The following is a 72,089-nucleotide window of genomic DNA, read 5'->3' as shown; positions in this document are numbered from 1 at the left end:
AGTCTTCTTTATTCTTGTTAATGTATTCCCATTGCTTATGAAAAGCAGCAGTACTTATAGCTGAATTACTGGGCAGCGAGGCTGCACTTTGCTATTTATATGGAAAATAACAACTTTGGTCAGACTTCCCTTGAAAGAGAATGAGGATGACTTTAAAATAGAAAAGGTGAATTTAAAAACTAGAAACTTAAAGCCTGAGTATAACCTAGCAGACAAGGCTATGGCAATGGCTGGTTAAAAGTGAATCACAGAATCATAGAATTGCTGAGGGTGGGAGGCAGCTCTGGAGATCATCTAGTGTAACTTGCCTGCTCACAGCAGGGCAGCTAGAGCAGATTGCTAATGGAGGTGTCCAGTGGGATTCTGAATATCTTCAAGGCTGGAGACTCCACATTCTCTCTGGGCAACCTGTGCCAGTGTTTGACCACCATCATCTTAGAAAAAAAAAGTTTTTCTGATGTTTAAGTGGAATTTCCTCTGTTCAGTTTGTGTCCGTTGCCTCACCAGGCACCACTGAGAGAAGTCTGTCTCCATTTTTCTTTAGTCCTCCACCAGGTATTTATATACATGGAAAAGATCTCCCTGAGCCTTCACTTCTACAAACTGAACAACACAAGCTCTCTCACCTACTCCATGTATGTTAGACGGTCCAAGCCCCTAATTGTCACTGAACTTGTTCCAGTGTGTGACTCTTGTACTGGGTTCCTCAGAGTTGGACCTAGCACTTCAGATATATCTTACTGATGCTGAACAGAGGGGAAGGGTCACCTCCCTCAGCCTGCTGGCGACACTCTTCCTAATGCAGGCCAGGAAGCTTTCTTTCCTGTGAGGGCATGTTGCTGGCTTCTGGCAAGCTTTTTGTCATCAAGGAGTCCCAGGTTCTTTTCTGTAAAGCTGCTTTCCAGTTGGTTGGCCTCTACTGTGTATACTGAAGCACAAGGCTATTCCTACTCAGGTGCAGGACTTGGCCTTTTGCTTTGTTGACCTTCACCAGATTCCTGTCAGCCCATCTCTCCAGCCTGTTGAAGTCCCTCTGAATGGCAGCACAACCATCTAGTCTCTCAGCCACTCTTACCAAGTGTGTATCATCACACTTGCTGAGAGTGCAGTCTGTCCCATTGTACAGGTCATTAATGAAGCGGTTCAACAGTACTTGCTCTGGTATGAGCCCCTGGGGTACACCAGCAGTGACTGACCTATCAGGTTGGTCAGGCCTGACTTCCCAGTCAGTCCACGGTGACTACTCACAGTAACCCTCTTGGTGACTTCATGACCAAACTTTCTTAACAGCTTAGGAAATGGCTTCCAAGGTTATTTGCCCCATCACCTTCCAAGGGAAGGAGGTGAGGCTGACCAGCCTGTAGCTTCCTGGATCCTCTTTCTTGCCCTTCTTGAGGACAGAATTCTTCAAGTCCTCAGGAACCTCCTTGACTCCCATGAACTTTCAAAGATAATTGAGTGGACTAGCAATGACAACAGCCAGTTCCCTCAGCACTCATCATGGGTGCATCCTATCAAGATAAAAGATATATTCAGACTGTAAAGAAGGAACAACCTTCTGAAAGTATGTAAGTCAGTCTCAGTTAGAAAAAAATCTGGAAATAAAATGTTTTTTGAAAGGAGGCATTTAATTCAATCAAAGCTATTACTGTTACAGTTACAGTTACTATGGTATAGTGTTTTATAAAAATAAAGTTTTCCCTTAAAATTCAAAATTTATTCATACCTTATACAGAAATAAGTTGTATTTATACCACAAAGACTGAAATTGTTTGGAATTTCAGGTTAGTGCAGAGTGAATCTGGCTTCTTGGTGAGAAGTCTGACACTGATAGCACTGATATTGCAAGCAGCATGTGAACTTCTGATAACTTTTTCCAATAGAATATAACACTTAGCTTTTGACCCAGAAGTGCCAAAGTGATTTTGATTTCCTAAAAGATATTATTTCTTCACAGACTGTACCGCCATAATTCAGATCACTAGCAGTTTTCAGGTGGGAGCATTTGAAAAGAAGTAACTGGGGAAGAGACCAAAATGGTAGTTGATACTGATTTGTTCTTTTCAAGTGGAGTAAGGACATGTCTGTGAACTCCATATCTGTATTGCTGCCTGCTGCAGGTGTCCTGAACTTCCTGCAACTATACAGGAGACACAAATTCTTTTATTCCCTGCATGAACTGCTACTCAGAATCTGTACCTGAAATAGAATGAGCCACCTTGGCATTGGTAAATTGATTCTAATGTTATTCTAACCAATCTGCTGTCATTTACTATCATTGGCCATTGTCAAATTTTCCCAGTAAAATAAGTCTTAATATCTCAGGTCACAATGGACTGAAATATATCATTAATATAATGTATATGTGTTTGGTATCTTACAAGTACAGTGCAAGCAAAGCTTTCTGCTACCTGGGATGATGTGAGACAGTAATGTAGCACACAGGATGCTTTGCAGCTCCTGGAGAGGACAGGTCTGGTTCAGGGATACATAAAGGACTTCATGGGCCCTTTAGCACCTGCACATTCGGTCAATAGGATCTAATGTGGAAAATCAGGAAAAAAAAAGTATTGTCCCTGAATTACCTTAGTAGTTTAAAACATTTAAAACAACTTCTTTCATCCATTTGGCAGCAATTCTTTTCTTCTGTGTAGTATCACACTCTAAGTCAGAATTACTGCCACTAAACTTGACTATTTTATGCTAGAGTAAAAGTGGCATAATAAATACAAAAAAACCTTCTCAGATGATATTGGTCTTAAGTCAGTCCAATGAAAGCACTGTTGGGTTCCTAAAAGAAATACATGGATTATCTATGTACCCAGCAGTGTGGATATTTTCTAATAAATGATTTTCTGTGGAATCAAATGGCATTAGTTAGCCTAGGACTGAAATGACCCTGTAGAAATGGCCTTGAGAAAGCCTTAATATATGAAGAGTTGTACACTCAGCCCTCCTTTCACTTTGATGCAAAGTGTGGCTGTTGGTTGCTTTTGTTTCTTTCTACCATGTGGAGAGATAATAAACTGCACTTTCTTGATCTTCTTTCTGCTTAATATCTCAAACCCTCAGCCTATCTACAAATCATTCTCCTCCAGCATCCCAAGGAAAGAATTAAATCTGCTTGGTGCCGAGATCTCTTTAACTGATATACACCTTTTGAAAACAATGGAAATGCTTCCTAAAATGATTTCTTCTAAGAATATGACAATAGCCAGCCTGGTAATACTTGCCTACAGGTAAGAATCACACCATAACACCCACAACATTGGAAATTCGATGACTGACATGACCTCTCAGCAGTTCATAGATAGTGGAAAAACACTAGCCTAACTGATAAAACAATGCTGTATGGTTCTATATATCAGTATGAAATATAGCATTGCCTCTGCACACAATGTGTTGTGGTTTGTTTATAGAATAATTATTCTGATCTCATAAATTACATGCAACAGTCATTTATTAATATCAGATCACCTTAAATTCCATGACAATTGCTTTTGAGTTATTGTCTTGTTCTCTGCTGAATGCCATCTCGTTTAATGAAACAGTATCACCTTATTAGAATGCACCTAGGAAAGTGTCACTGTGGCCAGGGCACTTCTAAAATAGTTGAGACAAATTAATATTGTCAAACCCAAGAGAGAGATTATAAATTCCCCTTTAAGCTGCCTTTGTGTCTTTCAAGGACAATTTACCCCCTGCAGATTCAGCTGATGCTTTAAGTACCTCACACTGTCATTCTGTAAAATGTTCTAAAATGCTTTTTAAACTCAGATTATTTTTTTTTTGCTGCTTACTATGTCTTTATATATTAAAGAAAAAATAATGTAACTGCAAGTTTTAAGTTGTTATAGATAAATACAGATGTAAACAACATGGTCAAGGGAAGAAAATAATTTTAAAGTATAATAGTTATATTTATATATATAACTTATATATACTATATATTACAAAGTATATATAGTATATATACATATATTATACATAGTATATATTTAGCTAATACACAACAGATCAGTTGAATTCGTCACCATTCACGTTCAGTTTCGTTATCAATAATTTGTTTCAAATCCAGCAGACTTATAATATTGATTATTAATTTCATTTTAGACTGAATTATTTTCAAATTCAACATATAAAACTCTAAAGGAATCCTCATTTCAAAGTCAAGACAGCTTTAAGGATTCTCATATAAGAAATTAATCATGGATATAAACTACAATGTCCAAACACACCTCCTGCAGTGACACAACTCACGAAATTTCAGCCTCTTTACCTCAGGCAGGTCCAAACTTAACTGACCTTAAACATTTTCACGACTCACCTTTCCTCTTGCAGCTTCCCAAAGTGAGGGCTCTGCAGATTAGATTAACAATGACACCCTTCACACACCACACCTCACTCAATGAACTCAACAGGAAACGGTTTTGCTCCTTTCTCCCAGCTAAACCTGCATTTGTGTCTTCCCACCAAGCTTGCAGTGACAGAGTCTCCCTGCTTCTAGATGGAGCGCTGGCTCAGTATACCTTGCTCCTGCTTGGGAACAGTTTTCTTGTGGATTGTTTCTGACCCCATTAAAAACTGGCCTACAAAAATGTGATTATTTAAAAACAGAGCCCTGAAAAGATCCAGATCATTAATGAGACCGTTGTATTTGCCTTCTGGATTTTTGGCCTACAGTGTAAAATTTGATCACACTACTAAAATTCATTTCACCGCAGTAAGAAATTGAAGTTTCTCGCTTCTATAGCTCAATTTTGCATCTAATTACAGTATTTGAAGAACTGGGGCTTGAAAAAGACAGTAAATATTTAAAGATTTACTATAAATATTTCAAGCCAAATATCTGGAACAAGTTCATAAAAATCAAAACATTACATAGGAATATGACAGCTCTGTAGAAATTTTACTAAGGAACAAATTCTGTTCTTCAATATTTTTTTTTCAAAACATCTACTCTATATATTTAAGATATTGAGGAAAATTTTAAAATTTAAACCAAATAATTCTGTTGATCTGAATGACTTATTTTAAAAAATATTTAGAGACAAATTTCAAATATTTAGAAGGGTATACAAATGTATGCTAATTTGGGCCATTATATTTCAAAATACCAATAGAACAAAAATTCTGAATTTTGAGAGAACTATACCATGACAGTATTTGGCAACATTTCTTTACTTCCTCCTTTTCTGATACAAATTTAAAACTAGGTGAAGAGAATAAAACAAGATTCACACAAGCAAGTAGGCAAAAAACCTTACCTGAAAATTCTTCTGATTACAGCTGCTACAGGTACCAGGTTTCATTTCCCCCAAATACTTGCCTTCATCCAATATCTCATCTTTCTTACACCAGCACAAAATTTCAGTGCAGACTCAGAGGTCCAGAAGCTAAGCAAAAGAAGAATGCTCTGAATTATGACACAATAGAAAATTGCATAGGGATAGATGACAAGATCTATGTATAGTGCAACTTCTTCTTTGAGCTATATTCTTTGTGTTTCAGATAGCATTGATTTTTTGAGGTCACAGGTTCAATAACATTTCTTGGTCCTGGTCTTCATCATGCTCCCATTTTACTGATGGTCATAACCCTATTTACATGTTTCTTTGATTATTTTACCTTTGTCAGCTTCTTACTCCTTTATTATTTGAGCTGTTGTGCTGGTTTTGGCTGGGACAGAGTGAATTCTCTTCACTGTAGCTGGGAAAGTGCCGATGGCACATCGATGCTTTAGTTGCTGTTAAGTACTGGCTAAGTGTTTCTAAGCAAGTGCCTCTAGTAGTCAGGGACCTTTCCAGCTTCCCATGCTCTGCCACGTGGGCAGGAGGCCGGGGGGGGCGGGGCCACAGCCAAGTCAGCTGACACCAACTGGCCAATGGGATGTTCATTCCATACCATGTGATGCAGTGACCAGTATAATAACTGGGGCAGTTGGCACATGGGGGCAGTTGTGGCTTGGGGACTGCTGGCATTGTGTTGGCAGGTAGTGAGTGGCTGTGTCATGTGTGGTTTGTGCTGGTTGTTCGTTCCTGCTTCCTCCCCCAAGTGCCTTGGGTTTTGCACCTCTCTCATTATTTTTCCTTTCCATTGCATTATTGTTGCTGCTGTTATTGTTTTATTTTGATTATTAAACTGTTCTTATCTCAGTCCATGAGCTTTACGTTTCTGATTCTCTCCCCCATCCCAATGGTGAGGGAGTGAGCAAGCAAGCAGCTGTGTGGGGCTGAGTTGCCGGCTAAACCACAACACAGTCAATATTAAAGAAATGGACCATTATCATTAAGACTCTTTGAAAATATTTTTGATTAGTGTTTACCTTTGCCTCAAAGGAGACTTCAGCTAATTTTAGTGTCAGCCTAATCTTGAAGTACAGCAGCTCTAATGTACTTTGAATTAACGTATTTAAATCCAAAATTTAAGCAAGCTGACAAGCTCAGTCAAAAAGAAAACTATCTTTAACCTCCAGAATATTTTTTCTGTGGAGGAGGATTCTATATTATTTAGATATAAATCCTATCAAAGTCATTATTTGTCTAAAAAACCTGACATTTTGATAACTGGTTTTAAAATAATATGGTATAAAGGAACAGAGATAAAATATTTTAAAAGTCCTGTTTGGGCTATCCAAGAGTTCCGTACTTCCCAAAAGTTCATTGCTGACACATAAACTTTGTTATGGAATGTGCTTGTAGTTGGGGAAAAAAATGGCCTTGTAGATGGGATGGATGTGGGGAAGTAAAGGCAAGGGACAATCACACTTTGAAAACAGCGATTCCTTGCTTTTTTTCTCCAAACCTAGCTTACTATTTGCAGTAAAGCTACCTATTAATTTCTATAACTTCATGATCATTAAGTTTTCTGACATAAATTGAGTAGTATGCCGTTGTGGTTTAGTCCCAGTCAGCCACCAAGCATCACACAGCCACTAGCTCAACCTCCCGACCGTCGTGGGATGGGGGAGAGAATCAGAAGAAAGCAAGAGAACTTGTGGGTTGAGATAAGAACAGTTTAATAATTGAAATATAATAATAAAGATTATGATGATGATAAGGAAAACAATGAGAGAGAAAGAGAGAAACAAAACCCAAGAAAAACAGATGATGCAACCACTTACCACCCACCAGCCAACACCCAGCCAGTCCCTGAGCAGTGATCGCTGCTTCCCCCTGGCCAACTCCCCACAGTTTAGACACTGAGCATGGTGTCCTGTGGTGTGGAATATCCCTTTAGCCAGTTTGGATCAGCTGTCCTGGCTGTGCCCCCTCCCCTCCCATCTTCTTGTGCACCTGGCAGAGCATGGGAAGCTGGAAAAGTCTTTGACTAGTGTAAGCACTACTTAGCAATAACTAAAACAGCAGTGTGTTATGAACTTCATTCTCATCCTAAATCTAAAACACAGCACTATACCAGTTACAGTGAAGAAAATTAACTCTATCCCAGCTGAAACCAGGACATATGCTGTTTGAGAAAACTTTGACAGTACATTCTGTCTTTTCCTCATCCACTTTCTGCACTAGTAGATGCATCATCATGATTCCTCCTCATTCTGCACTTGTAAAGATAATTTTAAGTGGATTTTGGTTTCATACAGCTGAAAATGTGTTAACACATGCTGTGTTAGAGTAAAATTACATTGTATTATTCAAAATCAAATAACAATGGATCACAAACTCAACCTTTTTTACTTAGATTTCCTGACGTTTTCTACCTAGACAGTCATATCTGTATGACTTACAACCTCTTTCTCAGAGAGGGCAAAAAGAAAGGTACCTTGACATAAGAACAGTAACCTAAGAGTCATCAGAGTGGACTATGAGTACCTGATCATTTAATGGCTTATGAACTTAGGTAAATCTTTTATGAACAAATCTAAAAATAAAATTTTATTTTGAAATGATTAGCTACAAAGTGAAGAAAGAAGGGATTCATAGCCCTGTGTTAAGTTCACAAAATCGAGCATACTGGCTAAAGGATTGTTTACAATGCTGAAGAAAGGGAGTAAATCTTTTACTTCCCTATGCTTAAGTACCAGCGCATCTTCAACACTCTAGGTCTAAACACAAATTTGTAATTAAATACCTGATGTCATTCCTTTCAGTTCAGGGAGACCTGCGTTAAATGTTTCATCCCTCCAAGCAGATTGGAAGCCATATCTCCCAAAAGAGAGTTTCAATCATAAGACTCCATCAGGAAGATGAGCTGAGGGACCCTCAATCTGTCTTTTTGATATTGTTCCACTTTGCATAAGAAAATAGGTAACTTCCAGAGAGAGTGATTTTATTGCTCATATTAAAGCACTCATCCTTGAGGGAAGAATCAGGGTTCCAGTTCCTTCTTCCACTAATATTTTGCTACTCTATGTTGGAAAGGGAATGCTGTGTTTCCCTCCACCTCTGGGTGTGAATTGACTAGTTAAATAATCAGTTTCTCATGGTCTTTGGCCAAGTCAATATTTAATTACTCAGTGTAAGGGGAAAAACTTCAACAGAAAAAGAAAAGTGGAAGCACCCAAGTTACTAGCAGCTACAAATATGTAGTATTTGGGGGTTCTCAATTAAAAATCAAGTCTAAGCCTCCAGAGATGGAGAATGGAGAGAAGCAAGGTCTTCTGTACCCTGAAAACACTGTCTGTTTACTTCTTAGCTGAAAGACTTTCCAGGCACTACCATCAGTTTTTAAATTTTGCTCTCTATGTGACCTAATCTGTAAAGTGTTCTTGGTGAATGTTTTGCTTAAGCTCTCTAGATAAGTGCTTAGCATACTTGTCTTGCCAAAGTACTCAAGGCAGTCAGGTGTGAAACAGTTTTAGAGGTGATCAGAAGGTCTCTAGGCACCTAAGGAAATGTAATGTTGGAAATTTACATCCCAATGGACTTTAGTTACCTTAAGCCTTAGCGTGAAGTTTTGGGATGCAATTATGAATTTAAATGCTTGAAGTTATAGTACTTAACTTTATGACCTAGTACTTGTATTTTCTATAAAATGCTTCTATCCTAAGGTGTTCTATAAAAAGGACAAAGCAGAATTTCTCCAATGTATTGTGCAAGCAAATGTATTAAATCTCACAATATTTAATGATCAGCCATGAGGCAATGGAGCAAAATGCCAACTCATATAGATAATTAACAAAAGACACCTGTTACTATTATATAGCAGAATTTATTCAGTGGCATTACAGAATCTTTTGCCTTTGCCAGCAAAAAAGCCCTGCAACGATAACACCGTTACAGTAGCAGCTAGAGATTTTCCTCATGTTCATGGGCTCTGCAGACATTAACTAATCTATAATCAACTGTGGCATAATATAATATGAACGTGTAGGAAACTGGGTAAACTTTGGAAACAGATGTGGCAGTCAGATTTTCCTTTTTGAAGTGACTCATTAGTTAATGATTTATTTCAGGATAATGTGAAAATATTTCCAAGATGGTAGGATTCATAAATCTAGAGTAGTCAGTCTCACAAAAAGTAAATGATGATTTGTTCTAAAGGAAAAACAGCAAAATGCACCATGTCTGTATTAGTCAACGGCATATTGTCAGTTAGATGGAAACACTAGAAATAGAAACCAGAACCTTTACTTCAAGTTCAAAGTTAGGAATGGGGTAGACCTATGTCCCAAGAGAAGATGGCTGTCAGAGGGTGGAGATGGGCATGGGAGTTCTGATCTAGGTTTCAGCTGTGCCAGAAAGCTGCAAGTTTGTTTGCTCAGGTTTGCACGTGAGCCTTAATCTGAGCTGATAGAAAATGTCTTGACCAGATGAAGGCTATTCATCCTAACTGCCCTCACTATTGATGTCTTGCACCACCATGAATACTGGCAATCGCTAATAAGGAAAATGACTAGTAGGTGACTGTTGAAACACAGTGAGCTTATTACCTGACACTTCACCATCTTCATTAGAGAATATTTATGCTAACTATAGAGATAACATCTTGAGATTTATAGACCTAAAGTAATAAAAGACAAAGTTGTTCTTTACTCAGTGAAAGCACCGTTGTGGAGATTTATATCAGAAAGCCACTTCATCAGCTTCTGATTAATAATTTATTAACAGCATGGACTCATTCAATTATTTCCTTCTAATATTTTTACCCTTTTTCTTTCTCCCCCAAAACCACAATTCATTATAAAATGCTGTCAAAGGTAACTGATGTAACTGAAGATGAACCTCTTAGAAAGACATATAAAATTCTTGTTTAGAACAAAGATGCCAACTTTCATACCCACAAACTAATGACTAATAATGACCCACAAAAAGACTAATAATTATAATCTTAAAAAACATATTTGACCATCCAGGATTGCTTCCTGAAGACAAATATTGGGAATATGTTTTTACAGGGATGAATAATTTTATTACTGGCAATATAGTCTGTAGTTATAGAAATTGAACCCTTAACAGGAGTAACAGGATGAAACTAAGGATAAGAATATTTTGTGTGAATATTGTGTCGAAGTTCTTAACAGTGAAATCTATTATATTGTACAGTCATTTCTAGAGGCACATTATTTTCATATTTATTTTACCCTCACTGCCCCACAAGTCATGTTGATTTCAAGACTGAAGCACTTCATGGAGTTTGACTTTAAACACAGATGACTGAAAAAGAAAACCACATACATTTCAAGCTAACCTTTCTGTGATTGCTTCTATTTTCTCCTTTTTGTATAACACCCACTTACTAGGAATTCTAAAGCTCTGAATAAGAAGTATGTCTGCCTTCCATGGAAACTAGCTACTCTTATTTTTTTAACTCCACTTGCAAAACATTCTTCCAGATGTTATAGTATTGTCAGATGTAAGACAACATGACACTTTTACTGTCTCTTTTCAAAACAGTTTTTGCATAAGAAAGAGTTTTCTCTACATACTCTACATTCTGCCACTTCATTAATTAATTTTTTAAAAGTCTTAAACACACTTGGGAAGGAAGGAGGTCAGATAATAATACTGTAATACCAGGTGTTCACATATATTTTTTCCTGATAGTTTGGGACTGGTGACAGGGTGCATTAGAGAGTCTTCTGCAGTCCCAGGAATCATCTTTCTTGAACAAATTAAGAAGAAAAGATGTCAGAAAGAAAGAATGTTTGATTTCGGGAGGGGACCTTCGCCACTGATGATCCATGGTGATTTCTTGGATTTGTTGTCTAGATTATATGTACCTATAACTGAACTTATAAGAAAAGCTGCACTAAATTTCTTAGTTGGTCAACCCTCAGCCTGGTAGATGGTGATGAGCAAGAAATCCAGGAGCATCTGTAGCCATTATGAACAATAGCAACCTTGTCAGCTAATTTCACACAAAGCTCTGTGTGACCAGTAGTAACTCCTTACACCTGTCTGTTCTTGCTGGGCATGTGTAGATTATTTTGGGATGGACTGTCTTTATGATATAGGCAAAACTTTATTTCATTCAGTCACCATAAGGGAGATGGGTATGAATAGGATGTAATAATGATGAATTTGTGGTAAATAATGTTACATATTTATTCTTCAGATTCATCAGAGGAAAACTAGTAATTTTTAAATTCATAGAAGTATTGGTCATAAAGGGTTTTCTACACAAAATGTTGAGACCTGAGGATAAGAATAAAAAAATTGTATTTGAGAATTCACTACAGATGCAGGATTAGAGTTATATGACACATTGTCTCTCTTGTCATGTTTTTCATCCACAGCTGAGATTCTTAACTTAGAGATTATATTCATGATGTGATTTTTAATAGACAATATACTGGTGCTTCTATGTCTTTAAATAAGCTTCTGTAGAAGAGTGCACATATGGGTCAGATGGTCAACCGCAGCCTCCGATCATTGACAGTGGCCAGCAGGAAATGCTCAGAGAAGATCAGATGGCAGAGTGATTTTTCCTCCCAGAATTTTCTCTGAGCCTACTGTGGTGTGTGGCTCTGAAAGCCCCTGGGCCAGAAATGAAAGGGACAGTGATTTTATTGATCTCTGTCATACCTTCTTTCCATCACCTTCATCCTAGGCTGAACAATCCTAGTCAGTCCTTCTACAGAGGCAATATACCTATCAATAAAATTTGGAATTCCTGTACGTATATTTTGGCTTGTGATGATTGTTTCATCCTTTTATGTCTTTGCTGTATTGCTTTCAAGCCCCTAATTAAAATTTCTCTTTTTATAATCCCAAATTTTTTTGAGTGCAGAGAAACACATAAGGTCTACCTTTGGTTAAATGGGAAAGAGAACTCTCAAACCATGATCTTAAGTGGTATGTACTATGTTTAGTTCATATTCTTTTCTTTTTTAGATGTAAGTTCTGCAAAGTCCTTGGATTATAAATCACTTAGTAGTTGTCAGCACTCAACAATTATCTCTAGAATACTTTTTTGTCTATAAGTCCTTAGACAACCATGGTATATTACATACTACTTTATCACACTAATTACAAATGCAAAACAAAAATCTAGTACATATATCAGTGTGTTATTTTTCTCTAATAGAAACATAGAAGTGACATATATTAGTAAATCATCAGGAATGATTTATCTTCAAAGCTAACTTCTTATTATATGGTAATGGTTTTGTTATTTTCAACACTAATAAGGGGTGTGACATAATTTATCAAGCTAAACATTCCCAAAGCACTGTTGGAGAAAGCAGCTGGGGGTGGTATATTTTCTGATTTTCAAAAGACAAAATTATCTTAGCCAATAATATTTCAAAAGTATTTTTTTTAATTAATTGTTCTCTTAATTGACCTATGGTTTAAATTTGATTGCTCAAGAACTAAAGATTGAGAGGCTTAAAACGTGTGTTCTTTCTAAGAAGCTAGTTGCACATTGGGTTTGCCAATAAGAAGCTTCCATTTAAACTAATGCCCACATTCACTGGTGTGAAAAAACCAGACCTGTATCTCATTCAGTGAAAACATAAAATGTGAACATTTTTATTTCCCAGATATGGAACTATAGCATGAGATCTTGTGTAAGGTGCTAAGGGATCCCCTTGTACCTTCCCCTCTGTGAGACCGAAAAACACTCAGCATCGTACTCTTCTCCTTATCCAAAACTATGTACGTTTTAAATAAATGTTTGTTAAAATATGAGCCCACTTTTTCACACAGAAATTTTTGTCAGCTCAGGATTTCGGCTTAGAGTATCACTAGTTTCTCAGGATTTTTAGGCTCCTGCTGAGACTAAAAAAGTACCTTCCAGTGACCATTTAGAAAAGAAATATACACGAAAGCCAAGTCTAGACAAGTGACTAAAGTTTAATACAGAATATAGCCTATTGGCCAAAGGGGCTCTGGGAAAAGAGAGTGCTTACAAGTGAAGCGTAATTCTCAGCAAAGTTCTGCTGATCTCTCTATATGAGAAGGAAGAGGATGAATATTTCTAAGAAAAATACCTAGTGCACCCTCAGTAAGTTTGCAGATGACACCATATTGGGTGGGAGTGTTGATCTGCTTGAGGATAGGAAGGTTTTACAGAGGGATCTGGACAGGCTGGATCGATGGGCCAAGGTCAACAGTATGAGGTTTAATGAGGCCAAGTGCCGTGTCCTGCACTTGGGTCACAACAACCCCATGCAATGCTACAGGCTTCAGGAAGACGAAATTGGGAGTGATAAATCACTATAAAATGTTATCTGAAAACTAAGAAATGAAATGGTCTTCTGCAAAATCAACATTATGGAAACAACAGCTTTCAGTATATAAAGAAGTCTTTTTTAAGAGCTATAAAATATCAAAATTTCACATCTTGTCAAACCTCACAAAGTCTGGGGTTGGTTCAAAGCTCCATTTAGCTGCCATGTATTTTTTCCCTTTTATTTCCTTTTCCATCACTTTTGATTACCAAGATTTGATGAACTGTTATCACAAAAACATAAGAACTGGCCACTTGAATCAACTTGCTTTTCTGTCAAGAATGTCTCAGCAGTAGCTTTCATTCCTTCTTTGAAAGGTTTCTCTTCAAGTAAGATGGAAAGCATTATTTTATAAAGAAGTACCTTACTGTTTTATAGCTCAATTTTCCAATGCTTCTGGAGAGAGACAGAAAGACTTAGGAGTTGAAGGCATTTGGCACCCTCCAGGAGGCACTCTGCATAGCAGAGGATTGAATCATTAGATATGGTATTTTTTATAGTGCACATACAAAAAATATTGGCTTTCAGCTCGGTTTTGTGCATCTTTACACTGTTCCACTTTCTGGTAATACTTTTACAAGTGCTGTACTTTCTATACTGTAATCAAGGGTTGTTGGGCTAATTTTTAACCTACTTCTGTAAATATTATAGAAGACCTATCATTGGAAAATATAATATTAAATATGGCTTCTTTAGGTATTTTCATAAGGATGGGATTTATTCATTTACCTGTTGAAGAACTTTTATTTGAGTTAGAGTGAATATTGTTTATTTGTTTATATGTTTTGCAATACACCTGTAAAGTTTGTTATATTATTATGATTATTAGACTGTGGATCAGAAGAACAAATAGCAGAGGAGAACTCAAATGATATGCGCTCAGGTCAGCTGCAACCCTGCCATATAGGTAAAGTAATATGGCAAAGTGAAGTAAAAAAGGATGGTGAAAGGTGAGTGAACAGGTGGGAAAGTTGACATCAAGATCAGCTGAGGTGCTAGGATTGGAAATTAGTGAAATGAAAGTTTCAAAGGCTAAGAACAAAAAGAAGATGTTTTCTAAGGCGAGCAATTACAGAAACCCTGCTGGGTGCATCACACAGCCGTAGGTAGACTGCAATAGATAACAGCTGAAGGTAAAAGGAGAGAAGTGAGAGCCTGGGGAGCAGTGGACAAGAAAGCCTCAACCATAGGAACAGAGAGAACCTGGGGAGGGAAGGGGAGAATGGCTCAGTCAGGGAAATCCACAAAAGAGGTCAGGTACTTTTCCAGCAATGCTTACCTGCTACCAGGCAACCCACACGTGCTTTGTTTAACTGTTCAGGAACTCGGTGCCCATAAGCATCACAATTTTGTTTGCAGCATCCTTTACCTGTCAGTTTACATTTCCCAGACACATGCAGCATTGGTACCTATGGGCCACTGGCAGTTTTATTCTGATATGGAACCTAAATTTATCAGGTTGGGAACCTTAATTTTTAGTATCTTGATGCCACTGGACAGGTGGGGAAGAAGGATTGTCATAAGTGAGAATATGGTCAGGGAGATTTGAAATGTGTGATATACCACATAAGCTAGCCTAAATTCAGAATTTTTCTTCAATTAAAAGTGTTAGATTATTTTTTAATTCTATTTTGAAACAAAAAGTAGAAATTTTGAGTTATCATATAAAGGAGGTATTTTAAAATGTATTTTGGGAGATAAAATCTAAACATTTTTAGTAGAAAATTGGAACATTCAATGCTGATTTAAGAAACTCTTTCAAAATAGATTGTGAAATGACTGTGTTTAAAATCACTGTAGCTTCATTTTAATTTCTTCAAATAATGCTTTTAAAATTACTTTATCTTAATGCAGTTTTGTTTCCATTTCATATTTATGCTGTTTCAAAAAAGTTGTGTTTGCATAGTTTCTATTTTATTTTTCATTTTGTAGTGGTAAAAATTGGTGTTTTTTTCATTCTAGACATCAGCTTTCTTAATCTGTTTATCCTAGTTTCTTTTTGAAAGTGTCTCTTGCTTGATATTACAATGAAATATACTGAAGAAGAAAATTAGATAAGCTCTCAGGATCTTTATAAAAATAACAAAGCTTAGAGTAATTTTTAGTTATTAAAATAAAGTGAGAAAGGCAGGGAATTTAGGCTTCTTTTTTGTTACTTCTTTTCCTCAGTCTCCTATTTCCTGGAAGAACATGGGAAGACACCGCACAATGGTTGAGACAAACTGGATGTGGCTGATAAGTGGACATACTGAAGAGCAAACAGTGTAAGACTAACTATTTTAGTATGTCAGGTACAATAACAGGCTAAGTTCACAGGGTAAAGGAAATTGCTTCAACATGCTTAGAGCAAGTGTGTGCAGATTCTCTTCTGGGTGTGTCTGGAAGTTGTTGAATATATCATACTTGGTAATACAATTTGTGGAAACCGAAAGACATCCAGTCAAGGAGGCTATGGTGCAGAATCACTATTACTGGTTCCTTAGCTGCTGACTGCCAAACAGAGGTTTTAAAAACTTTTTTTTTCCCTCTTTCATTATATCATGCATTCTTCTCACAAGGGTTTCATGGGCTGGAAGCTGTAGAAATACATTTCTTCTTCAATAAATCCCATCAATAATATTGGGTCAGAATATCACACATAAATCAAGAGAGATTTCCTAAGTTGAAAATAGTATATAAGGCCTTTAAATTTTCACTGTCCCAGGTATTTCATCATTTATTCATATTACATCAAGTTACAGCTGCAGTCGTACATTATACAAAAGCACTAGGACCATTTGGGAAAACAAAAATAAACACAAAATACAATTGCAATAGACCTACTGAATAGCTTCACTTTAGGTGAGCAAAAATCAGAAACGAAAGTTTCCATGCTTCAGCAATAATTCTACTTTCTGAGCTCCTACTTGGGATTCTGTATACACTGGAGAAAAAACTTGTGAAGATAATTCAGGCTTCTTGCACCCTTTGATATTTTTTTTTCTTCTTTTACTGTGCTCTAATTCACGAGTGAATTATTTGGTGTAATAAATTAAACAGAAGACCATATTCAAACACATAACCTTTTCTTAAAACAAATGAGGTAATTCAGTTGGGTTAATTTTTTTCAGAAATTCGATTTTTTTTTGGCAATATAACAAAATATATGAAACCGAATTCAATTGGATTATGCTCCATTAGATCAATTAAGTGAATATAACTCAATAATAACATGACAGAATAAAGACAAATATTGAAAAGTGATGAGCTTTTACTTTGCCAGTTTCATAAAGAGGTGAACGTTTATATGATGAACATAGTTTGTATTAGGCAAAATTACCTTTTTTGAATTGTCAGTTTAATATAGGGAGGCAAAGACATTTAAAGATATCTTGAATATGAGTCTTACAGATCTGAGATGGAGAGAGCAATAAAAAGGAATGCCTCAATCTGTGATGTCCCCTAGGCACATATATAGTGCCATCGTCTCACTATATCTGTTAATGGTCAAAATCCGAATGGCACTAAAGTGAATATTGTCTGTTTCTTAAAGAATTATTTTTAGCAGAATAATTGCTCTTCTTTGTTGTCCTGTATCTATAAGTTCAGGAGCTCTATTTTGAAAAATATATGAACTTACTCTCCTAGATTTATACTGGAACACCATGGAGACGATAGGACTCTTGAAACTTTAGCAATGATCAGCAGGAAATGTCAATATAGTCACAGCATTGCTTACAGTTTTCCGACCTTTCTGATTCTCCAGAGTCACTTCACCTCTCAGAATCTTTAGTCTGTAATACTGGGGTGAAAATCACTAAGAAATAATTTTATTGGTTTTTTCCATTTTAGCTCCTGGCACTATCACTTCTATTCACAGATAACATTGAAGCCCGTCTTTCAAAACTGTTCTTAATGTTTCTTATTTCTCAAAATTAAGCTCAAAAAGCTGGAGTGAAACACTTCTGAACTTTTAGAAAAAAATGAAGTTTTTACTTCATTATTAGAAATGGTTAAATGCTTGATCATATTTTTTTTTCCTGTGTACTCATGAAATTGCCACTTCTTAAAGGCTCTTATGAATGATAACGGTTAATGGAGATTATCCACACCTCCTCTACAAACAAAACAGGGCTGGTGGATATCAGCTTGAAAAAATTATTAGGTCCAAGCTATGTAACCCTCTAATCAATGACAACCTATCTATGGAATTTTAATTATAAATCATACCTTACTGAGTGGGGAACATAGTTTTTCAGAAAGTAAGGTGGGGTTTTTTTGCTGGTAAGCTCATGATTCAGAAAGCTGCAAGCAAATATGAATTCCAAATTAACCATACAATGACAAAACATCAGAGTTCACACATCACCCTAACATGTGAATATAAGTGCCTACATCTTTTTGTTTCAGGTCCATCATCTTAAATTCTTATTTTCTTATTCTTTTCAACTCAATAGATCAGAATATCAAAGACTGAAATTTTCAAACTTGCATTTGACATTTCCCACTGGGTGGAGTTTATTCCTTCTATTTACTGGTGTCGACCAGGTTTCAGTATTGTGCTGAGCAGATGCTTTACTAATGCTTTGCACAGTGGTTAATTAAATATTTATGCAGCATATGAAGGAAATATACTTACATTTCACTGCAGATGATTGAGTAAGTTCTATACCATTTCCCCAGTGAACAGAGTCACTTCCAAACACTTTCAATTATTCATGTCCTAATTTGCAAATATTGCAAGGAGTTCTTATCTGGCAATGCATGCTAGCCCTGTAGCTGAGGAGAAAGAATGAAATAATGCCTTCCATGTATAGCAGATATATGATGAATGATTCTGTTCTCTCAATATTGCATGTTCGAGCCAGCTCCTGACTAATTTAGAAATCAATGATAATCCATTAAAATATATAATTTTTCTTTCCTTCGTTACAGCTGAAACATTCTGATACTTTGTACGCTCTTTTATTTTGAAATGCATAGGTGGTTTAATCTGAAATAAGATGGAAAAATCTTGGGAAAATAAAATATAAAAAAATCAATGTGTACTATAACTTGCCTCTGCCCTCTAAAATGAGGATGAAAGCATTGTGAGGAATTTGAAGTTGACATTAAAACCAAGGTCCTGATTTGGCAGAGTCCTTGTTCAGGTAGTCCTTACTCATACAAACTGTTTAATTTAAATTTTGCTGGATTAGGCACTAACACATAATGTACACTTTATCATTTTTCCTTTGTGTTCTTTTTGTTGTGGCAGGCAGAATGCTTGATTTGATTCCTAGGTAATGCATTAAACATTAATTGGAATTCTATACATAATTAAGATAAATGCGGTTAACAGATACAGAGTATTTTGTGTATAAACAAAATATATATAAAAATAAAAAGGAAGTATTACTTCTTCAGTGTGAGCTGGAATCAAGCTGGGGGGGACTACAAACATGCTTGAGGAGAGAATTAAAAGGCAAAATGATCTTGAGAAACTGGAGAAGTTATTGGGGAAAAAAAAATGTCTAATTCACTAAGGAGAAACACCAGCTTTTACATACAGGTAGGGACAATCAGGTCCAAAAATGTAGAATGGGAATTATACATCTGGGCAACCAAACTGTAAAAGCAGGTCTGGAGATGAAGATGGATCTAAACTGATCATGACTGAGTAGCGTTACATGGTGATAAAAAGGCGTAGGGGTATTGCCAATCTGTCAAGCAGTCTCTGCTCAAGGCGTTATTGGTAAGGCTTCAGCTAGAATACCTGAGAAGAAAACAAGAACTCCCACTGGTCTGACCTATAAGACAGACTGAAGAAGTTGTAATTTGGGGAGGAGAGACTCATAGCTACAGTTTCAACCACGTAAAAAAGATCTGTGTGGGGAAAGGGAAAATCCAGATATAAAAGTAAAGGGCTTTCTCTGTAGCAAGTGAGGTTTATAGCAGACATCAAGAAAACTTTCTGGAATGGAATATTATGAATGCTAGGAAAAGTGGAAACAAATTTTTTAGGAACAATGGTTAAGTACTGTTAGAAATGGCTTATGGAGCACTGATCCCACCTCTAGCTAGAAGATGAACCACAACTGCCCAGAGGTCCTCCCAGCCTCTCACTATGTGATTTTATCCAACAGTCTTACCTTATTGAGAATTTTTTTTTTCTTTTTTCTTTTTTCTCTTTTCCCTTTTCCCTCTTCCAAATTGTATTTCTACAGCTGGAGGTTTTCTAGGCACAAAGATCAACTTTGGAGACTCCTTGGGCTTTGATTTTCAGAAAGTAAAATGATGAATTTTCAGCCCCATCAAGTGTTTTATAATTAAAAATATTTTTCCACTTAAAATATAGATTTTTAGATAGCTTAAAGATGAAAATAATTAATACCTTAAAAGCTGAAGCAATGGGGCAAAAGAGTGCCTAACTGGATCTCTGTTTTAGCAACCTGCATGATCAATGTTTCAGAATAGAAAATATTGAGAAAAGTCTTAGGAATTGTTTTCAGATAATTAGATATCATCACTATCTGTAGCAATGAAGATGTAACATATACAGAAAAAAATCTATATTACACTAATTAATGAGTCTACAGACTTAAGTTATTTATAAATTATCACTTGTCTGTTTCTTCACAGAAAATATAATATTTATTACACAAAAATTAAAAATTCTGTTGCTATGCCTGAGAGCTTCATCTTACATTTCAAAATTTATCATTATACACGTTTTTAGCACTTTACACAGATGAGGTGAATCAAACTGGATGTAGTTGCTCATTAGTTTCATAGTAACTATAACAGTAATGATATTTTCTTACTGTTCTGAAAAGATGGGAAAATTTTAAAGTAGTTTTATTTTTATATCTGGAATATTTGCTGAACAGTATGACATGCATTTCCAATGGCAATCCTCATCAAGACTAACTTGCTTTTAGTTATATTTCAAACCTTTGGTACAAATATTTTAAAATATAAAATTGTGGAACAGGATGAAAAGGTCTGTGTGAAAATGTCTTCATTTAAAACAGTTTGGGCAGTATGTATTGTATTTGCAGTCCATTAATTGTAATGTGTCCCGTCTTGGTTGGAGAATGGTCTTTCTTGCTAATATCTTTCTTAATCTGTTGTTTGTATCATTCATGAACGTAAGGAAAGGACATAATAAAAAAATTAAACCACTTATTTTTTTCTCTGCATTTGCATTACTGTATTTCCATTTACTTCATTATTTCACAGACTGAGAACGGATTAATCTTATCCTGTCCCAGTCATACATTCTGAAACAATATCTTAAGCTATTTCATTGCTTCTGAGTAGAAACAGTTTGGAATTTTTTTCTCCTTAGGAAATTTTGAAAGTTCACTCAGAAAAGATTGTGGATATCAGGACTTTTCACTTAATAGAAATTCTATTTTCTCATCTTCTATCACAAAACATTAATTTCTTTAAAGTATAGGCAGTGTTCTTTACCTTATATTTACAACATTTAAAACCTAAGGAAAAAAAGGAAGAAAACTAGCAACGTCACATATGAGTTATTCTTCAGTCAAAAGATATTTCCTATTGTAAAAATCCCTGTACCTTAGGGTTCTTGTCTTGCATAGTGAGGTTGTTTCCCTTTTTGCAATTTATTTTCTTAGCTATTCTACATAACTAAAACTATTGCTGTGATAAAGAAAGTGTAAAAAGAACTGAGAAAATTAAAACAAAGACAAAGGTTTTGTAAGGAAAAAAGACATTGGTGTAAAAGATTAAGATCTCTGTGAAATACATTTTTCCAACTGAGAACCTACACTCAACAGTATTGGTCCATATTAAGTGAGTGAATGTGACTTCAGGACATACAGGGGACAATGACACCAGGAACTGACGTTTAGTTCCAGCGGAGAGAATCCTTTTTTCCAATGAAACAGTGATCAAGATGGTTTTACCAAAAAGCAGAGAAAGCTGAAGCTGGGTGGGAAATCCAGATGCTATGCCACAAAGCTTTAAAACAGAATTTACATGGAAAAGAAAGTAAAGACAAAATCACAAAGATAAAAATGATGCATAAAAAGGAGTTTAACAACCATATTGCATTTAAAATATAAGCATCAAAAACTGTTTATGAAAGCAGGTATAAAACACATCTGTGACCGTAAACTGCATCCAATGCCAAAAGAGCCTTCAGATTATAATTAACAATTAGATCATTATTTTAATTAATACATATTAAACTACCATATCTTTAATATTTCAGTTTAAAAGTCACATTTTATAGAATGGGTGACTTTAGTAATTCACCTAAACCCCAATAAGTGATGGACTAAAGCTATTATAGAGTTTGTAATAAACAAGTAGGCTTAGCTCCCGTCTTCAAAGATTTGTATTCATTAAACATACATTATCGTATAGAGAGGTTTAAATTATGCATTTTTAATTTCTTTTTTAAATTAATTATCTTCAAACATAGATACTGTTAGACCTTAAGAAAAAGAATAATATTTTTGATTCATTAAGATTTATGTGAAAATTTTATCTATTCTGATTGGACGACTTTGTACTCCAAAATTATTTTTTTCTGCAAACTTTGAGACAACCACTTTTTAATCCTTTTTGATAAGGGGAATTATTTCATGCAAAACCGCCATCAGTTATTACAATTTTCTTTGACCATTTTACAAGGAATTTCTCAGGGAAATATTAAGAACTGCAAAAGACATTCCACGTCTTCAATTTAATCCACTAACTGAATTTACTTAGTGCAGAACAAATGTTAGAGGTCCTTCCACACAGTGCGATAGTGTTACAAGGACGTGAATAGCCAAGGGACTCATATATGTTCTGTTGCTTTCGAGTCGTGCACCTCCTTGTTCTTTGTGATCGCTGTTCTTTCCCTATTGTGGTGTGAAACTTTGGTTCAAGTGAAGGTCACTGTATAACTCCTGTTATTCTCAATAGAGAATAATTTTTTTTCTGACTCAAAATGTGTTCTGTCATCTTGCTTTCACTTTTCTATTGCTCATTGGTGTTTTTCTCAGTTGCCTTATTGAGGATGCTGTTATTAATCAAAGGCTGGCCAACGCTGCACACTGATGCTTGAATTCTCTATATACCTACCCTACAAATTATTTTAGCATATGCCTAGTAGTTTCTGAAAAAGGTAAAGTTCAGGCTTTATTTCCATACCAAATTCTTCTTGCCTTCCTCTTCATCTTCACTTGAGTTAGTCTTTAATATGGAGCTGGAGTGTCCCCAGACTATAGGATAATTAGCTTGTAAGTTAGAGCTAAACCAGGCAAGTTAACTCTGACATTGTTACAAGACACTGGAGACTACTATAAATTTTTCTTACATATACTCGCTGGCTAGTTTAGATTAATTGTTTGGTAAATAGCATAAATCCCTTCTCCCTGTCCCCTATCCCAGCATTTAAGTGTTCAATATCTAAGCACATCCTGCTGTAGTACAAAAATAAGACAAGTCCAATATTTCAGTTTCTGGGAATTTGCAGCTCTAAGAATGGCTTTAGAAAAGCCAGAGCTATGTTCTTTAGAAGTCATAGAATCATAGAATCTCCTGAGTTGGAAGGGACCCACAAGGATCATTGAGTCCAACTCACAGAACAACCCTGCACAGGACAACCCCAAATTCACACCATGTCTCTGAGGGCATTGTCCAAGTGCTTCTTGAGTATCATCACGTTTGTGGAGCTTTGACGTGCCATATGGTAGAGAGCTGTAAGGTGATAACCCTGTAGAATAAACATGATGTTAAAACACTTAAAGAACATGTAGCTAACCATGAGCTTGCCAAAAAATGGTACAGGTGTTTCCTGTTCCTACTTCAAGTCTTGTGAAGAAGTCTTCAATAATTTCTTTTGATCAAGTGTTATAACATGGATTTGTGGCTGATGGGAGGCAAACATTGATCCCAGGATATTTTATACTTGCCATTCAAAGAGAAAGATGCTTTCCAGCTCTTGGATCATCAGCTTTTCTCCTGGAAACAAATATTCCTTTGCTGTCTGAGTTTGTCAGCCTAGTGTTGTAGACACCACAGGAGGCCATAGGCTCTATATATGGTTACCTCCCCGTGCACAAATAAATCATCTGGGCTTTGTTTATTCTGCTTGTGATGATGCTAAAGCAGTTTAGTGGGTAGACAGTTTAAATTTTTGTCCTGACTTTTGGGCCTAATAATTTAAACCTGCCAAATATATCCAAGCATCCTTTTTTAAAAGATGTGTATAAGTTTAAGAAAATAATTTCAGGAATCAACCCAGCCACAACATCACAAGACTAATAGATTTTATTTCTATGTACTGATTGAAGTGTGGCTTTATCCCAAGCTGGAGGACACACATTCCCTTAAAAGCAACTGCATTAGCTGATGAGTTTCCTGGATGCAGCTGCTCATTACTTATTGGTCCCAGAATACTGTTTGCATTCAAGAGATCCTGAGATTAGGTGAGATATTATATTTCAGTCTTTTAATATCACCTGAATAATTTTTGTGGGAGTGGATTGGGGAGCGATTTCACAAATTTTCTGCCATTAGCAGAGAGGAGAAGGTGGTGTTAAGAGAGAGAGCACAGATGGATCAGGAACCTCTTCAACCAGGTAGCTGGAACTGGTAAATAAGGTGGTGTCACAGCCTTAGCTCTTTCAGGTGCACAGCAAGACAAGCCTTCTTGAACTGAGAGTAATGAGTCTGTTAGTTGTTCAAAATGGAGTAGCAACACTTGTGACAACTACAGGCCTCTTTAAATAATTAAATGTAATGCATTGAAATATGCCAAGATTCTGGTAAGAGAGTGCAAATGATTTGTAGGTAAATTAATGCATGAGGACCAACTTGAATTCATGAGGCATAGATTAATTTCAGACTCTATAATGAAAGGTTTTGTTTGAATTCAAATTGCCAGTGATATAGAGGCCTGAATGTTTGCAGATTTTTTCAAGACAAAAACGGTCTAACAAGGCTGGAAAGAATAATGAAATAAATGTTGAACTTTTGGAAAGGTTTAGGTAAGTTTGTGGAAAATTTTCTTTCTTCTGCCTCCAAAAACCGCAAGGAGTACCTGTGAGAGGGTACTATGCAGTTTCTCCTGGTTAGTATTTATCAATGTGTATGTGCAAAATGCGGATGCTTCCTTCATTTCTTTTATAACTATAAATGCAAAAGTTTCCATGCAGATTGTGTGGCATTCCTTGCAGAGAATTGACAGCACTCCTAACATTGATGGGCTTATTGCACATTTTGCTGAAATTCCACAAAAAATATTTATATTAATTCTGAGCTATGCTGATAATTTGGAAACAGAACACAGGTATCTCATTCAATGCATCTTTAAGGAAAAATAAGTTTGGGTTACACAACTGCAGATATTAATTATGAATTTTCTGTTTGATTGGTCTCATATCAATGGCAGATAACAGCACTGCCTACTAGACCTAAATATCTGTACTGCAAGCACGGACAAAATAATAAATAAATAAATAACTTAAGTCTTCTTACAACTTTCCTGTGGTACTAGACATATATTAAAACCGTGCTTTGAAACTTTCTGGTTTTGCTTTATACATATGCCCAAACACTTCTGTTAGCATAGCTAGTAATAATGCATAATTAAAATCAAATCCTCTCGGCTTTTTATATAACTCTGTTGTTCATGCCTTTTTCTCTCTTCAATTCCAGTATCATATAATATACACACTCCCCCAACACTACCCTTAACCTATGAACACTCCTCAGGAAATACAAGTATTGATATAATGAGCCCTTCAAGTTGCTAACCTCTTTCCATAGAATTTCTGCTTGACAGATGGAAAGATTTTTTTGGTCACAATTTTGAAAATCAACTTTTTAGTGGAATATAGTTAATTTATACTGCATGCTTCTTTTGTAATTTTTCTGATTAGCTGTCAGTGTTGTGTTTGGTGAATTCTTCTGCTTGTGGGAGACAGGATCTCTCAGGCTCTCAGCCTGCAACACTGTAGACTCTTACTCATATCAGGACCAAGTGCTATTTGGATAGACCCTCCTGTTATGCCTCAGAGGTGTAAAGAAAGCTTTTTAAAGATTAAGTGATCATATATAATTTGTCTAGCGCATGGAAGCCCAGTGCGGTATGTTAGCACATCCATGATCTGAACTGATGATTCAGAATTTCTTCAATCAAATGTCACTACTTCCCTGATTTATTCTGATCTTTTGCCTTATTTTATTCCAATCCTTTCAGCTGTACCTATGCAGATCCTGGCATGCAAAGCTCCCCCAGCCCAGATTACTTTTTCTTGCTATGTGTTAGCTGCCTTCTTTGATTTCTGCCACAGCCAGTTAAGTTCTCTGAAGAGATGTGTTCTCCCAGTTGTGCCATCCAGGATGGGTCCAGTTTTGTTTTCTGCAGTAATAGCTCTTCTGACCCTTACTGCTATCATTATGGGCTTGGGAATCTGGGAGCCTTTTGCAGTTCCACTTCTGTATGTCCCAGCTATGTCCTGACTTCAGTCTTGGGGCAAGACCGAGCAGTGCACCAGTCCCACTCCTCCCCTTCCCAGCAAACAACTTCTGCAGTGAACATGTTTCCATGGAGATTAAATCTGGCATGAGGGACAGCTGGTGTTTTCCAAAAAGGACCATACTGACATAAGAACAGGACTGGGATCCTGGTGCATGGAGTGCAGCCCACAAAGTAAGTTGTGGAGCGCTTAACATATTTACAAATAGTAATTAATCACAACTTTGAAGTATTTGTTTGGCATTAATGCAGCCTTTACCTGATTTCTTTCTTTGCATCCACCTCTGCAAAGGTTTAATTCCTTCCTGAATAAGACTTATAATGAAACAGGTAATGAAAATAAACTTCTCTCTGCTGTGAATTTTTGATAATTGTTCTGATCTTGTGTGCCTCTGGAAATCTTTCCACAGCAACTTCTCACAACTTTGCAATTTCCTCAGCAGTCCAAGCCAAAGTTATACAACTGGGCCATATTAATTTGGGCTTTGAACCCTTGGTCCCAGGCAGCTGAACCTTTGTGGAGGGCGAAGGGTTACAGGGGGAAGGGAGAATGGGTTACAGTAAGGTTCTAACTTCTTACATAGCAAAATAAGATCTATGAATTTGGAATCAACATCCACTAAAGATGGCTCCATCTTGGTCTGTGAAATAATAAATTGGAAGCATGGTCAATAAGGTAAGCCTGTGTTTTTTAGATTCGCTTCTTCCTAGGGAAAGTCTTGGCCTATTGGTACTAATAAACTCATTTTGGTCTTCTGAATAGTCTCCTAGTTATTTGATGTATTTTACAATGAAGGAATGAAGCTGTCTGGAATGTCACTTATCTGAAATGTGATTAATTTATATCCAGGAAAATAAAATTTCTTGTTTAGTACTGTGGAAGTCAACCTGGTTTCTTACAGTGGTGGAGTTCTCCTATATAACTAGCCACAGAAAATAAAATATTGCTTATGATTCTTGTTTGGCTCTGCAATCAAATGATCTGACAGATTTCTGGAGGAAGATTAAAATCCAAGTTACTGACCCTTGCTGTCTGCCTGCCCCTCCAACAGAAGTTGCAGGGACTTCTGATCCTCCTGTGTGTCAGTTCCTTTCAGCCTGGTTCATGACTGGATTAAATACGTTTCCCAGGAGTGGACAGGGGAAGCTGGCCTCTATTAGAGGGGCTTGGGGTGGCAAGAGTCCCACCATTCAATTTTAAATTGCCTCCGCAAATCTGTCAGAGGCATGATTTAGATTCTTTATCCCATAACCCTCCAACCTGTCTTGCCTCAGAGAATTAATGTGATAGGCCTCTGAAAGCAATTCATTAATTATTGAAAAGCCTCTAGAGGCCAGAATTTTAAAGTTTTAATTTTTTGCGTGTATAGTGAAGAAGTAAAGGTAAAGAATACGTATTTTTAGAGACTACTGTACTTTTACCGTTAGATTTTATTATCGTTGGAAAGGAAATGCCTTTCTTCGAAGTACATAAAAATTATAGTGGGAAAATATTAGTTGTTATTCCCTCTCAACTTTGAGGTATAGTTTCTCTTTTTGTCTGAAAAACATTTTTAAATTCCTTGAAAAATATTTTTCAAACATCAGAAGCTTTTTATTAAGTAAAAATAGTGTTTGAATGAGGAAGAACACCAGAGATATGTAATCTGTTGAACAGCACAGATCTCATTCTCTGACTATTGGCAAAGCATTGGCACACACATCTCTGTGTGTGTGTGTGTGTGTGTGTGTGTGTGTGTGTGTGTGTGTGTGTGTCTGCGTGTGCAGGCATGTGCATAAATCATTTGCTCAGGTGAAAAGCTTACATTAGCAGCAGTTGTGCCAACTTGCATAGCCAGGAAAATCAGCTGACACAAAATGGCAAATATATTGCAGCATAAAAGGTCACTTCAAAATTTCTGACAGTCTGGAACATTAGAAGGTCAAAAATCAACAGCACATTGTCCTGTTTGGTTAGACTGTGCTACGACACTCTCTCTATGGGCTCTTACTATCTAAAATAATTGCATGCTCTTTTGAAATCAGACAGCCATTCAAAGACCATATTTCCCATTTTAGTAAGAAATGAATCAAGTGTAGTGAACAGCTTATTTATTCCAGCAGTTCTATTAACATGCAAATAGTAGTCTTTCAATGAACATACTTCTGTTTATGCCATTAAAGATAATGTAAGAACAATTGATAATTGTCCAGTTTAGCAACTGTGTACCTAAAGCTTGCCTGCATTTTTACTTATGTAATAATAAAAGATCTGGTAAAAGACTTTTTTTCTAACTTTCCTTGTATTTCTTCCCTGTGTCTAAAACAGTTACAGAATCTCTGCTTATTACTGATGCATCAGTTTCCCTATCCTACCATTAATGAATTTCAGCCACACAAAACTGTGGTTTTTCTCCTAATTGTCTTGTTTTGCAAAGCCTTAAAATATTTTATGAGAAAAGGCACTGAAGAACAAATAGACTGGGAAGTCTTGTAGATCATCACTGAAAGAGAAGAAGATATAGAATATCTTTCCCCAGCTCACGCTAATACTTTATAAACAAAATAAAAAGTCTTCCACAAAACTTAGAGATTCCTTGAAAACTCTTTCATTTTCACTCCCAATTTCAAAAGCTGTTCTTGACAACTCTTTAAAGAAAGGATTTCTTGGAATTTATTCCTCACCCTTATGTTACCAACCTATTTCACAACACGCAGACTGTGCACCTCACAGAGACCTCTGTAAATGCATCCTACCATCTCCACAAAGGCACTGTGAGATCCATGTTCAAAGAGATGTCAGTGTCAAATGACCTACAAGTCATGATCTTGGCCAAACCTTAAAACAGGTTTTGTCAGCATTGTGACATCACACAGTACATGGAATTGTATTAGTGAATATTAGTGAAAGCTTTGCCATGAGTTTAACTGTATTTGTTAACATTTGAGAAATATGTGCATCTGGAATAGAGTTGCAAACGATATCAAGAATAAATGGGAAAAAAGTATTTTCTGCAGAAGGGACAAGAATACTACTTCAAACATTTAAAAACAAAATGTATGGAATTTGTGTGTATTTGTGAACCGTTTTCCTCATAAGGCATGTAATAATAGACCATTATTCAACTCTGGATAGGTTTATGGAGATATCTTAAAGTAACCTATACGTACAGTAACTGAAGCAATTTACAGTTATTGTGAGTTACATTTTGGATTCAGAGACTGGACATATTTCAGTGTATTTCATCAGTTAATGTCATTTTTAGTAGAGCTAAAGGGGAAACATTTGACTTCTTTTTACAAGTGGGACTGTTCAGAAAACAAAAACATATTCTTAAGCTATAAAACCAGAGACCTTTAAAGACATTGTTTAGTTACAGAAACTCTGATACAGTCACTGTGAGTCAGAAAATCTCAGTTTGATTCTCTGCTACTAAGTCATCTTATTTTAGAGCTAACCGGAAAAAGATTTTTTTAAAACTTGTTGGAATTTTTTAAAAAAAATAAATTAATGTAATTTCGGTTGATGACATTCTCTTCTTAAAAAATGGAATATAGATTTATAGAAAATGAAAAGTAGAAGAGAAACGTTTGCCACCCTAATAGGCCAGGTATGGTAACTGACTAGTGCATATTCTACTCCTACCTAATCTGTACACCATGCCATCTAAAAAGTCATCTCTTGGGATGGAAACCCCTCAGTGGTCTGGATCTTGTTCCAAACCTTCTAGTGCTTGCTTTTCTCTTAAAATGCAAGATGCACTCATTGGGTCTAACATTGCACTTGATATAGCAGTAGAAAGTTGGCTCAGATTCAGGTCATTGTAATAGACAGGTTTTGAAGAAAATAAACAGATTCCTGGTTTTAAAAAATGAGATTTTATTCTTGCAAAGTGAGCCAGAGTTCTCATCTGTTTTGCTTTGTGATTTGTCCTTTCTGAGGAGAATTAATTAAAATGTTGAAATAAATAAACCCTAGGTCTTCTCTTGAGGCTTTCTCTTTTTGGCATTTGAATCACTAACCTCTCTGTTGCTACAGACTTAAAATAAAATCCAAACCTTTCATTTCTGAAGAGAAAGTTTATGCAGAAAACTAATTCTAACCTTCTATTCTGATTCCTGTGACAATAGTCCCGTCTCTATGCAAGCAGAACTGTCTGCCAGGAAATTTCTTAGATGTCAAGAGTCAAAGTATAAATATTAGTGAATGTAAGTTTTCTGTAGACAAGACAGCTCAGAATAATTTTGTGACCTTTCAATTAAGTCATGCATAATATGCTTGTTTGCTCTTATCCTCAGTTTCTTTTTTGGCTTCTGTGTGTAAGCCAAAAACTTCGAATGCATCTAGCTGAGGAAAAGTTAATATGAAGGATAATGCAAAAACTAGTTTTATGCTACTTCATAGAACTAAAAATTACTATAAATTATGGCTGTGGCTTATATCTACAAGCTGACTCACACCTGTTTGAATATACTAGCTAGCATCTACTAGGCATTTTAAAGGCTCTTATAGAGCAAAGCTCTATGCTGCTGACAGGAAAAGGCCTGTCATGTTCTTTTGTTAAAAGTAATGATAGACTTGTTCTCTGCTAAGGGGTATACATAAAATATGTACAGTAATAAAAAAGTCCCTTAGGTAGTATTCCATAATATTCTGTAATATTACCATTTCCCATAAATAAAGACCATAATAAATTGGACACAAGAGGTAGGATACATTCTACTTATCTTTAGATTTCTTCAGTGCGGAGTTCTATAACCAAGCTGAGCTCCTTTCACAGCACTTTCCCATGTATAAGACCACCTACAGGTAGCTGTAGGTTACTACCAAGAAACTGTGCACCTCAGAATATATTAATCTCTGACTACACAGATGTCAAGCAGTAAGGTACTAGAAGTGGATAACATCCAGACTGTCTCTTAACCCTGGTCCCCACACCTACATCTCCTGTTGGAGGATGGATGTAGCAGCAGTCCACATCATTAGGCAGCCAGATGAAATTAATTTACCTACAATTCAAATTACCTTAACAAGGTAATTTCAAAGCATCTTATCAATAGTCCTTTTAATAGCTTTGAGATAGATTCAGTTTTTCCTCAAATCCTCACGTCTTGCATATATGAGAACAAACCTTTAACTTAGTTCAGGTCACTTCAGTGAAAATAATAACTTTTTGTATGCATAATGTGTAATTCCTTTTCCACCTCAGTTGGTTTTCAGTTATTATTATTTAGTATTTTAAAATACTAATTGTTACACACTTTTATTCTTCTATTACTCAGAAAAGATTAATTCATTTTCTGAAACTTTGTTTCAAGAAATGCGCCCCTAGACTGAAGCAAACTTTAGGAAGTTTCAGACGCTAAGTTAATTTCATAAGATTAATATATTACAAAAACAGAAGTTATAATGAAACTTTTAACCAGATTGTTAGTTCTACAAAAAAACTATAATAAAAATGAAGAACACATGCTCATAACTTTACTTGTCACCTTACTTGTCAGTGAAATAAATCAGTGCTTAAATGCCAGAAAAAAGTTAATCAAGAAGCACTGTATCATGGGAGCTCGGTGAACAATGCTAGTGACCATTTGTTAGCGAGACATCTAGTAGCGTTTACCTGTTTTACGAAGTGCTATAATTCAAAACAAATCCCTATATGCTACTAAACAGGGGTTAATTTTCTCCAGTGGAAAGAATTTTACTCTTTTATAAACATGAAATATTCCTGTTGGCTTCAGTGAGAGTTGGACGAACTTGCAGGTTTTAGTCTTTCTGCTCATTTTAGAAAAGAAGCATAAAGCAAATCTCAGAAATGTTTTCCCAATGCTAGCAATTTACAGTTACTTTCTGTTTAATCATGGGGTTCTTTTAAGGCTACATTGCCATCTTTACCTTCAAATTAATCTCTTCCAAACAGTATATGTTCTGAATACCCATCTTCCCACTGTGCTTGATATATCACAGTGTGTCTGTTATCTCAGCAAGATTAGAGGGACATCTTACACATTCCCTATAGGTTTTCTACTTTTCTTAGTAATGCTTTTTTCTGGAAACAGTTATTCATTCACTTGGAACTAGAAAAAATTCTAACTTCTTTTTCCCCTGTGAGATTGGAATACCAGTTGCTGGCAGACTCAGCACTCTACACAAAGAAGTGCCAAGGCTCCCTTGTGCAGGGGCAGGGAAGTGTTTAAGTACTCAGTTAATTGAATATCTTTATTGTCATATGAAGATGCACAACAAGGTACTCCAGCATAACCAAGTTACATAAAACTGAGAGGTTGTTGGTCACAAGAGCAGGACATAAACTCTGTTCAGGTGTAACTTTTTTCTGTGTTAGTGGAAGGAGCCCTGAAGCTGTCTGATCTTGCCTCAGCTTCCAAGTATGTAATTTTAGTGCTATGTTTAATTCCAAGATGTTAGAAAAAGGAGTCAAGTTTTTAAGTGTTTTCATTTAAATAAGCACCGAGCACATTAAGCTCAATCATTCACCCAAGGTTGTCAGGTTTACAAGGTAGGCCAGAAAAATCAGTGTAAGATAGAAGAGGACCAGGCAGGTATGTATGGCACGGAGACCTCCCGTTCTACAAGTTTTTTTCACTGAAGCAGATGGTGCAGAGCAATGAAACTGTAATTTCAGGTATCTTTTGTACACTGAGATCAGTGGATCTCAGCCATGTCACCCCAGAGTTCCAAAGGAACAAGCACAGATCCAGCAAAAGGTAGTTTTCATAAGTCTGCTACTCAGACGTGATAATAACTAACTGAAGCACAAAAATTTTTAAAAAAATCTTCATGTAAGAAAGGAGACTGGCTTGTGTTTTGCATCAGGACATGCTGGTTCATTATGATCTCAGTATAAAAGGGAATCAGACTTTGCAAAGTATAATTTAAAATGCTGCTATGTTTGTGCAGAAATTTAAATCCCTCTGGGCAGTTTGATTGTATTGCTACAGAATAAAAGTCCCTTTCCGATACCAAACTAAAGACTAGCTCTGCAGTTCAGGACATCAATAACTTGAATTATATGATGAAACAAGAAATCTGTAAGAGTTGCTCAAGTGAGTGAGTTTATCAGTCATTCTTTGTTCTACCTGCAGGATCCAGTCATATGGCTCCACAGCATCACCAAATTCAGAAGATAAAAGGATAGCATGGAGTCAGGACCATAAAGTAGTGTGTCTTTCCTGACTGTTACAGAACAGAGGAACAGAAATGAAGAGGGATTTGTGTAAGTCACAATTGCCTGCCTTCCTGCGAAGAAGGAAAGAAAGTACATTAATTTCTTCGTTGCTTCTAGTTAAGGTCTTCCATTCCAAACTATAGGCCTACTCCCACTGTTATACAGATTTATGACAATTTTGATTTAATAAGTTATTTGAGACAGGTTCTCCTCTAAAATTTCACAGAAGTTCCATCTTTTTCCTGGTTGCCAGGCTAACTTCATTCAACATACAAGCTGTTCACAATTGACATGCAACCCACAGAATAGTACTATGCGTGATATTGTTTCTGATTAACAAGTGCTCTTGATTTCCCATTACCTTTAGAAGCTGAGGGGACAATGCTCTGAATATTCAACCTGATGATCACATTCTAAGTGCAGATTTTAATTCCAGGTGAGAAAAATGCTTCTCACCAGAATTCCTGAGACTCCTTTGACATAATGAATTTGATTTGATATTTTAAACATTAGAAGATACTTCGTAAACATACATTTTGGGAGGGTGAATAGAGAAAATTACTTTTTTTTCTTCATAGTAATGTGCCAAAGCATGGTGTCCTTTATCTCTGAATTACCTGTTTTCTCAGTCAGACTATATCCTCCTATTTTCAGCAGTATTTGTACATTTAATCATATGGTGACTCCAAAAGAAAATTATACTCTTAATTTCTTAAACATATAGATATGTATTCTTATACATAAAGACCTTTCTAGATATTTTCTGAGGAGCGACCTTCTGAAACACCATGAACCAGAGCACTCTGAGAGGAAAACCTGGAGGTCTGAAGAAACACAGCAGGTTGTCATTGCAGGATTGAAGAACTTTCACCTGGCTGCTCTCTGCATGTAATTCAAGGCAATGTTCCTGGTATTCCTGATGGACCTGATGGACCTCTTTTGGTGAGGCTGGCTGTTACAATGTCAGCCTACTGAATTTTCTGTGGGAAGTAACATAGGGAGATGAAGCTTCTAAAGGAATTCTCCAAAGAAAAACAGAAGATCTCATGTCAGGTTTAGTCATTTAGATATGTGAACTAACTGCAGCCAGTTTCCCCATTTACCTGAAAGATGTTGGGGATTTCATGCCAGGGGTTCTTCTTTCATCCATTACTGTACAATTAGACAATATCAGACAGAATCAGATTAAAATTGGCTATTATTACCTTCAATAGTTCCACATTCAATCCTTCCATGTCTTGTCTATTTAGCTAGAAATTCTCAAGTGACATGAATTCAGCATGAACACTGTTTCCCAAGATGATGTGAGAAAATTAAATCCTGCAGGGATTTTCTGATAAATCAGTGTAACATATTGAAAATCTCCGAAGGAAACACGAAATGGGATTAAAGACAGAAGATAAAAATAGAGAAAGGCAAGGACAAAAAAGAAGTCTAAGTAATTGTAGGACATGAACAAAAGAGTAGATTGAGATGTAGTAGAGAAGAACTGCAGACAAGCAAAGACTGAACAAACTACAGACAGAAAAAAGAGGATGTCCAGTCATTACGGGATTATAGAAAAGCAAGAATTGCACAAAAGGAGCACCAAAGCTGAAAATAAGGATGATGTTCTCATTCATTTGAGATCACTGTCAAAAATTCCACTGATGGCAGAATAGATGTTTTTTCTGTGTTACAAATACACAGAAAAGAATTATACATTTTTAGGTTAAACATACACATGTGTGAACATATACATATATCCACATGTATATATTCATATGTGGCAGGGAAAGCTGGAAAAACAGTTATCAAAATGATGCAATTATAATGGAGGCACACCTGAACATACTGAAAAATAGTGTAATTAGGTACTGATAGCAGTTTGGCAAAAAAAACTACGTGGATTAACCTTTGCTACCTAGAATCAGTGTGGAAAAATGTTTATGAAAAGACCTAGAGTAGAGACAATAGTCTATATTTTTAGAATCAGTATTCTAGTTTGAAAACATGATTCAGCACCTTCAAAGTAAATAAAACACACTTTATGACTAACAGTTCTCTTGGTCTGGACAAAGTTGAAATTTTCAACTTTGAATAAAGCTTCACTTGCTTTTGCATGGAGGTTTTATCAAACAGAGATAAGAAGCAGATTTACTTTTCTGTCAAGAGTTGCTGTACCTAGTCAGATGACCTGCCCCAAAATGGAGACACAAAAAAAAAAATGTTTGTAGAAAACTTGTTTTTAGAGGGTATGATGAGAAACTTGCAAGGTCTTCTTAATGGGATGAGAGGGATTTGTGTGTCAGTGTGAGTGTCTGGTAAACATCATAAACTCAACTGTGGTGTAGTCCTGGAGTGCTGCCTTGCAGAGCTTGTCTGCGGGAGGCTGTCAGGCACCTTTGCAGGGCTTTCAGCTTTTGTACACCTCAAGGGTGCCCAAGTAGCCTCCTTCTGTGGCCTTCCCTTTGGTTCTGCACAGCCATGCTCTGTCTGCAGGGAAAAAATTTGGCTGTGGAGAGATATGCAGCCTTTCCAAGAACATCTCTTAAAAAGAAATTACTGCACATTACACTTAACAGTGAAATAAAAAATCCTCTCAAACAGGATCCAATTTAGTTAGAACAGCCTCTACAGGCATCCTCTCCCCTGGGATATAGTTCTGCCGGAAAATTATGCACTGTACTTGTATATGATGAAGCATTTGTTCAGAGATGTTTCATATTCAAAAGACACCAGGAGAGAGCTCTGGTCAACACTGTCATATCATTGAGCTGAAAAGGAATTGTACAAGGAATGAAGAAGTGCCATTCTGGCAGTACAAACAATTATTTTGCTGTGTTTTGTGGCAAGTCATTCAGGTATAACAGTGTTTGAAATCTACAAAAAAATAACCTTATACAAACATTGATACACAGAGTTTGTTGAAAAACAATGATTGCAAAAAAAAAAAAGGAAACAAAAAACAGAAGCCAAAAGCAAAAGGATTTGATCTAGTCACATAAGCTATTGCAGACTGCTGATTTTGTTTTCCTTTATTGTACTTCCTAATGTTCTTCCATCCTACTGAGATGGCTGTTATGTGTGTATACTTCAGAGGGAAATGATAAAAGAGATTTTTTTTTCTGTTTGAGAAATAAAGCTTTGTTGTTTTTATGTGCTGCATTACTGGGTAGGAGTAGAAACAGACAGCAAAACAAATGTATCCTATGTATAGCCAGACTGAAATCTACTGCAGCAGGATTGAGTCTAGACCAGTATGCTATACTATCAGCAAGGGAAAACAAAAACACTGAAGACATCAGGCTAGATTTCTAAAAAAAATATTTAAAAGCTACAATGTTCTGAAGTTTCCACTTACTGCTTCTTCTTCATATTCTTGCTATTTGAAGTTCACCTGAAATAGCTTTAGCAATTCTGTTACATCCTTGCTTTTTATACATACAACACAGTTTTTTTGCATGCAATGCACACAACATACCCTTACCTGAAATTTCCTTTATGTGTCAAGGGAGTGAAAATATCAGTTACAGACCAAAGCATGTACACTCATAATCACCCTTGGAAATCTTGCTCCAGCCAAAATTGTGTTTTGATATTTGAAATATTGGTATCTCACTGACAAGGTTATTTCAATGCATGTTTACAATATGTATTCCTCTTTACATTCCACTTGTTTGCATGGAACCTTCCACTTCCAAAAATATTTCATAATCAATACACTTCCTTTCAATATTCCAGGGCAAAATCAAATATCTATACAATGTCTTCCTTAAATGAAAGCAATTAAGTAAAAAAAAAAAAGTAAATAAGAGTAAAATAAAAATAAATTGAAACAGCTTGAAAAGATTCAGGTGTTTGAGCTCTTTACTTCAAGTAATTTAACCAATGAAACATTTTCTTCTGATAGCAAACTTCTCACAAACTAGACATGATTTTTAAAAATCTGCATTTATGTTCAACTTCAAAAGATAGGTGTTACCAGAATATTTGTGCAATAGATTAAGTGCCTGCTTATTAACTGTAATCATAGACAAAGGATAAGGGATGAATTGTCCTTGGCTGTGAATATTCACACACATGTGGCACCAGACAAATTTTCTAAAACCTCTTCTTTCTTTTTGCCCACCCCCCCCCCCCAAAAAAAAAAAATATTGTGGCCACAGATAGTTTGGGGTACAGTTTTGTTTCTGCACCTGTTTGAGGGAAATTACCTGATTATTTGAGTACTTAAATGTCTGGTTGGTGCCTAAAACTGAAATAAAAATGAGAGTGATTGCATATGCAGTTTACCAAGCAGAAAAAGGCGGGTAGCTGAAGCTGTTCTCATATTGTGATAATTGGTATTTTTATCTGTACGAATGATAGAATACCATAATAAATTCTACCTTCTGGCTACTAAAGGGCATGCAGCACAAAGATAATGGAGTTGGCAATGGACTTAGGAGCATCAGATGGAAGCTGTCACGTGGAAAAGATCAGCTAAACATTGTATTATTTTGAATTTTCAAATGCCAGTAAAATGTAACCACATGGAAAACAGTCTACTTTGTTATACTACATTTTTTCTACTTCTTGCAGGTGAAAGAAAAGAAAAATTAAATGAGACCAGGATGGGGCAAAAAAATGGGCTTGGTTGTTCATCTGCTACAGCAACCAGAATAAGAAGTATCTGTGACTTCAAATATATGAGAACAAGTTTTTCTTGGAATTAAACTAGTAGCTTCTTAAAGACAGGCTTTGTTTTTGTTTAGCACTGAACACTGATGGGACTGAGCCAGCTGGAGTGCACAGGGCTGACATTTGTGTGTTGGTTGAGCTGATCAGAATAAGCAGAAAGCAATCTGAAGAAAGAAACAGGTATACTGCAAGATGTAAAAAAGTGTAAACAGCTGGGGTTCAGCAACCAGCATCATTTAGACTACAGCCCATAGTGACTTTCACCCAGGATGTAAGCCCTTTTCAAACACACAAGCCAAAAATATACTTCCTAAAAAGCTTTGTTGATCAAAGCAATGTCTTCAAAGGCCTCACAGGCACATTGGTAAAAGGATGTCTGATTCCACTTGAAGTGTCCACAAGTCTCTGTGGTAGCCACTAACACATTTCCATTTGAAAGCAAAGCTACTTGAGTAATAATTAAAGAATAATGTCAATAAAATTCATAATATATTTTACCCTTACAAATTATTCAGCTGTGGGTTTTGCTGGGGGATTTTGATTTTTTGTTCGTTTGTTTGCTTTAAATCATGTCATACTGCATTTTTTTGACTTGTTGGAATACTAAAAATACAGTAAAGTAAAACAAAACTATTGCTTATGAATTTTTCCTTGCTGGACTCACCCAGCTGCTATACCAGTAAGTGTGGCTTTGTGAGGACAGAAGGAGTGGAGCCCCGATGAGGTCATCTTGCTTTTTCAGGCCTGTTGAGAAATTGTAGCACCTTACATCGTATAGCTAAATGAAATACAGGGAATTGTCTTCTGTAATAAATAGCAGCACTTTGTGTCAACTGAATGTTTGTAAGGTCCCCTTACCAGGCTAAGACTAACAGCACGGCTTGTTAGGAATTCTGAGTTTTTCCCCTGGCTTTTAAAAGACATGGATACGAATCAGAACTTCAGAAAGTAACACTATAGAGAGCAGCAAAGTGCTAGAGTGGATCCCAAAAATAAACAGTAATAGTTGATAATGAGCTTGCACTTCAGTGTTTTGTTGGATCAAAGACCTCATGAACGCTGAGATTCTGGACAGTGATTGGTAAAAGCCTAGTCAGTCAAGCATGAAAACCATATATCTTGTCCACATAAAAGTAAAACAGGGACAAGTGAAAAAAAGCAGGCTGTGATTATTCTGAAGGCCTTGAGAATTTTGTAATTAGTGCTCAGGGAAATCTGGGAAAGGCTATTATTAAGTCAGTGTAAAAAGCTGAAGAAACCAGCTGTGCCCAAATGGCTTTGTTTACTTTTACTGAACTTTCTTGGGACAAAGATGATGAGAAATGCCTTGATCTGCAATAAACTGAGGAGAAAGCAGGATTTGTAGTAAACTAGTTAAGTATATCTTAAAGGCCTTCATGTCATAAAAAAATTCATGCCAGAAGCATAGAAAAGAGGTATCTTGCAGCAGAATGTGAGTTTATGGCAATATGTGCCTTGACTAGGTTAGAAAAAGATGAATTAAATATCCATTCAACTGAATGATACTTCTGACATTTTTCTGCACTACTATTAATTATTACTGTGACTTTGGAACCGTGTATACAGTATGATACTCAATACTCAAAATCTAAGTTATGAAGTAGGCTTTGTTTCACCTTTGATCCCTATCAAACCCAAAACTTTTAGTATTCTGCCAGGATAATTTATAATACTAAAAAGATAAATGACTGCAGGAAAGAAGATAAAAATATTAATGTAGAATGTTAACTAGTATTTCTGGACAGCATACTCTCTCATATGAAAAGCCGAAATAATGTGAGAATTATAAAAATTGAGAGTTGCTTTGATTCCCTGACAAACATTGTAATATAGAAAGAAAAAGCCTGAGAGCTTTGTTCTCAAAAAGCCCCAAAACCTTAAATTTAATCTAATGCTATGGAAACTATAAGATGTTAAAGAAGTAGTAAGAATCTTGTACAGATGACTAGTATTGTTTGTTTATGAATTCTTGCTCTAACCCCACCCCTGGAGTCATATAACCTTCTTGCACAATGACTGACAGTTGTTTTGAAATATTTCAGGATTTGTGATTATTGTTATGGTTCACAGTGTGATTTTTCCCCCCATGCAACACAGTGAGTTATACTGCCTGTCATTTGCTGTCTGTGTTTATTCCCTACATACTAATATTATTATCTTTGCTATTTTCACTTAGCTGTGCAGCAGATAAAAACTGCCTCAGAACTACTGTTTATGTCTTCAGGGTTAGTGGCTTCAGATCATCCAAACCTTTGACTAAGCTATCAATTTATACCCACTACCCTATCTAACTGTACTTGAACATTAGAAAATGTTAGCAATGAATCTCAAACTCTAAAGCCTTTAAGTGCTTGTTCCCTTTTACTACTAATAAAATATTACCATAAGGATTATTCAGTATTGTGGACAGAAATCATTAATCTATAATTTAAAAAATATGTTAAATTAAACTGACAGTTTACAGGGGAAAGCTCAATAACATCTACATCTTTGTGAAGGGCAACTATATAGAAGACTCAAATAGCCTTGCCATGGTTTAATCCCAGCTGGCAACTAAGGACCACACAGCTTCTCACTCTCCATGCTGTGATGCGGGAGAGAATCAGAAGGGTAAAAGTGAGAAAACTTATGGATTGAGATAAAGATAGTTTAATAGGTAAAGCAAAAGCTGCACACACAAGCAAAGCAAAACAAGGAATTAATTCACCACTTCCCATGGGCAGGCAGGTGTTCAGTCATCTCCAGGAAAGCAGGGCTCCATCACATGTAACAGTTACTTGGGAAGACAAACGCCATCACTCTGAACGTCCTCCCCTTCCTCCTTCTTCCTTTAGCTTTTTTATTACCGAGCATGACGTCATATGGTATGGAATGTCCCCTTGGCCAGTTGGTGTCAGCTGTCTTGGCTGTGGCCCCGCCCCTCCCAGCTTCTTGTGCACCCAGCAGAGCATGGGAAACTGGAGAAGTCCTTGAGTAGTAAAAGCACTACTTAGCAACAACTAAAACATCAGTGTGTTATCAACATTATTCTTATACTAAATCCAAAACACAGCACTACACCGGCTACAGTGAAGAAAATTAAATCTATCCCAGACAAAAACAAGAGAAGCCTCTAAAAGTAAAATACATGTGGACAGGAGGTCAAGTAGCATGTGGGTGATTTCTGTGGATTATCAAGAGTGCATTTATTACTTTGGGAAAAACCAGACTCTTCTTGCCCCAAGAAACTGACAAACAAATTCAAATTGAATAGCTGATAGACACCTAGCTATGTGTGCCAAAATGAGCTAGATATAAAATCTAGGCATTTCCCAGGATACTGTTTGAAGTTAATGAATGGCACCAGTAACATCTCATTGAGTCAAGTGTTGCGAGATTAGATTTCTGTTTAGAACCTGTAAAATATTTTTGAACAATGAAAACTTGTCTTTATATCATTAAATAAGTTAAATATTCAAAATACCTTTACATATCTGTGAAAGAATGTAAACATCTGTAAAACTGGTATAGTCAGCTAATAATAAAATAGCATAAATTGAGGTCTTTGAATCACAGTGAAACTAAAGATGCCTTTGGAGGCCTTAGGCATGTATTATTGAAGTATCAGAATCAACAGAGGAGAATCATTCCCATATACTGTGTGATAATTAGGTTGCCAGTCACAGATCAAAGGATTAAATTTATTATGGATATATGCAGACATCTATATATATATTTCCTATCTATATCTCTATATACATATATTTATATAGTATATGCACAAAGATTAATCTGAAAAAATGCCAAGTCCATTCCTAAACCCGAGGGACTGCCAGCGATAAGAAAAAATCCTCAATATTAACTGGAAGAAATGGTTGTCAAATACTGACAAATTTGATCATTAAAAAATGATTCACATATTTTGAGTGGCAAATGTATAAATAATTGGTCAATTCTTATGAACTGATGAGTACCAAATTATGTAAGCTATTAATTTAATATGGTTTATCCTGGTCTATTGCACTTTAATATTCTACTGAGCATCATCTTTTAACTTATATTCATCAAACAGAAAACTTTTAAAAAGTGTGATCTAGCTAAAGCTGTTTTCTTTTCAGGTAACAGATTTTCCCAGTAAGTAGCTAAATTTTATAATCTTTTTAAATTTATGATCTGACTTACAGGTACTCATCTTCTTAACACATTTGTGCTGTCTTACCCAAAACACATTAGACTATGTTTAAAAGAAAAGGGAAGTTTAATCACATTTGATATTCTGTAGTCAATGCAGTGTCTAAATATACATTAAGAAAAAAAAAATCCCATAAAAAGGAAAAATAAAACTGAATGTAAGGTCAGATTTAAGATCTCTCTATATAATAGAAATTCTAAGTTACAGCAAATGAGCTCTATGACTATTAGAAAACACTGATATGAGCCTGGAAACCATCTTGATTGTCAAGGGATATGTGTTTCATTTTCAATGTGTGATTTTTAATATAAATATTTAATGAAAATATTATTAAAATATTCAGTTAATGAAATAAACTGATGGAAGTACCACCAAAAGCAGCTTACTTAATATTCACTAAATGAAATGGAAACATTTATCTTGGATATTATATCAGTCTTTAGAGAGGTTTCATACTTTACACTTTTTAAGGACTATTTAAAGCATCATTATTATGAGTTCTCATGAATTTTTTGCTAAATAGGATGACAGAATTGGGGGGGAAGAAAAACCAATGTATACCTAGGAAAAGAAAACCTGATTCATCTTTTTACAGACTGACCAGAGCCTACCATAAATGCTAATTTTTTCAGTATTTAAAAGAAAATAAAGTGTTTGCAGCCATCATAGAAGACTGAGCAGTCATACTTTCTAATGACCATTATGTTGTAACCTAGAATAAAATGAGAGAAAAGGAAGACACAGGTGATGTCTTAGTTCAGATTCCTTCCTAGCTTTGCCTAGATCATTCATGCCTGATCTTTGCCTAAAGAAGTGTTTTAGCAATGTTTGTTGGCAGAGATATAGAAGGAAATCTAGAAGAAGGAATTTTATCATCAGTCACTAGAGATTAATATTTTAAAATCTCTGTGCTAAGATGTTCTTAAAACTGACAGAAGAGGGCTTGCATAACATCCCTCTCCCAACATTAATTGAACCTTTGCTTAGATGATTTGTTTTAAGTTCTGATTTAAAACCTAGCAACAAATTAACCTTATTTTCTCCATACTCTTTCACATGTTGGCAAAGTGGATAACCTTTAAGATATTGTTCTTGTTGCTGAACGTCAAGATTCCTTCCATTTGTTCTGCAACTTCTTTAAAAGACAGCTGTCAATGGATCCAGGATGCCAGCTCAGGTTTTTTCACTCTAAGCAGAAATATCTGTATATCGCATTCAACATCCTGGCATTATATTGTGGAAGGACACGTGGGTTTTTTTTTTATTGTGTCCTATTCACTTTATGATATGCTCTACTGTCAGAGTCTTTCCTGCCACACTGGCAGTACCTGTTACTTCTTCCATTTGTGTCAGCTAGTGGATTTATTTTTCCTAAGTCTAGGTTTGTCTTTTATTTGATATAATTCTGGTGATTTTTGGACTGTGTATACTTTTGGAGCTTTTTTCAGTTCCGTGCGGGTCTTCAGCAGGGTTTGCAATGCTTTCCATCTCAAAATTCTCTGCAAGACATGTCGCCTTCTGTCAGGTACAGTTGGAGTGTGGCTAAATATCTAGCAGTCTCCCCTGAAACAAAAGGTAAATAGGACTGCTAATTCCTACCTGGAAGCTTGAGGAGTTAAATTATATACCCAGATTACATAATATGCAAAAATTAATAGATAATGTATACTCACAAGAGATACTCATGTACTCATAATCAATGAATATAGTGACTGAAAACAAACAGAGTGTTATTTCATAGCATACGGGTATAGGGAGGAGGGAAAGGGAAAGGAATGAAAACGGAATATATCCCTAGGAAAAACAGGTTAATAAAACAGGACGAAGTGAAAGTACTGCCTCTTGACTTTTTTCTTTTTTACTCAGAAACCTAGTATCATCCTTTTTGCCTCATCCTGAATAGCCACTACTTTACCTGAAGAGCATTAACATAACTGCATTATACACAGGTCATCGACCAATATAGAAGAGCTCAGCTTTGGCAGATTCAGCTCTTTTTCTTTTGGGTTGTGCAGTTATCTCCACTGAAGTACAAGTTTGGTGTTTGACAGAAAAGTCCCCAGTGAAGTACCTAACTTAGTTTGCTCTTCATTATCACATATGCATCTCTACATCAACTCCATTTCAATTCTACTTCTATAATAACTCAGCTCTTTTCCTTTCCTTTTGTTTCACTCCTTCACCTCACTACTGCAAAGTCCAATTACAAATACGTCCTCTGGCACATTTGACATAATTCACTTCTAGTTATTATCATGTCAAAGTAACAGTAACATAGCACTGCCAAACTTGTAAAAAAAGAGAACTTTAAAAATGTTTGCCGAAGCACTTCCTGGCTGTGAGGTCTGGCTTATTCTGTCTGCCATCCTTGCTCAGTAGTATGTGCTGGCTGAGGGATGTCTGGTCCCTGGGGCTCCAGGCAGAGCCACTTTCTAAGGCAGTGCTGGGCTGCTCTTTCTGTTCCACCAACACCAGTTCCCAGGGAAATTTATGCTTTTTCAGGTTTTAAGCCACAAGCTACAGGAAACTTGCTTGTGCATCGCCCACATTCTTCATGAAAATACTGAGTTGACAAAATACCCAGAACTAAGCCTAAGTCATGCTCTTTGGAGCCTCAGTTTAAATACCCCTGCAGGCAGATGGTAAAGCATAGTTAGCTAGTGTTGGAGAGCAATCTTTGAAGTAATACATTCCCATTTTTCCATGCATTCATCTAAACTATACTTTCCTAGTCACATGCTATGACAATGTCAGGGTAATCAAAGGACTTCCTGAAATGAAAATGTAGCTTTTCTCCTTATCTGCTACATGAGCTGTTTTAGGAAAAGGTGGTAGTTTGCTTTAGCAGGTTTATTGACAAATCCAAATTGGTTGTCTTTTTAGTTACCTTACAATCTTCTGGGTGCTTGTAAATTGATTTTTTGATAAGTTTTTTCCTCAAAATGTTCATTGAGATCAAAGTTTGCAAGCTGACATTACTCCTTCAAAAGCCTTCTTCCACTATAGAAATTGATAGTATGCTTGACCTTTTCCAGTCCTCTGGGATCTTCTCTGTCATCTTTGAATTCCCAAAGACGGTTATTAATGGTTCTTTTCTTGGCTAGCTCTTTAACTATCCCAAGATGAATGTCATCAGACCCTGCTGACTTCAGTATATCTATCTTATCTAAACACTGTTTAACCTACCTACTCCTGTTCTATTCTGGTGTATATGCCTATCCTCCTTGCTGAAGTTAACATTCATATACCTGTCCATTGTTAATCATTTGTGAAAACAGAACAAAGAAGATACTTCAACCTTCAGTTTACCACTGGTTATTTTTCTCTCCTTAAAGCATTGGATCTATGTTTTCCTTTGTTTTATTCTGCTTGTAACACATCTCTAGAAACTTTCCTTGCTGTAGTATATGTATCTTGTGGATTCAAAATATATGAAAAATTCTACATTTTTTTTTAAAGAAAAATTCACTTCCCTCTGGGTAGGTAAGTATATTTTGAAGATTTCAGGTGAAAGCTTTATGTGCAGCAAAACTCAGATCTGGGAGATTACATCTTGACTGCCATATCTGAGAGATGTCCTGCATCCTGAACAAGGACTGGCTGCATCCAAACTTCATGTGAGGATCAGGTATCAATGTCCACTATTTCCCATGACTGCAGTGTAGGAAGTTGAATGATCTCCAACTGGGCTGCTCAACTAGTGAACCAGGACTGTGGGACATATGAAAAGTTACTGTAGTTTTGACAAAAACAGTGCAAACATTTGGGGGTCATTTCTTCTGGGAAATAATAATTATGGAAAAATTGCCAAGCAATTTAAAACATAATACTTATTTGAAGAAACTATTTCTATACACACACTTTGAATTAAGTACATTTGGGATGTTAAATTCAACTGAATTCCAAAAATGCTAATAGTTATTGTTCATAACTTTGGCGTGGGGAGTGTGTGTTCTTTTTCTTCATGTGGATGAAGCCTCATACATTTAGCATGAGTCTGTAGCAGCATTGCTTACTGCAGTGCCATTTTGTTTACCACAGTAATGTCCTGTTAATGAAGAAGTTTAATCAACTTTATATGAAGCAGATCCAATGGAACAGAAACTGTCACACAGCGGTATGTCCTCTTCTAAACATATGCCTATAGATGAAAAATTAAAAGCTGTGTTACAGCCCCTTATAAAAATGTAAGCAAACTGACAGTAGATGCACTTGATTATCTTTCAGGACCTCCTTAGAATAAGTCCACACACACCCAGTGATCTGTAAACCAGTTTAGTGTTTACGTCTCTGTTGTCTTATTCATATGTTACAGGTATGAATGATATTCACCTCACCTAGCTGTATTTATCTAAAATGAAAGTTTCTGAACTGGTCATCTAGGGTGTCCCTACTGAAAAGGAAGAGATATAGGCATCTCCAGGAAGAATTTAATCTGTTTTACCTTAGTTCCACAAATTATTTTTGTACTTTATACAACTGGACAGACGAATGGTCCTGTGGAAATTTTCTCTTTCTTATTAACTGTAGGGAAGATTTATGGGGATTATCTAAGATTACTTGCTTGAATTACATCTAAGATACATGCTTAGATTACATTTAGGCAGCTCAATTCAGTTAGGTTAGTCCTGACTCTAAGTGTAAGCATATAGTTGAGCACACAGGGATTTTTCCACCTCCCACAGTTATGTAAGTGAGCCATCCTCATATAGCAAATATAGTATATGATAGCTCAAAAATTGTTACTCTTTTCAGCCAATGTGCCACACAATAGGCAAGAGAGAAATTATGTCAGAGATTAATATGCGATCAAAGTGTTTTCTTTTATGTTGAAAATTGGAATGGCAGAAGCGAGGAAAAGTGTAGGCATTTCTCATTGAATCTGTATGATGCGTTTATACAATTGTGGTGTCTTGGTGTCAGCTGCAGAGAGCAATCCTGGAGTTCCAGGGCTTAGGGATGCTCTGGAAGGGCAGACCTATCTTATGCTGCTGACCTCTCTTAGACTCTTTTCTTTGAGTAATAAATAATGTTCGGGCTTGATTCATTCTTTTGTCTCATCTTCACAATGATAAGATCCATGACAGTGTCTGCATCAAAATTAAAAGAAGGAATTGCCATCTCATGTTTCATTTGGATTCTGTAATGAGCCCCACATTCTTTCTGCCTGTGCTGCTATCGAGCTCTGTCCTTTATCAGCGTAGCTGATTAGTCCTTCTTGCTTTGCACTTGTCCTCTTTAAAATGCATTATCTTTTTTTTTATTAATCTTATCCAGAATTAAAGGATATAAACTATTCTATCTTCTCACAGCCTACTTAGGATAAATACTGAAATGCTGGAAGACAACTAACATGTCAGATCACATACAAATACTTCTGAATAAGCCATTTGACAAGTTCTTAAATCACTATGGCTATTTTCCATCTGTTTATATATTTAAAGGCCAATCATGCCTTTCCAACAAAAACTGCATGACTAATTCATAGATACCAGACCAGTAATCTGTTTTAGGGATTTGGTTAAATCTCGGTGGTAGAAGTTTATCCAAATTAACGTGTTCTCCCCAATCCAAACTGGAAACAAATGCTTGTGCCAAATATATCTGAAGCGCAGCAACACACTATGCAAAGTTCCAGTATCTTTTGCTAAACGCAATACCCAACGATATAATCTATTACTGACACATTTTGACTTTGAAAAGAGCGATCATGTTTTTTGAACACAAAAGCAGAAGTCATTTGTATGACTAAGGACTTTCTGAAAAGAATCCATAATTAAATTGAGATGTTGAATGCATACTGATTGCCAGAGATGAATCCTGCCCATTTTGTTGAGAAATGGCTTATTTTTTTCTTTTCCAGTCTGTGCTGTTACTCTGGATCCAGTTCCTGACAGGATCCATTTCTCTTTTCTGAAACTATAGAACACCAGTGTTATAGTTAGCCTGCCCGATAAAGAAGCATTATTTTTAAAGTAGGAAACCAAAATGAAATGCAATGGTAACTACCAGCCCACAATGAATATTTTACTACTATGACTAGGTGTATAGAAACCTGACATTTATTAGTGCCTTTCGTTCCAGATTCTCACAGTGCTTTACAAATATAGCACAACTTCACCAGTGTGACACCACTGAAGCACAGCCATCCCAGAGTGAAGTGTAGCAGCTATTTTGCTCCCACTTGACAGCTGTTGGTTATTATGACCTGTTTCTTTTCTACAGTTATTTTTCTGGAAAGTATATGAGGGAGAAATCCACCCACCAGGAGATAGGCAGAGACCATCTGCCATGACTAATTTTACATTTATTCCAGGCAGCAGTTGTACCAAAATCCCAGAAAAGAAAACCCAGTTGCTGTTATAACTTGAGCCAGTTGATGTAAAATGAAGCAATATGTTCAGTAACTTTCCATTATATTTTCCATGAATACAGATCTCCATTAAGATCATAAATATTTTTGAATGCCTTTCCAAATTCAGGCTGAGGTCCTTTGAAACATTTAGATTTTTTAGTCACATAACATAGGGTCCTACTTCCTGGACAAGTTAAGTGTACATAAACTTAGAAGTCTGATTAAAAATATCTTTGTAGTATCCTAGCATAGATGAAGTGAAATGGGAATGTGTGATCTGTGGTCAGAAAGTGTAGATTATTCTATCTTTAGGTACCCAATTGAAGTACCTATCTTATATTAATAAAATAGTTACTTTCAAATTCTGGGGTAGCCAATGGAAAGAGATAGATACTCCACAGGAAAAAATATGAATTATTCTCTGAAGGCATGTCTCTCTCCTTTCTTGACTGATTACAGAAGCAGCATAGTGGGACTATGTTCTTAACCTATATTTTAGCTGATATATGTGCCTGTTATCTAACCCTGTGGAAAGCCAGACTGCTTAGCTCAGTGCTCTGCATTGACTTAAATGGGTTTATATGGGTCTGTCTATCTGGATGAAGATCCTGTGACTCTCTGGATGAAGTCTTGTTCTTTGGAAGAGATTTGGACTTCTACCATTAACTTTTCTAGACTCAGAATGTTATGGTTTTTTCCTGTAAAAATAGATGGGGAATAGTTCTTGGCTATATTTAAAATAACTGCTCCCCTTTGAAATGCACTTTTGCTGCTGTATGTTGCATAAAATCTTAGTTTCCTTCTTACTCGTGCTAGTTTACCCATCCCCACTTACCATCAAGCTGTAAGAGAAATTAAAAAAATTTCCATGTTGATCTCATTAATTTCCTTGTTGATCTCATTAAGTTTTTTAAAGTTTCTCTGCTTTGAGACAGTGCATGTCTTTGTATATGTATGCAAGAGACAGCATTTTGAAGACGTGATCTGAATCTTACACAGCAAATTGAAAATTGATCTATCTGTTATCCAACACATTTTACATGAAGTAAATCAATTTGAGCCAAACCATAATCCATTCTAAATGCAGTAACTCAGCAGCTCAGATAATACATGACCAAATCAATAAGAACAAGACAAAAATGTAAGTCAGGTTGCAAGGTTCAGGAAAAAATGGATTAGAGAATGATCATGTTAAGAAAGGAATGAAAGAAAGAACAACGTTTACCACACTTTTCCAACCATAGGCCTTATATTTCAGTAAAAATTAGGACAGCAATAAAAAAACCCCAGTTTATAGAATTAGAGTTTGTTGTTGTTGTTTGTTCTTTTTTTAAAGCTAATTGGGCCAACCTTTTTTAAGCTACATTTAAACTTCAGGCTTGAAATTCTATTGCTTTAATGCCAATCCCCAATCCACAATATTCACTCAGCAACTGGGAGGCAAGAGGAAATAGGAGGAAACTGTACAGAGAGTACATTAGCATCAAGTAAGTTTACAGTCACATCTCTCAAGCTAGGCTTTAAATCATTCACCCATGCATTATACAGGTCTTAAAGATAAGATGTCAGCAGTATGTGTCACAAAATATTTTGGCTTCCTGCCCTTCTACAGCCAATTTTTATGTAGTCCTATAGTTAGAGTTGAGCCTGGAAGGCACAACAAGATTGATTCCTACTCGATAATGGAGCAGAAGGTTTTAGGTACAAATTCTAAGCTAAGATACTTCTGGGAAAGGACTTTTCAAGTGATTTAAGGGTAAGGCTTAGGTTCTTCTGGGTTACCAGCACAGAGAGAAAACAATAAATGATCTTAATTCCTGAAGCCAGTACCTGATATGCTGGAGGAAAAGGATCTTGTAGCTTGTACATATTTTGTGCTTTCAGTATCCTTTGCTGACCAGTGGAAACAAATCTGACATATCCTAACTCTTTAATTTGCCTGCCCTTACAGTTGCCTTTGGATTTGTTCAAAAGCACTAATTCTGAGAATTCTGTGAAAAAGAGAAAGCTTTTCCAAGAGAAAACTAGCAACACCCCATCAAAGAGCTACTCAATTTAAGTGTTTAGAATGTGCCAATGAAAAGTAATGGAAGATAAGTTAGACAATATTGCCTTTTATGAATTAAAATTATGTTAAATATTTATTTTCAGTCTTCCAAATGTCTAAACTAATTATTAATAATAACCTCTTGATGGTGATGATACTAATGCTAATGCTAATGCTAATGCTAATGCTAATGCTAATGCTAATACTAATACTACAACCAGCCTCATCCAGGTCCTTGTTTGACATAAACTGAGAAAAATCTATTAACTGCAGTGAAGCAAAAAGGTTTGAAGAGGTTACTAAGGTGATATCCTGACCACTACATTTTAATAACTCTGAAAACCAAGGTCTTTTTTTCTGCATAGGCCTTAACTGATTGCACTTTAAAACTGCTGGTAGCTTGCCTCAATTTCAATGGGAGCATTAACAGGTCTTAGTATTCATAGAAGTGTCTGTCTTTTCTGACAAAGGACTGGGAGATCATTTCTAGATAGTGTAAGAAGAGTCCCCCTGATAGCAGAAGTTCTTTTGAAACCAAGACAAAAAAATTTAAAATGAGCAAACTTACTTATGAGGTGATAGGTATGCTGCCTTTAGAGCTTGAGCGGTGCAGAAAGAGGAAGTTTATTTCAAGCTTCAAGATATATCTAACAGTGAATCTCTTTTCAATGTGTAAAAAGTGTGTGGCTCCTAAAACGATTTTATTAACGTTAACCCTCAAAGACTGTTAATAAACTAATAGAAGGAAGCAGCCTTATGGACCCCATAAGCATGAGAAAGAAGATATGGCTGACAAAAGAGGTACAACTTGCAAGCTAAAGCAAATTGTACCTCCCAAGGACACATTAAATCAAGGTCATTTGATCTAAGAATACTCCTTAATCATCCATTAACTTTCACATTATTCTTCTTCACTATAATAAGACAGTACTGAGCTGACTAATTGTGCATGCAGGATGAGCAATAGTACTAAGACATATTCCAAACACTTTCTGGAGGCATAATTTAAAGAAGGAAAAATTCCCACGTAAAATACTTAAAAAGAATTGATCCTAGTCTGAGTTCAACAGCAGTGCAAAGATTACAAGTTTGAACCTACAATGAATGTGGAAAATATGGAGATAAACCACAAATCATTCTTAATAATGCTAATATGTATCTGACACTACTAATAAACCCCATATTTCAGGTGGGAGGGCAAAATTCTTCTTTCAGACTTTATTTAACTTTATTGTTATGAAGAGGAAAACCTGAAAGATGTAAGAAACTACAAATGAAAATAACATAGCAGGTCATTCAATATACGACTGCAGGGAGCAGCATCAGAAAATCACTTTAATAAAATAATACATTTTGCCTTAAAGTAGCCAGATTTCCAAGAGGATTACTCCTCACAGGAGTCTAGTCCAGGACCTTGCTTCCTTGATGCTTAAAAAACTTTCCAACACACAAAAATTTTCTGTTCCTCTCCAGAATATACCCATTTTATTTAAATGGCTTTTTGCCCTTTCCTTAATTCTTTCCTCCTTCTTCTAGTTATATCCTTAGGGCCTTGTTTTGTTTAGTGCAGAAAAACTTTTTAAGTCTCTCTTAGTGCCTCTTCATTACCTGGATTATCTGCCTGTTTTATTTTGCAACTATCTGTTTCAGTTCATTTTTTTTAACACAAGTGACCAAAATTGTACAAGATATTGCAGGCAAAACAATGTGTTTTCCAATAGCACACAGTTTCCTACATAAAACACCTAAAATCACATCTACTTTTTCAAACCTCAATCATATTGTTAGTTTTTAATAACACATGAATCCGCTACTGTGTCAGACTTCTCTGTTTCTAAGTCTTTGCCAATTGATAAATTTCCGGTTAATGGTGGAAAATCTTATTAGTCCCTCTTCACAGGGCTTCATGCTTCAGTTAAATTCTATCCCATTTCTATTACTGTATACCTCAGGATCATCATATACTTTCTGCATGATATGCCAATTCTCCTTTATATTTACTTGCCTCTTAACTTCGTGTCATAAACAATTTTCATCAAGGCTTTATTTTTGTGCCAAATTCATTAATGAAAACATTAAAGATCCATTGCTGGACTAGTCCTTGAGGAACTCTGCTACTAATCTTCCTCTAGTCTGATAGTTTATTTTTTAATTCTATTTTAGTGATTTTTCTTTCTTTATGCATATCTTTTACTAAATCTCATGTGCCCCACCCTAAAAAATCATTCCTCACAGAGAATCAGGTCACTTGTTCTTTTGAAATCCTGACAAATTTATATTGTTGGATCATATTTTCATTTACCTGCATGCATATAATCAGCTTTTCCTTTAAAATATTCTTTTAAATATTTAATACTATTGGTAAAAAATGGGTCAGTTTGATAGTTGCCTGGATCACTTTTTCTCTTCTTGTTTCATATTGGTATTCTGCTAAATATCATTGCAGTAGGCAAAGTCAAATATTCATGCCAAACTTTCAGGTTCAATGAATTCAGAGACTGTGGTTACCTACTATCTAGCTAAAGTATATTAAGTACCTGAAGTTTTAATTTCTCTTTGGCTTGAGCAGTCTAACAACTGCTGTCTTGTGTTTACCCCCATACTCAACCTCCTTCCGTAAAACAAAGGATTTATCCAGTATTAGTCAGTTTAGATTATTTTTAGTGAAGATCCCATATTGACTACACCAACGTTACCTTCTTTCCTTTTCTCTAGTATGAGCGAAGAAACTTTCAGATTTAAGTTTCTCAAATGGTCTACCATAGATTTACAGCTAACATTTCTGATCTCTTTTCCATGTTTCCTGATCTAGATCTTTTTTCAATGACCAGTTCTTTAAAACACTCTTTACCTCCTACAGGTTTTACAAGTAAATTTTTATTCCTCAAGGGGCTTATAGATGACTCTTCTTTCTGTAGCCTTTTAAGTATTCTCTCACCTTACTGGTATACACCTATCTTTCACACAAAAACAAGTCAGAAAACAGGTCTTCACCTAGGCTTTTAAGTCCAGATGACTTCAGTGGCTAGGTCCCTGAATTTTTCTAAGTTTGAGACACAAATTCTTAATATCAAAATGAGGTTTTGTTTATAGCTCTAAGCTAAAATATGATGGTTGAATGCAAATTTTACTTTCTATAACCTTATCTTACATGGTCCTTATTATTTACTAAATATAACATGGAAAATAGCGTTGAATCTTGCAGGTACCAGAAGTATGTGGGGTATATCTTTATCCATCATATTTCATCTTCAAAGTACATGCAGTAAATTAATCTGTATAACTATTTTATTGTACTATAGTATTACTATTTTGTTCAGAATCTTGTTTATGGGCAATGAGGAAATAGGAATTATTGTTGGTATTGTTGAAACCTTCGCAGTCTAACTGAACAATTGTTACTAAGGAAAAAGAAAGAATATGTCTATGCAGAACAGTTTCAATAATAAAAACCAGCAATGATAACAATATCATTAAAATTGTTACGCACACTTTGTTTCTACCCCTTTTTTCTGATGTTATGTGCACCCTTCCCCTGTTCACCTGGGTCCTATGGTCACTAGGTTATACTGGAGTCTTAAAATCATGGTGATACCATATGTAGGACAGAAAAAGAAAACAACAGCCATAGCAACCTACCAACTAGAAAAGTAGCCACCAAAGTTAACCAAGTAAAGTAAATCTGTAAGTAAATCTGTCAAGACCGGTTCAGAGGGAGCAAATCTGACAAGCCTTGGCCCTGAGCCCTTGCAAACCCAGTATTTAGACTGTGGCCTGTTACTAGTCATAGCAATATTGCACTACTGGTCTACAAGGTTACATTTAGTTTATGATAACTACTATATTTGATATGGTAAAACTGTATAATACTGTATTTTTTATATATATAATATTGTAATTATCTAGAGTGTAAAAAAATAACTAGGACTCCTCACTTCTTTGTCTCAGTGTAAGCATTGAAAGCATACGGAGTCCAGGTCTTTGTGCTGATCTGCATTTCTCAAATAGCTGGCCATTCACCTTCTGTTCGATTTTTTTTTCCTCAGAAACCAGCCCCCAGGTATATTTTGAGAATGAATGAATAAATGTAGGTAAAATTTGCCAGACACCTCACCCCCCACCCCCTCAAAAAAAAATTTATTTAGTATATAAATCTCTGTCTTAAATTGAAGGCTCTGATTTGATTTTCATTTTCTTCTACAGGGTTTGAAAGAGAAAAGGCAAGTGAGAACTCTTCTTTCAAACTGAGATCTTAAGTTACTGTATTTTATTAAAGGCTACTTTGTTACATAAAGTTAATTTAATCAGTTAATCATGCCTAAACATACCCAACTTAGTAAAACACTTTCAATAGAGTTATCTATTTAAATAGCAGCCTCTAATTTTCATTAAATTTTTAACCCTCATTAATTTCTAATTTTCATGTTTTGGATGCTTTTTCACAGTGCTGACATTTTAGAATTGTACTTATTATCACACACTTCCTATACAGGCACATCATACAAAACCAGATATTTCCTTGTTCTCATGTTAGTTGAAAAAGACTGAGGAAGTTTATTCCTTCCATTTAGTCTGATTTTCTGTTTGGTTGAGATAATTTTTAGGGGGGCATATCTGAATTTTTGCAGATTTTTTCCAACGTTTATTTTTCACACAAACATCTTTATATTCAAATATTTGAATATAATAAGCATTACAGGAAAACACAGTTTTGCAGAAAGAGCCAAAGCATTAAGTATTAAAATTAGTTTTCCTGAAAACTGGAGTGTATGTGTAAACAAATATTTTACCATCTCCACATCTGCCAGGCTCTTAAATGGTCTGGTCCTTTAGGAGCTGAACAAATCTTTAACAGATACAATATACTGGGGGAAAGAAATGTGTGAGCAGAGAAACTTGGAATGGACAGGAGGCAGTTTCTATGTGATTCATTCAAGTAAATCTTTTATATATACTGTATGATGGCTGATAAGTGTGGAACAGTTGTATATTTCTTGTGGTTCTTCTCACAGTCCTGTTTGCTTTTTCAGTTGTTTTAGATTTAGCCGTTATGTACTTTCCTATCTAGGTAATGTTTGGATTTTTTTTTCCAAAATTTGTGATATAAAGGAATATATTAACATTGTTACATTCAAAGCCTTGTTTATTGGAAAACACACCTTATATATAAGCAAAACCAAGAATTTTTTCTTAATATAACTGAAATCTTAATATCTAATCATTATTCATTCAGATCTAATCCTTACAGAAATAGGAGAACACAGTTAAAATTCTTTTACACACATGTAGTTGCTAGCCCTTTTCCCAGGGTTATGCTCAACCTTTCCAGGCTTCTCTGGCTCCTAAGGTCTCTGGCTTCATGACCAGTGGCTGTGGTTACAGGCATGTCAGCACGTGGCGTACCTCACTGGGAGGACTATGATGCTGATATTGATTCTTCCTTGCCCTACAATCCACTTGGTGTCATTTTTCCATGCTTGCTAGCACCCTTTTACACGTTTTCTTTCTTCACCTGTCTGCAGCTCCAGGTAACATCCTAGTTTGCTGTATATGTTACTTTTTACTTGTGTGAGATATTATTTCTTTCCTTTCTTTGCTACCCCTAAAATCACTTTTGTTCACTCCAGGCCGGCATTTCTCTAACTGAATGCAGGTGAGTTGTTTATAGCTGTGGGGTCTGCAGTGAAAAGCTGGGACCCCATCACTTGTCACCCCATGCCTTCAGTCCTCTGCACCACATTCTACATCTCTGCTTCTCAAGGCATCTGCTGTCCTAACCAGGCCTGTATTTCTCCATACTCTCTTTGTGTTAAGACTCATGAATACCTCCTTCTGCCTATAATAACTGCTGGTTTCTGTTAGATATCTAAAACTAGCATTGTACCACACAGAAGTAAACAAAAGTAAAACAAATTAGCTGTAGACACCTTACCAATTAGAGCATTAGCCAATTAGACACCTGTCACAGCTAAATCAAGTTACAGGTCAAGAAAGTTTCAGACAGAGCAAGCCTGACAAAACTCAGTTCTGAGGCCTTCCCAACTTCAAACAGTGCTGACGGCCTGTTACTAGCAATGGTAATACTGTATTTGGGGCTACACGGTAACATCACATTTCAGTAAGGTATTCATTAATGGTACTTAGTACCTTGTTTTAACATCCTTAGAAAGCTGAGCCTACCTATGTGCGCTTTCCTCTTCCATTTCATTATAAAATAATTTAAATCAACATAAAATCACATTAGATGCAAATCCTCAGATGCTGGCACAAACAAGCTGAAGTATTAAAAAATAATTCTAATCACATTGACAGATGGCAGCACTTCCCATTCACCTCAGTGGATGGAAGCAAAACAGAAAAAAATTAATTTGCTACCCAGACCTTATGTATCTACCTATTTAGCATATTACCTTTAACATTTCCCGCTGCATCTCCTCAATCTGATCAATAGCTGGTCATCAGAATGTATCTGGTACAACACACATCTGCAAAGTTGCCATCCGACTCTGGCTCACCAGAGATATGACTCTCCCTGACCTGTTTCTGCACTTATTGGCTTTTCAGCTGCACTCCCTCTCCAAATTGTTCCACTTCACGGATGAAGATGATACTCTGCACTTGCTGCAGATGGGCTGGGACATATCTGGGTCCACTGGTGGGTAGATAGCTCTCCTATATTAAGAGTAATTCTTATTTCACCTTCCTAAGGAAGAATTATTTTTCAAACTCCTGTTGAAGATTGTTTGGGTTTTTTTCCAAAAGCATCTGAATACCATTTACTGTAGGCTAAAAAATTCTGCCTTAACCATATGAGTCCACAGAATTAAATATTGCTTAAAAACTCTCATGTAATCAAACCAACATTTGGATGCCAGTGGTAGAAGCAAAAATGTGAGCAATGAGCACCTGGATTTTCATCTCTCAAGTGCCAAATATTCCCTCCCTTCCTCTGTCTGTCTTTTGTTTATCATCTGTTTGGTGTTTCAGGTTCCATTTGGTTGTATTGGAATACAGCCCATTATTCAAGGCTCCACAAGAGGACTTTACAAAATGTTATGGGAGTTAGGAGCATCTGGCTGGTTTGGCTGAAACTCCCTAGCAAGCTTAGTTACTGTGGGAGATAAAATAAAATGAGAAGCTGAAGGAAAAGATGATGTTAAAAAGAAAAGTTCTTGGCTTTTACATAAGCAAAACAAAAATACAGCCAATTTCATACCTTTGCAAGCTTACCAAATAAAATGCTAAAATGCCTTAGCAAATAAGAAAGTTACTGTATACACCACCAAAGTAACTGAGAATTACCAACTGAAATATAAGCTTTTTAAACCTGAGATTTTGCTTGCAGCAATGCAAAGCTATCCTTCGTTTGCCCTTTCATTATATAAAATAAAAAAATTTATCTCATAAATATTTTTACCTTAATTTTAGGTTTTCAGATTCTAAAATTTTAAGTGAGAAGGCTACAAATAAATAGACATGGTATTGGTAGGTGGCTCCATTTCAACCCTGAAGTGGACTTTTTGCTGCACTGTGGTGATCTCTGTGTATATTTAAATATTGATATTATCAGTCTGACTGGGGGAAGGTGGATAAGGATGCCAGAAACTTTCTGCTGTTGTAACACTCTAGGCAAAATGTGTCCCTGCTGAGAGGGTTCCTTCCTTCTTTCTGTCTTTTCAGCTGTGTCCTGAAGTGCAGTCCTGTCTGTCTACAGTAAGCCAGGTTACCTTTGAGGTTTGCAAATGTGGAATTAGTCTGTGATGTAGAGCTGAGAGATAGACTCTGTCCTGTTTCTTAGTGGAGAACAAATAAAATTCATATGGGTCATCGGTGTGAAGATACTGTCCAGCTTACAAATCAACATGAACTACAGTCCCAAGGAAAGAGGTTATTATTCTTTCTTGTGACAAAAATTAACTGCGATGAGAAATTCTGGTACTTTTAATAGCAGGTTTGTTGAGAATTTTAGAAGGTGAAATTTTCACATAATATTTTTCACCTATGTGACTATGTGCCTTGGCTTTGCCTAGTTGTAAACAATCAGTTTGATTCCAGGAAGCTGAATGTTTTTTACTCATATTTCAGGGATTTCCATCTCCCTGAAATATTTCATTGATAGGGAAGAAGGAAAGTAGGTAAAACAAAAGTTGAAAATATATGACTGTCACTTGAAATCAGATTTGAATTTGCATTAGTCCTGTAACCTGTTGGCACTAAGAACAACAGCATAAACCTGTATCCGGCAGGATCAACGATAGCGTAAGTGTTCAAATAAGAAAGAGGACTGCTGCATCATATGTGCATCTGCTCACAGGTTTCATCCGGGTAACCTACAGCTCCTGATTTACACCTTAAATCATGAGTTTTAATATACCTCTTCCATAAGTTTTATTATTATTAATGGCAACTTTATATACTGATTTTATCTGATCTCCTTTGAATCTAAACTCTTGATGTCAGCCACCCTGTATAACAATACATTAACTGTTCAGTTAAATGGTGTGAGGTGTTTGACTTGTTCAATAAAGTTGTGAAAAGAAAAACTGAAATTGCCTTGCTCTTAAGGTATGTGAATCATGGAGCTTCACCTGGAATAGCCTCTGGGACATGGCAGGACAAGGGACATGGGCATGGGTACCAGAGAGAAGAGAGAGCTTTCTTCAGGAAATGCAAGAACTCACGCTGCTGAGCTAACTAGTCCATATTCTATTGTAGTATTTATTATAGTGTCTAAAACACTTTTCACATGCTCTTTTACTTGTCTCTTTTCTAAAGTGAAAAAAACCACCAAAACCACAGATTTGCTATAGCCACTTACAGGAAAGTTTTTTCATGGCCTTGTCACCCTTCTCAGAAGCATTTATTTCATACAGACATATTTCTGATGAGTACTCAGTGCACAATTGCAATGCAAATGAGGCAGTGCTGCTGATTTCTGATAGCATGATAATACTTCATTCTTAACACATCTTTGTGTGCATTTTTCCCACCAGTTGCACATTGAGCAGAAATGAGATTTCTGCATTTTCCCAGATCCCTTTTGAAAAGTGACAGATAATATCACTTTCTAAAGCATACAAGCCCTTTATTTTTTCCCCTGTGGCGAGAGATACTTAGAATTCATTGATACTAAATCTCATTGTTATCCTGTTATCTTTGTACATGTCTTATGTAGATCTCTAAAATGTCCCAGTTGTCCCTGGTTCCAGATTAATCCAAGTCACATTCATTACTCTGCAAGCGTCTCTGCTCACTTCCCTTTTAAGATATTTAATAAATGTACAAAACAACAAGTTCTTTATTGAAGAACTTACTAACATACGTTTAGTAGCTTTTTGCCTTGATGAAATCAAACATTAACCAAAATTTTTGTTTTCTGCCTCCTAGGCAACTTTGCTTCCTGCTTTATTGCATCGTACTGGGTTCAGGGAGAGTGCGGTAGGTTAGAAGCCTACAAGACTATCAGCTGGTTCTCCGTTATTCTGGACTTTATAGTGCAAGAGATTTGTAAGATGCCTTTTTCCTACAGAGTTGCAAACAGCCTATGTTTTGCTACAGAAATATGGAAGTGTCACTTGTGGGTGAGCCTCAGTGGGGTCTGCTTTCACTGGCCTCTCAGGGAGCTGAGGGACCAACTCTGTAATCAGCTGCCTTCCATGTGAATGCGGATAAGGACAACTGATGTAGGTCACACACAAAAAGCAGGACTTAATCATTGCTCTGCCTTGGAAACACAGTTTAATTCTCAGCAGTGACTTTAGGGGCACTTAAAACAATCTCCAAGAAGAAATGTCAAACACTTTAATTAGTGTTTTCTTCAGCCAGGCTATCACTTCGTTGGATCTCTGCTCTTTTACAGCTTTTCTTAGACTTTCCATGCTTTTCTAAAGGAAGTGAAGCTGCAACTTGACCAGAACACAACTTTAACCCTGGGCTGCTGCTTACAGCACAAGACCTTTGCCACGATTTCTGTTACTAAAAATTGTGGAAGGCGGGGGTGAATCCAGCCTCTGTTCAGTCAGTGGTTCTTGTGGCAACAAAGGAATATGAAAGGCCAGTAAAAATGTCAAGTAATAAGCACTAAAAGTGGCTTTAAACATGGAGACATCTTACCAAATGATTTCACCTTTAGATTAATTTAAAAAACAGTTGCTGTAAGAAGGAATAATATGAGCTTTGTCTAGTCAAAACTTTAACATGCAATTTATAGTCATAGCCCTTCGGACAGAGTGAGTGAAGAAAAAGGAAAACTCAGAAGTGAGGAGTGCTTTATGCAGTCTTTTCTGAGTGCTTTGTACATGCAAAAATCAGTCCTCTGATCTCACCAGCAACCAGATGCTGAAACTGGATAGCCTGAATAGGATCACAAGCCATTGAAAAATTCCTGTTGTCACATATCACAATGAAATTAAATGGTGGTTTTCATGGTGATTTTTTAAGTAAAGGAATATGTTCCTTTACTGTCAGCTGGAAGGAGACTGTATTCACATGGAGTATATTTTCATTGTCATGCATTCTACTCCCAGTTCTGCATTTGCATCTTGTCCCTTTGCCTCCATCACTCTACATGTTTGGGCACATATGGATTTTGCATTGGTGCTTTCCAGCTGTATTCTTAAATGAGGAAACTTACATGTAGTGAAGAGACTAATAACACTCCAGTTCTACACATGCATGGATAATATGTAGGTGTAGTATAACTTGTATAAAGGTTGATAAAATGGATACAACTCTGCCACACCTCACTCTATTTTGACTGGAGTCTTTCAAAGCTATCTAGCAAACTATGCACTTTCTTCAGCAGTAATGTCATGCTCTGGACTGGCAACTTACTGTGAAAGGCCATGGCTGGTGATCTGTGAAACAGCCTTCTCATTCCCTGGTTAAATCCACATCTGTCATATCAGTTTTTTAGATACTCATACATATAGAGTTACCTATGTAGCCAATCTGAGATAACTCATGTCCTTCTGAACATTTTCAAAGAACATATAAATTGTTATTTAGTATTGAGTGCACACTTTGTGTGCATTCACTGTACAGGAAACATACATAAGAGGTGTCATTCTAACTGTAAACTAGAATTGATTCAAATGAATCATAGAATCATTAGGGTTGGAAAACACCTCTAGGGTCTTCGAGTCCAACTGTCAAAAAAGCTGAAGGTGGTTTATTGCAGGCCTTGAATCAGAAATGTCACACTTCCTTGTATTGCTGGGATTTGATGGCTCAGCAGTCTCTAAAATTCCATGGCTGAGGGTAAGCAGGTCCCACTAATGCCCAGACCACAGAGTCACTGGTTTGCTGTATACACCAGCAGCCACATTGTCTCCCTGTGAGCTCTAGAGGTACCACTGAGACTTTCTGCCCAGATGCTGTCTACAGCACAGGAGTGGGGGCTGTGTGAACGGTTATCTAACAGACTATCAAATAGATACTTGTGCTGCTAAAAGCACTGACCGGAAAGACAGAGGGGTCTAATGCTATATGTATTCTAAACACATAAGCCTGTTTAAAACTTATCTAGAACTGTGGTAAAAATATAGATTCAACAACTCATGGAGAATACAGGTAGCCTAGGCTCTAATTTGCAGTGCAACAACTAGCTCCTTGCCATATGCAGAATGCCTCAAGTATATCTACTGTATAAGACACAGAGTATTCTGAAACATCCTCACTATATTTTTGGCAAGGTCCTTCTAGGACTTTCCCACACTATTTATACCCATTGAACCACTCCATTACCGAACACAGAAATTCACATTAAACTGTTACATTCAGTATGCAGACTGAACTTGTTGCACCAGCAGCTGAGGCAGGGTGAATGCTGTAAGGCTGAAAGAAGGCAGAGTAGACACAAACACTTTATATCATCAGAAGGGTATGCATTGTTTTCATGTTCAGCTTTGAAAACAGTGGTTTGCAGTAATCCAGCTAAACACTTTCCCCTAGTCCCAACATAAAGCACAATAAACAATTGCTTTCAAAAGAATTCAAGTTTCAAAAGTGAGAGAAGAAAGAGACTCTACATCATCTACTAATGACTATTGTTACGGATTTTATTTTACTCAGACAATTGGCTGATGGATGGCATTATACAGCTCTTAAAATTCTAAAAAGGATTGCAGCAGAGGGCTGTTTCTTAGAATAGCAGTTTATTGTGGAGAAAAAGTCCTGAAAATGGAGACAAAAGGGAGACTTTTAATCAGAGCACTAATGTGGGTTGTCTGTGATGAAGCTCTTATCATTCCACCACAAGCAGTGTATGGCACTCAAAGACAGATTCTGTACAATGGTAATAGAGGCTTTTAAATCATTATTTGCACTTTAAACATAGGGAGATATTTGATTGCTTCACAAAACATTATTCAGAAAGGAAAATAACTGGGAAGATGAGTTATGACCATTTTTTTTCTCTGGACACTGGACCCTGTGGTTATTTCTTACTAAAAGAAAATCCAGTAGTTCAAGCCCAGTTAATGTAAGTTCTGTCTGCAAGAAATGTTCTAAATAGTGACAGTTTCATTGTTCCAGTAACATGGATATATCTCTATAATGCAAATAATAACATGAAAGGAAAGTGACTGATCTCGTGGGTGGGCTAGTCCCATAACAGACTTTGAAAAATCGAGATAAAATAATGCAGATAAGCAGGGTCAGCTCAGGGGAAGAATAACTGCCTATGGTGCTACTCAAAAGTGAAGAAAGACCTAACAGCTCTGCCTGAAGTATAGGGCTAGATTTTCACTAGCACCTTCTGAATTAGATTCATCACATTAAGAGATAATTGTAGCTTTAATGCAGAATGAAATAATCTGTAGCTATCAAAACAAGATGCCAGAAAAATTGCGTTTTGCCGTAGCAGGTACTTCAGCTGCAGTCTTCTGGCTGCTTTCAGATGGAGGGAAAACTTCTATTGTCATGGCCTTTTTGGTACTCCAAAACACTACAGAAGTCCAAGGGATTCCAAGCTGGAGTGCACATAATTTGATAGTTGGTGACCTTCACTGAAGCCATGTTACTGAGTAAGTATTTAAGCTGCTGCTTCATTTTTTGTTATTATCGCATTAGGGGTACAAGCTATTCTACACACAGGTGCTGATTTTGGCATTCAGCAGAAAAGCTGAACGATGCTTGGGGTTTATTTATTTATGTATTCATTCATTTTGTTTCAGTTGAATAGAAAAGAAATGCAATATTTGTGATTAACTGGAGAATTCTGCTTGCATTTTTATGACATCTTGCAAAACAATTTTGTAAGCTCTTGAGTGATACAAAAGAATACTGAATCCAGTCGAATTCCAATTCCACTAGGAATTCTGTGCAAAACTGAAAAAGGGTCCAAGTATTTTGCATGTAATAACATGTCAGTCAGGACTGTTACTTCATGCCAATGGAAGTGCACAGACTCAATGAAAATAACATTTAATGCACTGATGTATAAACAAAATTAATTACCCCTACCAAATATCCCACATAATATGGACTGACATACAGTAAAGCAAAATATAATTTTAAAAGGTTATTTATCTTGCACTAAGCATGCTGTTACTTTTAATAACACTGTTTAATTTCATGTAAAAAGAAAGAAACATGAAAATCAGGATTTAGTTGCATAACTGCAAGCTTCCTGATTGCTTACAGGCAGAATGTATCACCATAAAACTCTGACTTCTCTCCATGCCAAAAATTAAAAAAAAAAATGCATAAGATAAAAATGGGGAATCCAAGCTTAAATTCTTTTCAAAAGCATTCGTTTTCTTTAAAGAATCATAAACACCATTGTTTTGTATGAAATTGCAAAACAATTAGTTTCTAATGCTGGCACCTTGAGACCTTTTGCAAATAGTAAATACTCTTAAATGCATCAAAGATATTGGAAGTGTTCAGAAAGGCAGAGTTTTTTCATAACACTCATTTCCTCTGTATTCACTGCCATAACAATGAAAATGAAACTACTTGAAAACATTGCCACAATATAAGAAATATTCAAATGTTTACATAAAATGTTTCCATCAGTCTAAACTTGTTTTTAATATTACTCTATTTCAAGAACCAGAGAACGTTGTTTGAATTTTAATGCAAACAAAACCACTCTATGAGAGTATCTAGACTCTCTTTGCCTTTAATTTTTATTTCAGATTTTATGCTTTGAACAATTATTTTGTCTTATATGTGAAGTGGAAATTTAGCTATATTTTTTCTGTTTAAATGCCATTCCTTCCTCCTAAGATAATAAATAATTTGAGAAGCTGAAGAGCATAATTACAATGGTTCTGTGTCATCATATAAATATTCCCAGAAGCAGTGCTGCATATTTATATCAGTATTTATTAACAAGATCACATGACATGGATGTGCTCAGTAGAAAACAAAGTAGGACAGAGAGGTATGGAGTAGTTCATATACAAATCACATACCTTTGAATGGTGCTAGCTCTAAGCTTCTAGTGTAGTAGAATAAGTGGTTAATCATCTTTCCTAGTCATATAAAATCACAGGATTTCTGTCTCTGAGGCTCACTAGCTTCAAGATTTCCAAGATCTAGAAAAGCCTGAGAAATATTGCCTTTTGAGTATGAAGAAAAACAAAATAATTTTGTTGGGCAAAAGATAAAGGCTGAATACAGGCAAATATTGAGTACTGATACTGAAGCATACTGTAATTCTCCTTCCTCATCTTTCAAGTGCCCTACTCACTGCGCTACCACCTTCCATCTCCATCCCTGATGATTTACGTTCTTTGCTGGTGACCACCCGAAACATACTGCTTCCCTTTTAATTCCATGATTCATTCTGTTTGGCCCAATTATTTATTTTCCATGTTCACCGACAGTGTCATACTCTTCATTGCCTCTGCTGGGATCCCAGTTAGATTTCTCTCCTGCCCACCAGGCAGCAGCCAGCAGTCCTGCTGTGCCTCCTCCTCTCCCTGCCTCACTGCTGCCAGCAGCCCTGCCTCGCTTTTCTTCCCTGCCCATCTCACCTCAACACTTTGTTCCCTCCACCCCTGGAACTCTTTACCCCCTACCGGTGGCTCTTCTTTTTTTTTCTGTATTCTCAACACCTCAATCTCTAATCTTGTTAGTCCTTCTTTTCTTGTTTGTTTGTTTGTTTTTTTCTCTTGTTGTAATTCTGCTTTTTTATTCCATAAGACTTTACATTTTTTTTCCAGTAACTGGGCTGATTTCCTTTTAATTCAATGTATTCTCCACTTTTAGTGAAATCTTTTTTCTTGGCAGATTTGTCCCTTCTCCCCATAGGTATTATGTTCCAAATCCCACTGTATTTTTCCTAGTTGGGTTTTTATTTCTCTGGTCTGTATTAACAGCCTCAAAAAATGGTTTAAAATGCATTCAGGTATTTCTTTTCTATCTTACACTCAGACTTTAACCAGACTCCAAAAATGCTTTGAGGACAAAGAGGTTTTGGTAAACAACTCTTTTAGTTATCTTACTGGTTATGCTGGACTATTGGATTGGAAAACCAGGTCTTTTTTTTCCCCCAGTGTATAGCTCAATACTTTTCTACGCAGGTGTATTATATTCATTCAATGTAACACATAATAAGAATAAAATCAACTTTGTGCTCTGACAATACATCAAAAATTTCTGATGGTGGTGAGGATAAAACTAGAAAGTAATGGGATAAAATTAGGTCAGAGTGGTCTGTTAGGGACATGTTTCATTGTGCTCTTTGCAAGCAAACATTGCAAGTGTGCATTCAACAAATAAGGCTTGATTTGGACTGGGACAGGAGAGTACTTAGTTAACAGAGCAATAAGTGATTGATATGAACTGCAGAGATCTCCACCACCTTCCACCATAAAAGATAATGATTCATCTCTGCAAATGTACCCTACATAATAACAAGTACTTCACAAATATAGACTAAGGGTAGCATTTGCAAATACAATGTCCTTCCCATATACAGAATAACTAACCCAAAACTATGGAAAAGGTTTTTAAAAAAATTCACCTGTTTATGTGGACAGTAGTTCCCTAGGTAAAAAATAGGAGATACCTGACTTGAGTTGTTTAAACTGAGATTGGACAAAGCAAGAGAAATGACTAAATGCCTGTGCTTGTGTGCATATATATGTATGTATGAATGTGCATATGCGTGCATGAATGTGGCTGTATCTGTCCTATTATAAGTATTTCCATTCATATATATATTTTTCCACTTATAATTTATATGCTGTTTGCAAAGCTCTTCAAACTATCTGAAGTCCCAGGTCAATTTGTTTTCTGTGAGATGGTAAGATGTAACACACTTTAACATAACCCTGATGACAGACAGAAAATTATCAAAACTTTGTGACTTCTGTCATTTAGTCACTGTAGGGAATTTTATTATAGAATCTTTCAGAATAACAGGAGAAATAAAAATATGACAAGAGTCTGAGAAGCACTAAAGAAAATGCACTAATTACAACCACTGAAAAGAGATGAAAGCAATTATTACCCCAAATTCATTGCTCTTCATAATTTGTTCACTTTTTTTTAACATCTAGATCTTAAAATGTTTTTCTCTTCCTTTGTTGTTTTTTTGTAGGGGGTGGGGGGCGGGTTGTTTGTTTCTTTTGGTATTGTTGGGTTTTTTTAATTATCATTTATCACTGTCTGCAACAGTGGCTTGTGCATTAGGCACTTAACACATTTTCAATTCCACCCACCTGCTCTTGCATTTCTAAGCACATGAGTCAGATGATTCTGCCACTGGGAAATGTTTAGTTTCATTTTAAAAAAATATCAGTTAGTTGAGCCTTGTACTTAAGGAGAACTGTCAGATCCTTTGACTTGGAGGAATTGGATTGCAAAATGCCTTCCAGCTTTTTGTACAGCACCTTGACTGGACTTTTATTCTATCACCTCTTATTAATAATCAACTCAATTTATACTTAATGAGTATAAATAGTGGAATTTATACTTTTATCACATCTGGCAGCATGTAGTACAACTACTGCATCCATTTTATTGAGAGACAGATAAATTTAAAAAGTCTTCAGATTTGGGACATCTTTAAGATCTCACACAGTGCTTGAAGTTCTTTATTACAGATTTATTACTAATGGCTCTTCTTTTCTTTGAAAGGCACTTAGAATACATACAAGCTATCATAAACCATCTCTTCTTCCTCCACACTACTACTTTGTAACTTTCTGATGTCTTACAATCCGTCTGCGCTGAGGTCATACATCTTAGGTGGTGTAATCTTTTATTTACTGAGATTACTTAGGTTTCCATCATATTTTCTGGGTCTCCTAACATGCAGTTTAAAATATTATCTTAAACCATCTGCCCATCTAACTTTCATGATCAAATCCCCCTACACAGTCTTGCTTCTTTACAAACTGCATTTTAGCCAAAGGAGCCAGTAGAGACCTGTCTTCATCTGCAGTTTTTATTATACTACCTGGATGTTCAACTTTCACCCATCCCCACTTTCCAGAAAGAGTAGTTTCACAGACTTGATAGTGTAATAGCCAGCTTTCCTTTTCATTCACTTTAATTTATAGTGGTTTTTATAGTGATTATTACAAACAGCAACCCATTCTCTAAATATTGAATTTAGAGAACAAAATGAGACCATCAAAAGCAAAGGAAACACAAACTTTGTGTGTTCCCATACTCCTATGGCTCTCACAGGACCTTTTGTATTTTCTGAGTTTGTTTCTTGATTGTCTTTCTATTCATGTCCTGTACAGTGAGAACATTGTACCAACACCTAAACATGAATTCTGGGCATGCTTGCCATGAGTAATATTTTACTTTAGCTATGGCCTTTGGAAATGTGGTGTTCTTCTGGCTAGATTTCCCAGAGCTTTTTGGAAGGGAAGACACAGGACAAGTAGCATTAAAACTTTTTTTGCTATTCTGTATTTATATACCAGGTTATCTACTATTTCGGTTTCTTTATTTTCTTTTCTAAAAGAAAGCAAAATATTAACAACTGACAATAGTATTTGAACTGGCCACTGGAATGTTTTCCATCTCCGAGATAGAATTATAATGAGTAAGGAAATCACAGCAACAATATATTATTTTATGATACTTTTATCTCTACTAATTCTGCCACAGCATGTAATACTATGCCTCTACAGATCAAGAATTATGGACTTAAAATTACATATATATCAAGTATAAATAATACTTTTCCTCACTAGTTAGGTAAAAGACTGCACAGTCAGTATGGCAAAGTGTCATGGTTTAACCCCAGACAGCAACTAAGCACCACACAGCCACTCACTCACTCCCCCTCACTGGGATGGGGGAAAGAATCGGAAGAGTGAAAGTGAGAAAACTTGTGGGTTGAGATGAAGACAGTTTAATAAGTAAACCAAAAGTCGTGTATACAAGCAAAGCAAAAGTATGAATTAATTCACTCCTTCCCATGGGCAGGCAGGTGCTCAGCCATCTCCAGGAAAGCAGGGCTCCATCACACGTAATGATGACTTGGGAAGACAAACGCCATCACTCCAAACGTCCCCCTTCCTCCTTCTTCACCAGCTTTATATGCTGAGCATGACGTCATATGGTCTGGGATATCCCTTTGGTCATTGGGTTCAGCTGTCCTGGCTGTGTCCCCTCCCAACTTCTTGTGCACCCCCAGCCTCCTCGCTGGTGGAGTGGTGTGAGAAGCAGAAAAGGCTTTGGCTCTGTGTAAGCACTGCTTAGCAGTAACAAAAACACCTCCACATTACCAACACTGTTTTCAGCATAGCCCCATACTAGCTACTGTGAAGAAACTTTATCCCAGCCAAAACCAGCACACAAGGCTATCAGAAACTTGAAGGGGTATATGGTTCTCCATACATTCCTGCAGGCATGATGATGTCATAAAATTGTTACCTGTTTATTGTGGCTCAAGTTAAGTTACCCAGCATCTAACATGCAGCAAAGTTAAGGGTAGTTGTACTTTACATAGTGATATTCCCTGCTGAAATGCTCTTCTAATAGTAGGCGTGCTAGCTAACAGGGTATAACTTCCCTGTGTAGTTAATAAAAAGGTGGGAGTTAAGGACAACAACAAACAATTTTGCTATTAACTGTTTTGTCTTTCTTGTGCATCTCTCTTCTCTGATCTTGTGGAAGGAGCACTAAAATGAAACAAAAAAAGAGAGAACTGATTATTTTGAAGTTGAGCTTCAGCATACCGTGTCTAGAGTCTAATGAAAAATGTCTCATTCATGTTCCCTTCTCCCCCTTTACAAAGTGATATGAAAAATCCTTTTACATAGCTTCCCTATTAAGATTTCATCTTTACTGAACTGTAGCAGAGCTTAACAGAGGCATGGGACTTTACCATGTCTGGACAGAAAAAACTGCTTGGCTATCTCCAAAGTGTAAGAGTGAGAACTGAGAGTTGGGGTTGTTTTGAAAGAGCTGGGGCTGTTCAGCCTGGAGAAGAGAAGGCTTTGGGGACACCTTATTGTGGCCTTTCAGTACTTAAAGGGTGCTTATAAGAAAGATGGGGACAGACTTTTTAATAGGAACTGTAGCCATAGGTCAAGGGGTAATGGTTTAAAACTAAAAGAGTGTAGATTCAAACTAGATATAAGGAAGAATTTTTTTACAATGAGGGCGGTGAAAAACTGGAACTTGTTGCCAAGAGAGATTGCAGATGCCCCATCCCTGGAAACGTTCAAGGTCAAGTTGCATGGGGCTCTGACCAACCTGATCCTGTTGAAGATGTCCCTGCTTATTGCAGGGGGGTTTGGACTAGATGATCTTTAAAGGTCCCTTCCAATGCAAACCATTCTATGATTCTAAGAGTAAAACCTAGTTACTTCAAATATATACGCTCCAGAGCTGGCTTTGTACTGAAGTGAGTCGTACAGAGGCTACCTGAGGCCTCTCCAGTGAGAGGAATCTCTCAGCTGTCTCAGGTCTGAGACTGTCACCAAGCCAGAGGACATTATGGGCTTTCACACTACATCTGTGACTAAGAAGGGGGAAACTTTATTCACCCTGGGCAGAAGAAAGGTAATAGATTACCTGTTTTAACTGTGGCTGTCTTGAAGAGAAGGGATGTGTTCTTTGTTTGCTCCTATTAGAAGCCTGGGGAAAACCAGGGATTCAGTCTGAAATCTACCATATATAACCAATGTAGAACATGATTCAGGTAGATAAACACAGGTATCTGGTATCACTTGAGATGCCAGGCAGGAAACCACAGCTATCTACCTGATGTCTCTGTTCAAGCAGTACTGACAGATATGGAGAAAGATATGGGTAATACAATCTAGCTCTAATGCTATCTTCAAGTCACATGGAACAAGGTAAGAGAAAATCTGAAAAAAGAAAAGTGGAGAATAAAAGACCATGTTCCTCCCATTGTTTGGAGCTTCCAAGATCTCTTCCCCTGCCCCTTTGTTCAGATTGGACCCACTTCTGCAATTCCCGAGAAAGCAACTCTGGACAGAATGACTAAAGTATAATACCAAAATATATATTGGTTTTAATATTGTGTAAAATATAAAAAATACAATATTATATTCTATGCAATAAAATATAATGGGAAGATCAGAAAAATGCAAGCATGACCATAACAGACAGTTGCAGACAGCATGCATCACAGGTTGCTGAGTTGCACTGTGAAGGTACTATCATATTGACTAGCATGAACTTTCTTCAAGATATCTTGAGTTCAGGGACCATTCATTGTATGGGATGTGGGCTTCATGAAGATTCCTCTGCCTCTTGCTTTCCTCTTGTGGAGTATATATCTTTAAATCATAAAAAGTTATTTCATTATCACTGTGTTTTCCCAAAAGCAGGATTATTCACCTGGTGTGCAATACATCAAAATACACACAGAGCAGAGGTATTTTATTAATTTCATATTTGCGTAAAGGTGCTAGGTGGTAATGCCACAAAGCTAACACACAGCTCAAAGAAACTACAAGGTATTTATCTTGTTACATGATTAGTAAAAACCCACCTAAATTCATATTCATGGGTTAATAGTTATAATCTCATCCTCTATTGGTCAGCTATCTCCTAATTATCCTCGCTAGCTTTGTAAATTAGCATGCATGCTCCTTATGGGGGGGGTATGGGGGAACGGGGGAATGGGGGCACGGGGGCATGTCGCAAGGGGCAAGTCTCCAGTCTCCTCAGTCCTGAATACAGTCAGTGTTTATGCTCTCCCCGTGACCTTTACCTTTCAGCTAGTTTCTGCAGCTTTGACCAACTTCACACTTTATCACCCAGCTTTTGGTGTCTTCTGAGGCAGGATGTTCCCTTTTATCAGTCTCTCAGTTCTTCTTCAATGATATAGTCATAAAGCAAATGGTACCTTGTCTCTCCATTCCCTCTGCTGACCGCCAGATTCTGTTTTGCAAAGCTCATGTGGTTCATTGTTATTATTTAGTGGAAAATTACTTAGTGGAAAATTTTATTTTCTGCAGGAAAATTTTCTGCAGGAAAATTTTATTTTCTGGCTTCTATCAACATGCTTAGTATTTCTCATGACACATACACAAACAAACCCAGAAAATCAGCTTTTGTTATTTCCATTCTATATTTTTATTTACTTACTCAGAAACGTACAAATGCAGCAGGT

The sequence above is a fragment of the Phalacrocorax carbo genome, chromosome 1, assembly GCF_963921805.1.
Source record: "Phalacrocorax carbo chromosome 1, bPhaCar2.1, whole genome shotgun sequence".
NCBI classification, from domain to species: Eukaryota; Metazoa; Chordata; class Aves; order Suliformes; family Phalacrocoracidae; genus Phalacrocorax; species Phalacrocorax carbo.
This window is presented reverse-complemented; position numbering follows the sequence as displayed.